The sequence below is a fragment of the Delphinapterus leucas genome, chromosome 12, assembly GCF_059928025.1.
Source record: "Delphinapterus leucas isolate spDelLeu-1000000601 "Yukka" chromosome 12, BTC_Dleu_Yukka2, whole genome shotgun sequence".
Classification (NCBI taxonomy): domain Eukaryota; kingdom Metazoa; phylum Chordata; class Mammalia; order Artiodactyla; family Monodontidae; genus Delphinapterus; species Delphinapterus leucas.
The window spans coordinates 18,127,656-18,188,603 of record NC_143140.1 but is presented as its reverse complement, the minus strand read 5'-3'; the positions used below and the strand labels follow the sequence as shown (position 1 = coordinate 18,188,603).

The following is a 60,948-nucleotide window of genomic DNA, read 5'->3' as shown; positions in this document are numbered from 1 at the left end:
GTATGTTGCTAATTAAAATAAGTCAGACAGAGAAAGACAATACTGCGTAATATTGCTTATATGTTGAACTTAAACGATTAAACAAACTAGTGAATACAACAAAAAGAAACAGACTCACAGATAGCATAGAAAACAAACTGGTTTGTTACCAGTGGGGAGAGGGAAAGGGGGAGGGGCAAGGTAGGGATATGGGATTAAAAGGTACAAACTACTATGTATAAATAAGCTACAAGGTTACACTGTACAGCACAGGGAATATAGCCAATATTTTATAATAACTATAAATGGAGCATAACCTTTAAAATTGTGATTCACTATGCTGTACACCCGAAACTTATATATCGCAAATAAAGAAAAAAAGACTTCTTAAATCAATGTGCAAAAGATAAACGTGGACTCAGAAAAGACGGTACAAAGTAACTTGGAGACTATTAATGGCGGAAAAACAAGCGAGAACAGCTCAATCTCAGCCAAGATAACAGGGTTAACCAAGTCAGATGATTTATTCTTGAGGACAAAAGGGTCACCCATGATGCATCTCACTTAATATTTACACTTGCACCTTGTGTGGAGATTTATTTTTTGAATTAGAAAAAGTCGTGGTTTTACAACTCAAGCAAATACTGCCGATCCCACGAGCCTCTAGCTCTCATGCTGTGGCATTCTCAATGCTCCGATCCCCTTCCGAAAGGGCTTCGAGGTGAAACAAAAACCTGTCTGGCACCGGAGCCACCCGCTCCTGGGCTAACGGGTGTGGCCCGGGTCGGCCGGGTCTGACCCGCCACCCGGAACGGCAGTCGCCACGATACCAGAGAAGCCGGCAGGTGCGTACGAACCGAAGCTCCCGCGAGCGGAGCGAAGACGCGCCTGTGGCGCAATGGCCGAGGCCTCTTCGCCCCACCCAGCCGGGGCCTCGCAGGAGCCAACGCAGCTTCACGCTCTGGGGACAGAGGCCCACACTTTGTTGTCACAGGGCCAATGATCAGGGGGCGTCCGCCTTCTCCCTCCCCCTTCTACCCTCCTCCCTTTTCCCCTCCCCTCGTCCCTCAGGCTTCTCCCTCCTTCCTCTCTCCCTCCCTCTGGCGTGCCCAGCCGAGTCCCGCTTCCGGTCGGCGGCTGTCTGCGGAAGGGTGTCCCGCCTCTTCCGCCTTTACAGCCGAGGTGGTGGTGGCGGCGGCGGCGGCGGCGGAGGCGGTGGCGGCGGTGGCGGCTGCAGCGCCTGCGCGTCTTCTCTCAGGGTCAGCAGGCGGGTCAGCTGGGCGGTCCACCTGCGCGTCGCGGAGCCGCGCCCGGGGGGGTCGATGGCGATGAACTATAACGCGAAGGACGAAGTGGATGGTGGGCCCCCGTGTGCTCCCGGGGGCACCGCTAAGAACCGGAGACCGGATAACACGGCCTTCAAACAGCAACGGCTGCCGGCTTGGCAGCCCATTCTTACCGCCGGCACGGTGCTCCCCACCTTCTTCATCATCGGCCTCATCTTCATCCCCATTGGCATCGGCATCTTCGTCACCTCCAACAACATCCGCGAGATCGAGGTGAGCGGACGGGAGGCAGCGGCGGTGGGAGTTGGCGCCGCGGGAGCGAGGTGCCCCCGCCGGCCCCACTCCTTCCTCAGGTCCCGGGGCTTGACAGGCGGGCCCCGCCCTCCCCCACCTTCTCTCTTCCTCAGTTTCCACTTTCTCTTCCTACGGGTTTTCTGAATTTGCAGTTTTGCCCGCGCTTCCTCTCGCTGTCTACCGGGTTAGAGAGGGGATGAATATTTAATGCAGAGTGTGGGTCGGGGGAAGAGCGCCCCTTTCCTGGGCGGTGTGTGTGGTTTTAACCTCCAACGGCGGTGGAAAAAAGAAGCAAAGAAAAAGAGAAGTGGAAAGAAGTTATATGGAGATAAAACGCCAGGAGAGTTGACACGGCCAGAGTGTCATTACCTGTGTGGGGATTATCCCGGGACACGGAGATTAACACCTTGGCCATTGTTGGGGAAAAGACCCAGAGTCTTAGAGGCATTGATGATTTTTATGTCAAGAAGGTGTCATGTTACCAGATCACATATTAGGATGTGTGACCGAGGTGTGTACAGTACCTTTTGAGTTAATAGATGCTTTTAGTTATAGGGCATGAGGTAAAAGGTACTGAAACTTCAATTCCGGTTTTGCCTTTAGGCTACATTGATTAATAACCATGCCCTACATTCGCCCTAGTTTTTTTTCCCCCCAAACATAAAAAAAAAAAGAAGAAAAAGAGTCAACGACCGTAACACAGAGAATAATTTGTGAATTGTCTGCTGAACATTTTACTTTTATAAGACGTGTTAGAGAAACTTGGGGAAGCATCTTGACTTTTGTCAGAGAAACAGTCAGTATCTTCCTCCATCTGCAGTGGTGAACATAGGTTGATACAGGATGTAAATACTTTGTGTAGATGTCCAATATTAAACATCTCATCCACTTTTCTTGAATATCTGAGAAATATTTTTATCTGTTCGAAAGGGGAGGAGCTGGTACAAAGTTCTCTTGATTGCTTCTGTTCTATCAGATTGTGTCATTTTTTCCCCTCTAATTTTATTAAATACTTAAAAATTATGCATACTTTTTAATAGGGCTTTCAAAGCAATTTTATTTCAACTACAGAAATAGGCATACATTCCAGTTTAATTCACAGTGTTACCCGTAAAAGCAAAATCGTTATATTTTTTAATTGTACAGTGCTCCTTTCTGTGTTAATAATAGTAATAAGAATTGTACAATATCTATAGCCTAGTTTTTAAATCTTTTACTAAAAACTCATTTTCAGTTTAATAACTAAAGAAAGTAACACAGTATTTATTTTTCAGCATAAAGTTTTGTTTTATCATTTTTATCTCCTAGTAGTCCTTCAAATGTAGTACTTCTTGTTCTCCCAACTGTACGAGGACCACACATATCAGGATGTGAGCAAAGTGGTGTAATACAAGGACCATGGGCTCTAGGCAGGAGTCAGGCAGAGCTGGGTTTAAATTCCAGCTCAGCCACTAACTAGCTCAGCTTATTGGAAAACATAATCTCTCTGAGCCTCCGTTTCCTCACCTGTAAAATCGGTAAATAATGCCTATCTTGTGAAATGTGAGAATTAGAAACAATATAGATAATATTCCTGGCACTAAGTTTGTACAATAGTTACTATTATTGTGATGACCCCGAATCAGGAGGTGAGAAATGGAGTCAGAGGGGTTGGTATTTGCTAGTAAGCTAGAAGAGTATTGTAAAATTGAGACAGAAACCAAACCCAGATGTCCTGATTTTCAGTCTTAAGCTTTCATGCTACACTAGGACCCTTACTGCAATGTTAGTAATTAAGTAGAAGAAAATTTAACATTAGAAATTTCATCATCTTATTTAAACTTCTTAGGATTTTTTTTTAAAAAGATTTTTCTAATGTGGACCATTTTTAAAGTCTACATTGAGTTTGTTACTATATTGCTTCTGTTTTCCATTTTGGTTTTTTGGCCACGAGGCATCTGGGATCTTAACTCCCCCACCAGGTATTGAACCCGCACCCCCTGCATAAGAAGGTAAAGTCTTAACCACTGGACTGCCAGGGAAGTCCTTGAAACTCCTTAGGATATTAAGATGAAAGTAGCAATAGTTTGGAATTTTATATGATGAGTATTTACTAAATTATCAGAACTCACCTTCTATAGATATTTACTATACTATGAAGATAAATGTTTACTTTCTTTAACACTTTCGGATTCTGAAATAAAATACAGTTCTTCACACCAAGTAGTTGGTGAAATGGAAATTTCTTTTTTAAAAAAACATTTCTTAAATTAATTTTTATTGGAGTATAGTTGCTTTACAGTGTTGTATTAGTTTCTGCTGTACAGCAAAGTGAATCAGCTATACGTATACATATATCCCCTCTTTTTGGATTTCCTTCCCATTTAGGTCACCACAGAGCACTGAGTAGGAAATTTCTTAAATAGTTCTCATGTATATAATTCTGATTTCAAGTTGCCTGAAGAGTCTTCTGCAGCTTGATCTAGTTAGAAGGGCACTAAAGTTAAGAGTCAAGGCATCAGAGTTGAAGTCCCAACTTTTACTCCCTAGTTTGTGATCTTAGGCATATTTTTGAGTCTCGATTTTCATTTTACTTGAAAAGCCAAAAGATTCAGACTAGGTGGTCTCTAAGAGGCTGTTCAACTCTAATATTCTGTGACTTCCAACTTTAATGTGATTTAAAGAAAAATGCTGCATATTCAAATTGTATCACCTTTGGAACCAGAGGAAATGAAAATTAGGAATGATTAGGAATTTTGTACCAATGCTCACATACAGTTATGCAAATAGAATAAATTTTTAAAAATTTGTTGATTATGTGGAGATTTCGTTCAGAGTTGGGTCTGGAGTTATTAGAAAAACCTAGGGAGCTTTCCCAAAACACACATGCGTGTTTCCGACTGCTGTCCACCCTTTGTCAGCCACTAGCTTAGTAATAAAATATGTTGAGGGTTATTAAAAGTAAATGTGTAACGAGAGGTTCTTGGCAACATTCACTTCCATACTATAAGTTGCTCACAGCTCTTTGCCTCATTATTGAAAATTTTAAGAACTTGTATTGTTGTATTATCAATACATCAAATTACTAGGCCAAAGGAGACTTGTCCAATCAGAATGCTTTTTTTAAAAAAAATTTATTTATTTATTTGTTTTTATTTTTGGCTGTGTTGGGTCTTTGTTCTGTTCGCGGGCTTTCTCTAGTTGCAGCAAGTGGTGCGCGGGCTTCTCATTGTCGTGGCTTCTCTTGTTGCAGAGCACAGGCTGTAGAGCACAGGCTCAGTAGTTGTGGCGCACGGGCTTAGTTGCTTCGCGGCATGTGGGAATCTTCCCGGGCCAGGGATCAAACCCATGTCCCCTGCATTGGCAGGCAGAGTCCCACCCACTGCGCCACCAGGGAGGAAGCCCCCAGAATGCTTTTGTAATATAGCTTGAAGTGCTAAGATCAGAAATCCAGACTTTTTAGGTATAGAAATCAGAGGGTCTTCATCCTTTTCCCAGAAATTTTATACTAAAAAATTACTACTCTTGTAAAGCATGTTGGACTCTCCTAAAAAGGGAGTAAAAAAGGTATTTAAAAATTTTAATGCTTATATTTGGAAGGATATCTCCTCCCCCCATTAGGTGTATATATCTTGTTTAGTTGGTTTTTAGAGTTTCCATAATCTAATAAAGTTATTAGAAAACTAAAGTTAATTTTACCATTCATAAGAAAATATTTAATATCTCGTTAAGACTAAGACTTAATATCTTCATTTATTATTAGCAGCAAGGAATGAATATTTTCTGGAATTTGGCAATTGTAGGAGTCAGGCACATCTTTCTACCATATAGGTAGTGTTTTTCTAGTTGAGGGCCCTTGTTGGTGAGGCAGAGATATTAATTGAATGGGGCTAACTTGAAACAGGTAGGAGATATTGTTAATTTTTGCAATTTCACACATTTATCTGTGTGAAGTTATATAGTTGTAAATTTTTTTTTAAACTAACTTATTTTTGGCTGCATTGGGTCTTTGTTGCTGCGTGCGGGCTTTCTCTAGTTGCAGCTAGCGGGGGCTATTCTGTTGCGGCGCACGGGCTTCTCTTGTTGCAGAGCACGGGCTCTAGGCACATGGGCTCTGTAGTTGTGGCACGTGGGCTCAGTAGTTGTGGCTCGCGGGCTCTAGAGCTCAGGCTCAGTAGTTGTGGCGCACGGGCTTAGTTGCTCTGCGGCATGTGGGATCTTCCCGGACCAGGCCTCGAACCTGTGTCCCCTGCACTACCAGGTGGATTCTTAACCACTGCGCCACCTATATAGGAAGTCCTATATAGCTGTAAATTAATGGTTAGGATCAGATGAGGACGTTATTCTGAGTGATATTCAGTATAAACTTAAAACTAAACATTTACTTCAAATTAATATTGCCAAAATGTTCAACATACGTTTTCGTCAAATTTTAGTGGATTAGGCACTAAAAATTAGGCAAGTGTAAAGATTTTAATAGTCAAATGAATTGCAGTTGCTTAGAAGTTGACTTAGAAGTTGACTCTTGGAAATTAAGAGGTTTGTGGTGTTAGTGTTATCATTTGTTTCTCACGTAACTTTAGTACTTAGGGCAAGGCACGACAAAGTAAGTATGGCTAGCCAGACCATTTTTGTGAAGCCCAGGAACTGAGAATGGTTTTACAGATGAACATTTGCTATTGAGTTTGATGATAGGGAACACTAACTTTGAACTCCAATAATGTGAAATGTTACCCCCCCCAAAAGAATTTTATTCTTCCTAGTAGACCTGTGTTACCAGAAAATTGTACACAATTGTTATTATATGTTGAATTTCGTCAATAAAAGTGTGTGCAAATTTGTTTTCTCTCTGTTATATAAGAACCTACAAATATCCTCTTGGTTTGCAAAGCCTAAAATATTTACTTTCTGGCTCCTTACAGAAAAGACATTCCTACCCTTGACTTAGAGTTTTAAAGAGACATACTGGCAAATTTAGCAGTTGTTACAAAAATAGCAGTGTTTAACTTATACATTCTGATCCTCAATAATCTTTTCAAGGTAAGTGTAGAGATTACTGATAATTGCTTGTGTTCTACCTTCTTTGTACAAATAGATGTAGAATACCTTAGCTGAATTTACCATTAACCTTGGCGCAGGTAATATCATTCTTCATTTCTTTGTCACAGTCAGATAAAGTTGAAGGAACTAAAGAAAATTGTTTTTGAAATTTTTAATTACCTCTGTCTTCATTAGAGCCTCTAGAAAGGACAAATAATTCTTTTTAATTTTTATCTTTTATTTTTTAATTTTTATCTTTTAAAGATAAATTCTTTAGTGTGGAATCAGTTCAAAGGGGTACTTAAAATGCCGTTTTAAATTTAATCTAATTAATACTTAAAATGATTTACCTTATTACTCAGCATTTTGTTGAATGACTTGTTTAGATATTATATTGATTTCCTTTAAGACAGATTTACATTCAAAAATGGAAGTTCTCCAGTTCTTATGCAGGGTAAAAATGGCATGTCCCTCAGATTCCTCCTTTCCCACTGCATTAAATTCAGTCAGTTTCTTAAGAATGGGATGTATTTTTAGAATTACTAAGAAGAATTGCCAGTTCCATTTAGGAGAGCAGTTACAATGGTAGCAGAACAAAGTTGAGAAATATGATAACTCTTAAACTAATCCAGTCATCTCCATCTGTTGTTCTGTTTTGCCTCTGGCTCTTTGTTTTGAATTTAAACTATTGGCAGGTCTCCAGTTTATCATTGTATTCTGCACTGTGCCTTGTATGCTTTTGACATTTAACAGGCATTAATTTTTAAAAATAAGGGAACTGTAGTTCCTCTCCCACCTGGTAGACTCTTTCTTTCTAGGATAAGTTATGAACTATTATCTTTAGTATAAGCTTTTTTTCCCTACCTTTATTAAGGTTACAATTGACAAAAATTGTATTTATTTACAGTGTTCATTGTGATGGCTTGATATATGTGTATACTGTGAAATAATCACCATAATAAAGCTAATTAACATGTCCATCACTTCCCATAGTTACTCTCTTATTAAAAAGACAAGAGATAACAAGTGTTGGTGAGGGTGTAGAGAACAGGGAACTCTTGTGCAATGTAAATTCGTACAGCCGTTATGGACCAGAGTATGGAGGTTGCTCAAAAAATTAAAATATAGAACTGTCATAAGATCTAGCACTTCCACTAGGTATATATTTAAAGTAAATCAAATCAGTATCTCGAAGAGATATCTGCACCCCCACATTCACAAACTTTGTTTTTATACCCAAATGGATTTTATGACATTAGGCCAGGCTGCCCTTGAATTTTAGCTCATGGAGGATATAGTGGTCTTTTGATGGTAAAAACTCACAGACTGAGTTAAATTTATCAAGAGTTTTAATCAACATTGAGCATTTTCTGTATGTAAAGTGCTGCTCTGGGCATAGTGGGCGACAGAAAAAAGTTTGTGGACAGGGCCTCTTTTTTTTTTCCTTCCCACTCAAACAGAGAACCCTTCTTAAGGTTCTCTGGAATCTTTTGGGGGGAATCTTTTGGGGGGAGATGAAACATACATATTAAAGGAAAACCAAGCATTGCTAGATGAGTGGCACAGACAGAAGGAATATGCCTTAGTGGTCCAAAAGAAGACAATATTACATCTGTCTCTAGTAACCATGGAAAACTTTGTGGTGGAAGTGGGCTTTGAGCTGGAACTTGAAGGATAAATAGCACTTCTAAAGAGGAGGTTGGATGCATTCCAAGAAAGGAGATTTATATGAACAAGATTGTAGTGGCAGGAAATCAAAAGGTGTCTAGAGAAAGTAGGAGTAAGGGTAAATAAGCTGGTGCCATGTTGTGGATAGACTGGGTATTTGATGAAGATGAAACCGCCTAACTTAGACTGGGACTTGAACCCACGCGCCGGAACTCGAGCCCAGCCAAAACCCAGACTGAGACTTGAACCCATGGTCTTTTAACTGAGATCACACACCCGGTCTCAGGACTTGGGAGCGGGCTTGGGAGAAGCACACTCCACAGACAGAGTGTGGGCCATTTCAGAAGGTGAGAGCGGCACCAGGGTATGGGGTTGTCAGTTTTTATAGGGGTGGGTAATTTATTTCATAGGCTAATGAGTCGGAGGAATATTCCAGCTATTTTGGGGAGGGAGTGGGAATTTCTAGGAATTGGGCCACTGCCCACTTTTTGACCTTTATGGTCGGCCTTGGAACTGTCCTGGCGCCTGTGAGTGTGTCATTTAGCTTGCTGATGTGTAACAGTGAGTGTATACTGAGGCTCAAGGTCTAGTGGAAGTCGACTTGTCCGCCATCTTGGATCTATTTGGTTCTAAATAAGTTTATGTTGTGTCCTTGGGCTATGTCATTCTTTTAAAGGTTGTGCCCTACCCCCTTCCCTCCAGTTTCAATAAGCTGATGGTGTCCACTGTAGAATGGTTGCAGTGAAGAGCAGTTAGACTTAGGATGTATTATGAAAGTAGAGCTAATAGAATTTTCTCATGTAGTGGATGTGTCGGGTGTGAGAGAAATTGTAGAATCAAAGGTAACTCTAAGATATTTTGGCCTGCATTGGAAGGATGGAAGTGTAATTTTGTAACCAAGCAAGGGCTTGTGTGCCTGGTTGCAGAAAGACAAACTCTGACAGCAAGCATTTGCAGCAAAGTGTAGGGGTTTATTTGCAGGGTGCCGTGCAAGGGCATGGGAGACAAGCCTCAGATCCACTCCAACTCGGTCTTTGAGTTAGGGATGTTTCAAAGGGGCAGAATGGTTTTGGGAATCAGGATATCTTTGGTCTACAGTTCTCTGGCTAGGTGATCCATGGCTCGGGGGTCTGTAGGCTCGCCTTGCCCTGGAGAAACAGCCTGAGTTTGTGTGTTAATGATGGTATCTACAACAAAAATTTTAGTACATTAAGGATGTTATCGACAACAGCAATCTTAGTCATCTGACTCTGGATGATTAGTGTTCAGTTAGCGCAGAATTGATGTCAGAGGGGACAAAAAAGGGAACAAAGCTTTGGTGAGAGAGATTAATCATAAACTCAGTAAGGGAACACGGTTTTAGGGAAACTTGGCTTCAATTTATCAAGATGGGGAAGACTGTAGAAAAAGTTTTTAGTGTGATAGTAGGGGGTTAGGGTGTGAGAAGCTGAGTAAAGAGTTCTGTTTTTAACTTAAGATGAGATGCCTTTTAAACATCCAAGTCGGAAATAATGAGTAGACAATTGAATATATGAGGCTAAAGTTTAGGGGGAAGGTTGAGACTGGGTTTAAGCATTGAGGATTCATCAGTGTAGATGATATACAAAGACATAAGATGGAATGAAGTCAAAAGAGTGATTATAGGTCAAAAAAAGTGAGAACATCCAAAGAAAGCCCTGAGTCACTCCAGTGCTTATAGAAGTTGGGGAGATGAGGAGGAACTAGCACGGAGACTGGAAAGGAGCAGCCAGTGAGGACTGAGGGCTGGCCTTTGGGTTTATAACATGAAAGGAGCAGTCTTGCAGTGAATGGTGTCACTGTCCATGAGGGTTTTCAAGCCAGAAACTCTGGAAGTCTACCTAAGCTTATCATCCCATCTCTAGGCGTTAAGTTCTATAGGTTTTACTTTCTCTATATTTTTAAAATCTTTTTTCCCATTACCACTGCCTTTTTCTTAGTTTATATTCTTAACATTTCTCATCTGGATTATTGCAGTAGCATTCTTTTTTTTCTTTTTTCGTTCTAGTCTGGCATTTTCTTTAGTCTTTCTGCATGTCACTGCCAGAGTGATCTTTTAAACAGCCTAATCTGAATATTTCATTCTCTTGCTTAAAATTTCTTGTATGTCTCCCTGTAGCATTCAGGATAATGTTCAAAACCCTTAATGTGAAATGTAACTTTCTTCATGACAGGCTACTTTCTGTTCCTCTGGCCTCGTCTCCTACCACTTCCCTGCCCTTTGCTCTAACCATAGCAAACTGCTGTAGCTTATGGGATGTGGCATGCTGCTAGATCTACCTGAAATGTCCTTCCTTTTCTTGTTCCACCATGGTTTTCAAATTACGTTCCTGTCAACACTATGGAAAGTCTTCCCTGATTTCTCCCCTTTCCATTTTCAAGGAAAATGATATATATAATACTGCAAGATCAAACATGTATAACTATGATATCCATCCATATCTGAAGGCAAACAGATTTGCTTATTGAACAGTAATTCAGAACAGTAAAAATTTAGCAAACAAGGTTTTTGGCAAATTCTGCAAGCAGAAGAGGGATGATGATGGTTTTAAAACTGGCAGATTTTTTTGATGCTTATTTTAGAAGGAGGTACTGTTGTATACTTATTAATTCTGAAAAGCTGGAAACCGTAGACCAACCTCCAATTACATGGATTTCTCGTTTAATTTCTAAATTAATTAAAATGTAAGAATGATTATGTGACATTTAATAACATTGTGCATCACCATGCTGAGTAAGTTGGCTATTGTTCTAAGCTCTCAGGTCTCACGTTATATACAATTATATTTAACTTTGAGAAAGTTTTTAGAAATTATTTGTTTTTCCTTGATTTTTAAAACAATAGAATGTACTTTTTCTTCTCCCTTTTAAAAAACTGGCATGAAGTCTCAAAGCTTGATTTGTACTGGAAGAAGTGAGAGTCAAATTCAAGGATACTAAGCATATTGCTAAGGAAGAATTGACAGAACTTGGGTGCTAATTCCCAGGAGGATGGCAAGATTTTGAGCTTGGATGCTTGGGACAATGGTGGTACCATTTATAGGCATCAAAAGACCACAGTTGGGTGTGAGATTATGGGGTTCAGTGAATCATCACTGTTGATTTTTTTTTTAAGTAAAGTTTTTAGTGAAGCGTAATGCCCCCCCTCGCCCCCTGCCCCAAATTAACAAGTCACATATGTCTGACTTAGTTTTGGAAAGATCACTGTGGATTTGAAATAGAGAGAGATGGTAAGAGTTTCAAGTGGGAGGGAAGAAATTCAACCAAATGAATACATCTAGGGATATAAAAATGGGACTGGGGAGTGAAAATAAGACCAGTGGTGATTTAGAGAGGAGAGTATAATGTATGAAATATGATATGAGGTAGCATGAGGTTATCGTCACAAAGTAGCACTGGAGACAAAGATAAAAGCCACTGATGTTTGAACATCAGTTACATGACTATACAAAAACAATGTTTTATATAGAAAAGACCATGTATTTCCTTAAAATAAAAGCCCTGCTTTACTCATATTAACTGCTTATCTGTTCCTTTGATCTACCCTGTTACATAGATTGGAGCATAATTAGAAAAGCCCTTTTCATCAGTTCTGTCCTAGGCAGTTTTTATAACTTGATACTTTTGTAAGAGTTTTAAGGGGTAAACTAAAACTTCAGGTTGGAATTTACTTTTTCGTTTGTAGAAATGCATTAAATGCCAGATATAAAAACTTTGTGTATGAAACTTTATATTATAAAATTCTATTTCAGATTCTAAAAGTTAAGATGGTGCTAGAATGACATCTACCTATCATAACAAAGTTGTTGTTTTTGATCTGTATTTTAGGTGAAAACTCTGAAGATTTGGTAGTACTGTTTAAAAGGTCAGCATATTCATGAATGGTGCCAATTTTATTTTTAAAATATAATGTCTTTTAAATTGACTTCCATATTTCTAAATTATTGTATGGTGCATGTTATTCAGGATTAATGGGAGGCAGAAGTGCAGTCTAATGGAAAGAACAGCAACTTTGGCGCTAGCCAGATATGATTATATCACTGTCATGGATTGAAATGTGTCCCAGTGAAAGGTGTGCTGAAATCTTAACTCCTAGTACCTGTGAATGTGACTTTATTTGGAAATAGAGTCATTGCAAGTGTAATCAAGATGAGGTTATTCGGGTGGGCTCCTATCCAGTATGACCGGTGTCCCTATAAGAAGAGACAGGCACAGAGGGAAGAAGATGTGAAGACAGGGATATAGGGAGAACTGTGTAACAGCAGAGACAGAGGTGGTGTGATGCAGCTGCAAACGAAGGAATGCCGGCCGCTGCTAGAAGCTAGCAGGAGGCAAGGACGGTTTCTCCCCAGAGTCTCAGAGGGAGAATAGCCCTGCTGACACCTTGAATTCAGACTTCTAGCCTCCAGAACTGTGAGAGAAGAAATTTCTCTTGTTCTAAGACACCCAGTTTGTGGTATTTTGTTTCACCAGCCCTAGGAAACTAATAATAGTCACATACTAGCTGATTGGCTTTGGGCAGTCATTTAACCTCTGAATCTCAATCTCTCTGTAAAAGATTAAAATAGTTCTGGTATGGAATAGACATTTGGGAAATAATAGCTAGTTTTTCTATTGCTATTCCTTCTTCAAAGATAGTTTACATTTGTATATCACCTAATTCATTCATTTATCATTTCCACCTGTGAGCATGAGACTTACTGATTGAATTAGAAGTAAACATCTTTTCTGTGGCTCCCACTCAGATTCTTTAAGCTACGGAAACATGCAGCAGATTTCATGTGACCCATAGAATTTTATTAGGATATAAAGGATTGAGCATGTTCTATAGCTATCAGTTTAGAACTAAGCTTTTGAGTTTTTAAAAGCTAATCTTCAAAAATAAAAGAGTGACTGAATTAAAAAAAAATTGAACTCTTAACTTTTAACAGGCTCTAAATAATTTAAGTATGTTTCAACTGAAGGAAAACCCATAACCTAAAAGCTGGGAGTTAAGTTTTGTTTGGGGATCTTACTGAGGACTACAGTCCAGGACACAGCCTCTCAGCTCTGAGAAACTGCTCCGAAGAGGTAAGGCAAGAGTCAGGATGTGCAGGAGTCTTTGCTGGACTAATCACAAAGAACAGGCATCCAAAGTTCATGATTTTAGTGCTTTTCTGTGTGTGGGAAGATGCAAGAGTCTGGGCTCACTGAAATTATACCTTACATGTGCATCTTAACTATCTCGGGCCAGTATCTAAAACACAGAATGCTTCCTGTTTTTTTTCCATCCTGAATCTTCCCTCAGGGTGCACTGTTGGTGGGCAGCTGCGATGTCTAATGGCTTGACCCTTGTAGAGCTGGGACGGGGGCCACATTCCCTGTCCACATATGTATGTTTATTTCTTTCCTCCACCCCCTTTATCTGATGAGCTTTTTTTAAAATTAATTAATTAATTTATTTTTGGCTGTGTTGGGTCTTCGTTTCTGCGCGAGGGCTTTCTCCAGTTGCGGCAAGCGGGGGCCACTCTTCATCGCGGTGCGCGGGCCTCTCACTATCGCGGCCTCTCTTGTTGCGGAGAACGGGCTCCAGACACGCAGGCTCAGTAGCTGTGGCTCACGGGCCCAGTTGCTCCGCGGCATGTGGGATTTTCCCAGACCAGGGCTCGAACCCATGTCCCCGGCATCGGCAGGCGGACTCTCAACCACTGCACCACCAGGGGAGCCCTGATGAGCATTTCTGAAGGGAATTTTTCTTATTGATGTATTACCAATTTAATAAAAAAGAAGCATTTTAAATACTTTTTTAAATGTTCGGTACTCCACAACATCCTGCTGTCTTTTTGTGCCTCTTTTACTGTCCCTCTCACTCTCTCAATCAATGCCCACCTTCTTTCCTACTCAGGCCTAGGTCATACAAATTACCTTGTCTACAGTCTTAGTAATCTCTGTGGAAAATTCAGTGCTGTCCCTCATGTTTGAGCTTTGAGTAGGAAGCAGTGTAACTTGCATTACTTCCTCTGAGGCAAGAACGTGGACCATGGCTCAGACTTTACAGCCTTTTCTTTTTGCCGAAGATCTCTGAGTAGCAAAGCAGGGAAGTTGGCTGCTGTTGTGTCACACCAGTGGCATCAGCGTGACTTATAAAACTAAAGAATCTGCTCTAGGCCCTCGTAGGCCCCTCGGGCAAGGTTACCGTCTTGACCTTCCTATCCCCTCGCTCCTCTGCCTTGCCTGATGGTAACTGAACGAGCTTCCTGGTGGCTGCTGAGGTTACTGCACCTCATGTGTGCAGCAGTGTCGGTGGAGGGTGCTATCTCCTGAAGCTTCTGATACCGTTGTTTCTAAGAATTCTACAACAGTACCGGGATGGCCTTTTCCACAGCTCTATCCCCATTTTGTCACCTGGACTGCAAAGCCACACTGCTCTAGCTTATAGTGGCTCGTCACAAAAGCTACCCCTTTAGCTTCCGCTCTGCAATCCAATTCCACTTTCCTGGTTTCTGAGACCTAGATTTTCCTTATTACTGGTGGCCAACTGTTTTATAAATGGACACTGTAGAAAAATTAGATACCTTAGCTGGAGAACCCCTGATTGATTATCAGATCCTTAACTCAGAACTTTGTCCTAAATTCTTGTTTCTTGGGTTTGTTCCTGTGCTAAGCCCTCAGTTAGAGATTGTCCCTCTTGGTACTGTCTCCCTGTAGATAACATCCACTTCTCAGCCCTCATGGAGAAATTTGCTAGATACTGGATTAGGTATGTGTTTCCATAGTACCTGTACTTCTTTTACCAAAACACCCATTCCATCTTAGTGACCGTGTTCTGTATTAGACAGTGAGCTCCATGTGATTAGGTATTGGGATGAGTCCCTCTTGCCTGGAACACACAGACATTCAAGTAAATATTAAGTTAATAAGTGATTCTTTCCTGACAGGGTGTTCAGGAAGAAATCAAAGTCTCGTTATCTTAGACTTTTTAAAAAATCTGTTGTCATATCAATACAAGTGTTTGATTATGTTAGCTTCTCTGTCTCCACTTCCTTATTTCCTTTTTTTAATTTTAATCTTTTTGGCTGCGTTGGGTCTTCGTTGCTGCACGCGAGCTTTCTCTAGTTGCAGCGAGTGGGGTCTACTCTTTGTTGTGGTGCGCGGGCTTCTCATTGCGGTGGCTTCTCTTGTTGCGGAGCACGGGCTCTAGGCGCACGGGCTTCAGTAGTTGTGGCTCGTGGGTTCAGTTGCTCCACAGCATGTGGAATCTTCCTGGATCAGGGATCGAACCCGTGTCCCCTGTATTGGCAGGTGGATTTTAACCACCACGCCACCAGGGTAGTCCCATTTCCTTATTTCCTGAAGGACATTTTTAACACTCGGGATTATTTAACTTTCAGAGGCTTTGTTGTCAGCAATATTAACCAACTCTGGGTAGCTTACAGGGGAAAGGGATTTATTGGAGGAGATTGGGTAGCTCTCACACAAAATAGATAGGAGGTCTAGAGGATCAGGTTTGGAGACAGGGGGGAAGGAAGGGAAGTTTGGAAGCAGAAACAGTGGCTCAGATGCCACAGCTGCTGTTGAGTTCCCTGTTCGACTTCTGCTGCGCTGCTGAGCTCATCACACTCACTCCTCTCCGATTTATATGGAGATTCAGTTCTCTAGTCTCAATCAGGATTGACCGTATGTATGCTTTTGTCCTGGCTCCTGGGGTTAGGGAGAGGAAGGACTCATTTATTCCCTTGGTTTCCGAAGTGGAAGTTGGAGCCCGGCCTGCCTCCAAAACTCTCCACCAGGAGAATTCCCCAGGGCTTGGAAGTGTGTTTGGGTGCTGGGCACCCAAATTAACAACAATAAGTCACAGTTATCCCCCAGATTTATCTTCATTCTTATAATCTATAGGCTCTGAGTTTGTATATCAGAAAGGATGGTATGTTCATTGTGCAAGAGGACATAGAATGGTGGAGAGAACAGAGATTTTGTAGAAAGGCAGAGCTGGTTTCAAATTCTTGATGGGTGATCTTGGGAAAATTACTAAACCTCCCTAAATGTCAGTTTCCTAGGTTAAAATGAGGAAAATAAAAATTAACTTTTCAGGACTACGTTTTAATGAGATGGTGTGTGTTAAGTGCTTATAATGTCTGACACTTAGTATATCCATTCAATAAACAGTGGCCAGTAAAACAAAGCATGTAGTTACGGATCCAGTTTACCTTTTAGCGTTGTCTCGTTTCCTTCCAACATGAAAACTCTCTCCACAAATCCAAAGTGTCATCCTGAAATGTACCTGTGCTCTCTACCTTCGTGCTTCTCCATATGTCACCTTTTTCCATCCTTTTTTTCCTTTTAATGGCTCAGTTCAAATCCTCTTTTCTTCTTAGTGAGAAAGTGCTAGTCAATCTAGTACTTACTGCCCTCTTTGCCGTTCAGTTTAGCACTTAACGTTTATAGTCATTTTCTTTGTGTTTATGCACTGTCTTTGATAGTCTTCTGGAGGGCCAAGGGGACTGACTATGGTGGTGAGGAAGCAGTTTGGTAGAAGGAACATTGGACTTGGAGTAAAAAATCCTTGCTTCTAGCGTAGCACCAGCTAGTGCTGTTCGTGTATCCTTGGGTAAGTTTCTGAATGTTATCTTTATGTAAAATGAGGATAATACTATAGAATTTTGGTGAGGATCAGATGAAATATGTGTGGAATAGAAAGGACTGTGTAAACTGTATCGACTAAGTATAAGATATGATGACTTTTGTATCTTCATGTCATGCCTTGCACATAGTAAGGCTTAAAATGTTAATGACAGTTTTTTTACTTTCAGAATTTCCTGGAATCAAAAGCCATGCAATTTTTTGTACATTTAAAAAAGTATAATTAAAAGATTGTGATGAAAATGTTATAGCTATTCTTTGAAGTATAATTTAACATTCAGCAATAATTCTTGGTTTCAAAAAATGTTCAGGTTTAATATACTGTAGTATAATTTATTAGATTTCACATTCCATCATATTATTTTTGTTCAGTTAAATAAAAAATATATATCTTTGCTTAATCACAGCTGATGATCTGTCTTTCCTCCTTTGCCCTAGAAAATAATTTGAAAGAGAGTGGTTTAAGAGGTTTCTGTTCAAAGGCAAACAATATGGTAATAGGCCCAGCTGACAACTTTTTTTTTTAATCCTTAGATTTGACTTAGAAGAGAGAGAAGATGTGCAGAGATTATTAAATTAAAAAAATCGAAAAAATTAATATATTTTAACATAGATTTTTAAATATAGTTGATTTTTCTAAATGTTCTCATGTTTTCTTTCATCTTGTCAAAATCATAAAAGTTGGCTTTTAAGTGCGATATTGTGCATGAATAAGCCCTGGGTGGAAAGCTGTGGCCCCGCAGGTTTAGTGAAAAATTATATATGTTTTATCTCTCTTCATTTAGGAGACCTGTTTTTTTAGCTTGTTTTAATTACATGCCTAGCTTCTCTTAGATATTTGCAGTGAATGAAAATTTTCTCTAAACAAAGTTTCATTAGTAAGTAAGCTTTGATGGAGGACATTTCAATAGGTTATATCGGAATTTGACAAAACCAAGTTTTGTTAAGCAGTTTTGTGGTTTTTGAAAAGCAATTAGATGTAATTTTTAAAATTATTAAAAAAAATTTTATTGGAGTATGGTTGATTAACAGTGTTTTGTTAGTTTCAGGTGTACAGCAAAGTGATTCAGTTATGCATATACATATATTCATTCTTTTTCAGATTCTTTACCCATATAGGTTATTACAGAATATTGAGTAGAGTTCCCTGTGCTACCCAGTAGCTCCTTGTTGGTTATCTATTTTATATATGGTAGTATGTGTATGTTAATCCCAAGCTCCTAATTTATACCCCCTGCCCCATTTCCCCTTTGGTAACCATAAGTTTGTTTTTGAAATCTGTGAGTCTGTTTCTGTTTTGTAAATAAGTTCATTTTTTAAATTAGATTCCACGTATGAGTGATATCATATGATATTTGTCTTTCTCTGTCTGACTTAGTTTGATAATCTCTAGTTCCATCCATGTTGCTGCAAATGGCATTCTTTTGTTCTTTATTTATGGCTGAGTAATGCTCCATTGTATATATGTACATCTTTTTTTTTTAAAGATTTATTTATTATTTATTTATTTTTGGCTGTGTTGGGTCTTAGTTGCGGCACGTGGGATCTGCACTGAGGCATGCAGGATCTTTTGTTGAGGTGCGTGGCCTTCTCTCTAGTTGTGGCGTGTGGGTTTTCTCCTCTCTAGTTGTGGCGTGCAGTCTCCAGGGTGTGTGGGCTCTGTAGTGGTGCGTGGGTTCCAGAGCGCTTGGGCTCTGTAGTTTTGCGGCACGTGGGCTGTAGTTGAGGCACGTGAGCTCAGTAGTTGTGGCACCCAGGCTTAGTTGCCCCACTGCGTGTGGGATCTTAGTTCCCTGACCAGGGATCAAACCCGCATCCCCTGCATCTTAAGGTGGATTCTTTACCACTGGACCACCAGGGAAGTCCCTGTGTACCACATCTTCTTTATCCATTCCTCTGTCGATAGCCATTTAGGTTGCTTCCATGTCTTGGCTGTTGTAAATAGTGCTGCAGTGAACATTGGGGTGCATGTATTTTTTCGAATTGTGGTTTTCTCTGGATATATGCCCAGGAGTGGGATGGCTGGATAATGTGGTAGTTCTGTTTTTAGTTTTTTAAGGAACCTCCATACTGTTCTCCATAGCAAGAATAGGTACAATTGTAAATTGTACCAATTTACATTGCCACCAACAATATAGGAGGGTTCTGTAGATGTTGTAATTTGATGCTCTATTTTCTATATACATATTTTAACCTTTTTTTTAATTATGAAAAGAAATTGAATATCCATATATAAAGTTTAAATGTTCAGCTTCAGAAATAAAGATTAGTTGGCTTTTTTTTTTTACTTTATTAAAGACAATTAATTAGGGTTGCTAATGATAAAATTCTTATTTATCAAGAGAGTGATAAGTCATAGTCTGGGAGAAAAAATTGTTAAAAGGCATATCTGATAAAGGACTGTTACCAAAATGTACAAAGAACTCTTAATAGTCAATAAAAGAAAATGGAAAACCCTATTAAAAATGGGCAAAAGACCTGAACAGATACCTCACCTGACAATATCTTAGTCAGCTTAGGTTGCTATAACAAAATGTAGACTAGGTGGCTTAAACAACGGGTACTCATTTCTCACAGTCCTTGAGGCAGGGATGTCCAAGATCATGGTGCTGATAGGTTCAGTTCTTGGTGAGGACCCTCTTTCTGGCTTGCAGATGGCCACCTTTTTGCTGTGTCCTTACCACGGCATAGAGAGAAGGAGCTCTGATTTCTTTTCCTCTTCTTATTAAGGATACTAATCCCATCATGGGGGCTCCACCGTCCTGACCTCATCTAAACCTAATTACTTTCCAAAGGCCTACTACCAAATGCTATCATACTGGGGATTAGGGCTTCAGCATAGAATTTGGAGGGAGAGGAGACACAAACATTTAGTTCATACATTCTGCCCCTGTGCTCCTCAAATTCATGTCCTCACATGCAAAATACTTTCATTCCATCATCAGCCCCAAAAGTCTCAACTGGTTCCAGTATCGACTCTAAAGTCTAAACTGTCTTCTCAATATCATTTTAATCAGATATGGGTGAGACTCAAGGTATGATTCATCCTGAGGCAAAATTTCTCTCCAGCTGTGAACCTGTGGAACCAGATGTGCTTCCAAAATTCCATGGAGGGACAGGCATAGTATAGACACTCAAATTTGCAAGGGGAAGAAATGAAAAGAAAGGGGTGATGAGTTCCAAGCAAGTCTCCAAAACCTAGCAAGACAAATGTCATCAGATCTTAAGGCTGGAGAATAATACTCTCTGGTCTGACACTCTGCCTTCAGGACCCGCTGGGGTAGAAGTCCTGCCCTGAGGCTCCGGATTGCTGCCCTCTGGTCTGTTGAGCTCCTCCCCCAGTATGAACCGAGGAGGTAGCCATGATGGTCTCGAAATCATCTTTGGGATCATTCTTCTCATCTTGGAGAATCAATAGCACATTCTGTAGCCGAATGGCTGTATGGGCCAGTCCTGTAGGATCTAAGCAAGTCCCTCAGCTTTCCTTCATTTTGTCCCTTCTCTTTCCCCTTCCGTTCACACTGGCAGTGTTTCTGCTGGAATGGCTGATTAGGTCCATGGTTCAAATCCACACTAATCTCTTTATCGAATGATTGTTCAGCTACACTGTAGTATTCTCTTCAGAACAAGCTTTCTCATTTTTTGTAGTATGGATAGGTTTGAGAATTTTCCAAATCATAAGTTTTGGTCCCTTTTTGCTTAACATTATTCCTTAGTCCACTTGTTTCTCTCTTCTTCCATTTTACTATAAGCAGTCAGGTGGAACCAAGACACTCTTTGAACACTGTGCTTGGAAATCTACCTAAATATCCAGTTTCATCCCTCACAAGTTCTACATTCCACAAAACACTAGAGCACACTTTAGCCAAATTCTCTGCCACTTTATGACAAGGATCACCTTTTTTTCCATTGTCCAATAATGTTCCTCATTTCTGAGTAGGACCTCACCAGGATGGCCTTTTACCATCTATGTTTCTACCAATATTCTAATCACATTTATTTATTATTTCTCTAAGGAGATGGAAGCTTTCTTTCTAACTCTCCTCATTTCTCTCTGAGATGTCACCAGAATCACCTTTGATGTTTATATTTCTAGCATGCATCTCAAATCTCCAGCCTCTAACCGTTTCCCAGTTCCAAAGCCACTTCTTTTTGAGTATTTGTTAAAACAGCACCCCACTTTTCAGTACCGAAATCTGTCAATTTGGGCTGCTATAAAAATATATATATATAACTGATTCATTTTGTTGTAAAGCAGAAATTAACACACCATTGTAAAGCAATTATACTCTAATAAAGATGTTAAAAAACAAAAAAAATAATATAGTCTAGATGGCTTAAAAAACAGACATTTATTTCTCACAGTCTTAGAGGCTGGGAAGTCTAGATCAGGGTGCTGGCAGATTCAGTTCCTTCAGATTCTTCACCCTGAAAAGGGTGGAGACCCTTTTCCTGACTTGTATTGATAGATGGCTGCCTTCTCACTTTGTCCTCACGTAGCTGAGAGAGAGAGAGAGAGAGAGAGAGAGAGAGGGAGAGGGAGAGGGAGAGGGAGAGGGAGAGGGAGAGAGAGAGCATGAGCGCGAGCACGCTCTGGTCTTTCTTCTTCATCTTAGGAGGATACTAGTCGTATCACAGAGGCCCTACCTTCATGACCTCATCTAAACCTAATCCAGGGACTTCCCTGGTGGCGCAGTGGTTAAGAATCTACCTGCCAATACAGGGGACACAGGTTCGATCCCTGGTCCAGGAAGATCCCACATGCCGTGGAGCAACTGAGCCTGTGCGCCACAACTACTGAGCCTGCACTCTGGAGCCCTCGAGCCACAGCTACTGGGCCCGCATGCTACAACTACTGAAGCCCTCATGCTCTAGAGCCTGCACACCGCAGCTCCTGAGCCCATGCATCGCAATTGCTGAAACCCGTGTGCTCTAGAACCCACATGCTGCAACTACGGAAGCCTGCATGCCTAGAGCCCGTGCTCTGCAACAAGAGAAGCCACCGTAATGAGTAGCCCGCGCACCTCAACAAAGAGTAGCCCCTGCTCGCCACAACTAGAGAAAGCCCGCGCGCCGCGACAAAGACCTAACGCAGCCAAAAATATAAATAAAATTTAAAAGATAAATAACCCTAATCAATGTCCCCACCTCCAAATTAATCACATTGGGAATTAGGGCTTCAACATATGAATTTTGGGGGGACATAAACCTTTAGTCCATAGTACACAGATGGCAAGTAAACAAGTGATCATTAGGGAATTGCAAATTAAAACAACAGTGAGATACCACTACACACCTGTTAGTGAAAACCCAAAACGTCAACAGCTCCACATGCTGGTGAGGTTGTGGAGCAACAGGAACTCATTCATTGCTGGTGGGAATGCAAAGTGGTGCAGTCACTTTGGAAGACAGTTTGGCAGTCTCTTACAAAACTAAACATACTCTTACCATGAAATCCAGCATTTCTACTCCTTGTTATTTACATAAATGGGCTGAAAGCTTAGGTCCACACAAAAACCTGCATGTGGATGTTTATAGCAGTTTTACTTGTACTTGACAAAACTTGGAAACAACCAAGATATCCTTCAGCAGGTGAATGGGTAAATAATCTGTGGTGGACCAAGAAAATGGAATAATCTTCAATGCTAAAAAGAAATGTGCTGTCAAGCCATGAAAAGACAGTGAGGAACCTTAAACGCATATTCCTAAGTGAAAGAGGTAAATCCGAAAAGGCTACATACTTTATGATTCCAATTATGTGACATTCTGGAAAAGGCAGAACTATGGAGACAGTAAAAAGATCCATGGTTGTCAGGGCTTAGGGATAAGGGAGGAATGAATAGACAGAGTACAGAGGATCTTTTAGGCAGTGCAGCTATTCTGTGTGATACTGTGATGGCGTATATATGTCATTATACCCTTGTCAAAACCCATGGAATGTACAACACCTAGAGTGAATCTTAAGGTAAACCACTGCCTTTGGGTGATAATGATGTGTCATTGTAGGGTCATCATTGGTAGCAAATGTATTACTCTGGTGAGGGATATTGATAATCAAGGAGATTGTGTATGTGTAGGTCCAGGGAGTATATGGGAACTCTGTAGTTTGCACTCAATTTCGCTGTGAACCTCAAACCACTCTAAAAAAGAAAATCTATTAAAAAAATTCGTATAATGGAAAAAGTTTTCTCATTTTAGCTATCAGGTCAGGTCTTCTGACAACAGCTGGTGTACTGCAATTCAATTCTGACACTGACCACCTGAGTTAGTGTCAGACTCCACAGGTGTAAGGGCAATGGTCCCCAACAATATACTTCAGTACCACTCAGACACCAGCTGCAAGTCAGGCTACCCATACTTCTGGCCAACTAGCTACAAATCCGGGAGTTCCCAAGCCCCCCTCTCCCCGACTGCCCTCACTTCAGATGCCAGTTGCAAGTTCAGAGGTCTCCAGGCCACTTGCATTTCTGACCAACTGCCTATAAATATGGGAGGTTACTGTAACTTCTCTCAGGTTCCATAATTTGCTGGAATGACTCAGAACTCAGGGAAGTGCTAGACTTACAATTATAGTTTTATCATAAATAATATAAACTAGGACCAGCTAAATGAAGAGACACATTTGGCAAGGTCTGGGAGAGTCTTGAATATAGAGCTTCGTGCCCTCTCCCTGTAGAATCAGGGCACATTGATGGGTTAACCAACCCGGGAGCTCACCTGTGGTGGCCAGAGTTTTTATTGGAATTCCATGATGAAGGCATGATTGATTAAACATTGGCCACATGATTGAACTAAATTTCCAGGCTTCTCCCTCTTTCCAGAGTTTGGGCTGGTCCAGAGTCCCTAATCACATCTAGTCTTTCTGGTGACCAGCCCTCACCTGAGCCATCTCCTTAGCATAAACTCTAGGGTGACTCAAGGGGCTTATCAAAAACAAATGCACTCTTATCACCAGGGGAATTTAAGGGATTTAGAGGCCCCCTGCCAGGAACCCAGGAGAAAGATAAGACAGATTCTTAATTATCCAACACCAGGTTTTAAAGAAATGGTAGCCCTTGAGAAACCTGGTAGTTTTTTGTTTGTGTTTGTTTTTTTAATTTGAAAATGTGCCATGGAAAGCTGAGATGATGGAAAAGTTGTTTAGACTTTGTAGTTATTTAAACCTTTATACATAATGCAGTTTGAATTTTATATTTATGATTTTATGCGTAAATGTATTTCTTTTGGTAAAAAGGAGAGATGAGCCAGTAGGATGACATAGGACCCTTTCCAGTCAAAATAAACAGATGACCTTATAAAAAGGTTTTTTCTGGGCTGTTATTGCTCCATCAGGCTCATTTTTCCCTCTGATAGCAAATTATTTCAGAGTGTATCCACTTTCTCCAAGGAAGTGTGCTTAGTTATATTTTTCTCTTGCAGATTGATTATACCGGAACAGACCCTTCCAGTCCCTGCAATAAATGTTTGTCTCCGAATGTGACACCTTGTATTTGTACCATTAACTTCACACTGGAACAGTCATTTGAGGTCTGTATTCCCAAGTAGTGTTTTAGAAAAGCCATGCTTTAAAAAATATTGATATTATATTAAATTTTTTTTTTACTAGTTATTTTCTTCTTGTTGATATGTTGCTTTAATTTATTGGGAATCTATACACTTTTGAGGAAGATTGTTTTGTTTTGCTATTGGATTATGCTGTCTGATAATTAAATACATTAATTTAATAGTTTATTGTAGTTAGTAGTTTAAATTTAAAACCTATTCTTTTTCTGGAAAATTTTATAACTGTACAAAAATTTTTTTTGTATCAAGTTTCTATCTACATCTACTTGTATTTAAAAAATTATTGCTCAAACTGTTTTGCCTACTTTTAATACTATAAGTTTTACTTTGGAAAATAAATACTAATTCACCCATTATTGCATTATTTTCTCATCAGATATGATACTTTAACATAAATGCAAACACTTAGTAAAACCTTATTGACAAGCAGTTAGAATACCATCCATGTGTGTGTGTGTGTGTGTGTGTGTGTGTGTGGTCTGTGTGTCTTTTGCATTCACACTTACCTGTCATTCTTCTTGGAAACTGAGCAGATGCTAAAGGACACAAAGATTCAGAAATAGGCATGATAAGACCCGTTTATGTTCTCCTTTACCTGAAAATTGAGCTTTAAAAAATTATTGTTTTATTCTTCAGGGAGCAAAACTGCTTTAATACATGCCAACTTTTTAGATTTTTGTAGCTATGCTTTAGATTTTCTTAAAGGTCGTGATGACTTTTGAGGTCCCTAATAGATGGTTGCCATCTAGTGGTTATGGATGCTGTTGCCCTGAGATAGTGGACTGTAACGCTCCCTTTTTAAAAAATATGAAAATAAATTAGAGAGAAGACAGGAATTTAATTATTTTGTTTTGGCAGAAATAACATATAACTTTAAAACATCATAAAAATCTGATTTTTTATGTGATGGACAAACTCTAAGTTGCATTAAGTTCTGCTTTTGTCAGAACAGGCAGAATTAAAGACATGGAAGAGACTTGTAATGATTTAGAAGCTCCACTAGTTTCTTCCCCCATACAAAAACATTAAGCATTTCAGAACTCTTCTTCTGCAAAGGTGATCATCCTCAGATTCATTCTTTTGTGGGCTCTGTGTTCCTTTACAAGCCCAAGCTGAATTAGACTAAAGCCTTTTCATAGAACAAAAAACCAACCAACCAAATAAATAAATGAAAGATTTCTATGTAAGTGTTTTCTTTATAAGGAATGGGAAAGTTTGCATATTTTGACATTTGAAAATCAAGCTTTAAGTAAATGATTGTGTATATGAAAACAGCAAATCAAATAAAGCAAAATGTTATTGAATTCCTTTTTTTTTTCTGAATTCCTTTTAATTGAGTATAAGGTTATAGACAATGGAGGTAACAACCAGAAAGGAGAAAATAGCTGATGTTTTTGCCACCTCTAAAAATCTTAGTCATTCAAGATGACTTCATAACATCTTCTAAATAGTTACAATGTATGTAGGTTACCCTTATTTCCCAGGTTATTTCCAAGTTGACTCCACTGAATACATTAAAGTACTTTTCTTGATTATTATAAAGTGACTCATTATCTTAGATACTTTACTAATTATTAATTTGTTCATTACTAATATTATATAGTATCCTACTGAGAAATTTACTATGACCCAATTCAAGTTCAGAATTTATTTTGGGCAGTAATTGAAAGCTTGAAAGCATTATTCCTTTGAAAAGTTCATGCTAATTGGATGAAGACCAATCTGAATTAGAGAAGATTTAAAATTGAAAGTAGGGACTTCCCTGGCGGTCCAGTGGTTAAGGCTTTGCCTTTCAGTGCAGGGGGTGCAGGTTCGATCCCTGGTCGGGGAACTAAGATCCCACATGCCTCATGGCCAAAAAACCAAAACATAAAACAGAAGCAATATTGTAACAAATTCAGTAAAGACTTTAAAAATGGTCCACATCAAAAAAAAAACTTTAAAAAAAAAATAAATAAAACTGAAAGTTGATCAGACTAGGCTAATAGATTCCTTGAGAGCTTTTTTGTTTGTTTGTTTGTTTTAATGTAAATAGACGTCCTTGAGGTCTTTCAGAGTATTTTCAAAGTTGACTCTTGGAGTTTTGACCTTATTTGATTTGATTCTTTAACAGTATTTGATTTGGTTTGATTGTTTAACCTTATTTACAATTTGTACCATTTTAGATTGCTAAGTACTGGTAGAATTCACCCCAGTAACTGTTTTAAGTTATCACAAATTCTAAACTAGTGCAAATTACATAGCTTTTATGTATGCATGAAACAACTTCATACTTAATAGTTTTATATGAACATTTTTTCCCTTTCTGTTTCTCTAGGGCAATGTGTTTATGTATTATGGACTGTCTAATTTCTATCAAAACCATCGTCGTTATGTGAAATCTCGAGATGATAGTCAACTAAATGGAGATCCTAGTGCTTTACTTGTAAGTAAAATGATGGAACATGAAACTACGGTGTCTAAGAACTAAGAACATGTGGTAATTGTTCAATTAGAAATGTTAAATTTAATAATGTTAGATGAAATTAAAGTGTTGTTTGACATTTTTAGTTTGTTTAGTGAATGTTTTTAGTTAAAATTTTTTCCCCTGGAATTTGCACAGATTAATGATTTCTTGCAGCCAGAGGACACGTTACAACCTGCTTGTTTCCGGTAGTATCATTGGGATTTTTGCTTTGTTAATCTGTTTGTAATGGAATTTTGATGAGTCTAGCATTCTGGGAATATAATTTGTTCTGTTTGAGTTTACTCATTATTATTACACTGGGTAGGAATATGTAAATAAGCTACTTTTAATTTCTGAGATTGTGTTTTAGAATTGAACATGTATGCGCTTTGCTTTTTACCTTGTGGGGAGCCCGAGTACTAAAGTCCAAAGGGTGTGGGTTACTGAAAAACTGTCTGAGGAGCTTTTTGAAAATACAGATTCCAGGATTCTCCTAAGTCTCATATGTCTGTGTCTACAGGGGTGGAGCTCTAAAATATCTATTCTTAACAAGCTCCCCTTCTGATGCTCAGCCTGGTTTGCGAATCTGTGGACTAGAGGATCTTAGTTTCCTGACTGTTGTTCAGCTTCTCATAGTAGTGGTTGGTGCCCAAGTATTTTATATTATTGCTACCAATGCAGCAAACCTTTAGCAATTCAAGTATCTCTTAGAAACAGTGACACTCTTAGAATGCAATTTAGGACCATACTGGGACCAGAATGGTCCTGGTAAACGTAAAGTTACTCTAGGTTATCCTTCCTGGTTTTATTGCTATTTCCTGATGTTTGGGATCTTAAGAAATAATAAGTCTATTTAAAGATTCTGGTTAGGTCTGCAATATCTTGTAGTCCATGTGGGATTTATGTTGTGGGATCCAACTTTTAGGACTCAAGTCCAGAGAAGGTGAAGTTCTGTGAGACACACCAAGTTGATGAGACACACCGAGAATTTGTTGATTGGGATCATAGATTGGGTGTGTTGAAAGACCTAGAAGTGGTGGTTGATTTACAGTTCTTTTATATAGATACACACTCTCTTCACTGAGGGCAAAAGAAGCTGAGATTCTTTTCTTCCAAACCTCAAGCAGAGCTTTTAGACTAAACCTAAGGATTGATGAATTTTTTCTGTAAAGGGCCAAATAGTAAACATTTTCAGCTTTGCAGTTTGTATAGTCTATTGCAGCTACTCACCTCTGCCATTTTAGAATGAATGCAGCCATGGAGAATACTTAAGTGAATGGGTAGCTGTGTTCCAATAAAACTTTATTTACAAAAACAGGTGCTGGGGTTGGATTTGGCCTGCAGGCTGTCATTTATCGATCCCTGGACTAGACCAAAATATATGACTTTAAGACCAGGTGGTTTTCAAAAATTTTAAAGATGTTAAGAACAGACAGATTGAAGTTCAAGTAACTTAACATTGTATATAAGGCCCTTCACAATCTGATGTCAACCTACCACTTCAGCTTCATTGATTTTATATTCTATCCTTAATGTACCTTTGGCCTGGCTGCCCTGAGCCATATATGCTGTTCCCTAACCATGCCTGGTGATGCAGGTAATCTGCCCATTTGGGCATTTCCATTTCATTTGTCTAGAATGTGGTTTTTACTCTTTCCCTGGAGATCCTCTCACCTCAGGCCTGCTGTTTACTTTAGTGTCTTTGGATGCAAAATAACTTCTTTACGTATTTACTTCATTCATACCCTGTTCCAAGTCACTTCTCACTTTACTTAACACACTGTCTCCCCATATCATCTACTCTTGCGCTTCCTTGCCAGGTCATTTTCTACAGAGCTGCTAGAGTGATCTTTTAAAAAAAGTAAATACCACTTCCCTGCTTAAAATCTTTCAGTGGTTTGTTTACTCAGGATGATCTGAGCTATGCATGACTCTCCAGTCTCATCATATGTCATTTTCTTTATTGCCATACTCTAACTACATTCCCTGTTTGCCTTCTCAGAGGTATCAAGTTCTTTCTAAATGGTGTGTACTGTTCTCTCTGCTTAAAGCTCTCTTCTGCCTGCTCTTCACGTGGCTGTCTCCTACTTTCTTTAGGTCTTAACTTTCATGATACTACCTCCAGAGACAGTCTTCCCCTTATCTTCTGTCCTCCCAACTACACTGTAAGCTCATGAGAGCAGGGAGCATGACTTTCTTTAATCACCATATACCAAGTGCCTCTGCAGTACCTAGCACATGAAAGGCATTTAATAAATATATATGGAATGAATATAGACACCTTTATCATGGCTCTTATTTCATATTATAGTTGGTTGTATTTGAGTCTGTTTCCTATATTACATTGTGAGCGGCTGAAAAGCAGGGACTTTTTTTTCATTTTTCCATTTCTAGCACCTTACATGGTATGTGGTACATGTTAGGTACTCTTTATTAAATGGCTTTCCTAAGCCAGTTACTGCAAAGTACCTAGCATTGCTTAGTTCAGTATCTGATGCATAGGTAGTAAATATTTTTCTTTTTTTAAAAAAACTTCAATAATTTAGTAGTTAGAAGATGGTTCTTCGGGACACTAGTCCACCATCTTTTCTGGTTTTCCAAATAAAGTTGCTATTCCTTGCCCCCCTCCCCTCCAAAATGGTTTAGTGGTTAAAATATATTTGCCCCATTGAGAGTGTATTTACCTAATTTTTTTGAAATCAGTTTTCATCAAAACATTCAAATAGTAATAAGCCAGTCATACATTGTCTATCTTCATGGTCTTAGAATACTAACTTTCTGAACGTAGATGTCTTAGGGACCAAAAAGCTGAGAAGTCAAGTATTAAAGAGACTTTATGAGATTCTCTGCCAGAATGTAGATACAAGTCAAGGTTGGTTATAATGGAATAGCCCTAAGAGGCCTAACTAGGTTCTAGTTAATTTCAAATCGAGACTATCTTGGTTTGTTTATGTGTTGTGAGACATGGCTTAATGTGGCCTTGGAGTCGCAGAACAACTCAGATGTATACCTAATATCAGACTTGGTAGAATCTCTGGATTAATCCTACAGCTTCCACGTTTCCTTGAGATCTTCAACAGGGACTAAGCCAAAACCAAATCTGGAGGACAGGTGAAGTGCTGTTTGCCTTGCCAACATCTGTGCTTTCTTTATACCTGGGTGCACAACTTAGAGAAGATTGGTATATTCTAGGAATCTGCATTAGACTTTTCCTTCCTCCCTCCCTCCCTTCCAGATTACAAAATTTGAAATTATCTACTTGAACATGTTAATTTTATAAGTGAAGTGCAGATAAATCAAGGGACTTGCGCAGAGTCACATAGTACATAGCTGGAACTAGAAGCTCAGGTCTTTTTTTTTTTTCTTTTTAATATTTATTTATTTGGCTGTGCTGGGTTTTAGTTGCAGCATGTGGGAGCCACGTGTGGGATCTTCGTTGCAGCATGCGAGATCTTTGGTTTTTTTAGTTGCGACATGCAGGATCATTTTTAGTTGCGGCGTGCGGGATCTTTAGTTGTGGCATGCGGGCTGTTAGTTGCGGCATGCAGGAGGGATCTAGTTCCCTGACCAGGGATCAAACCCGGACCCCCTGCATTGGGAGCCCAGAGTCTTAACCACTGGACCACCAGGGAAGTCCCGAAGCTCCAGTCTTCTTACTTCCAGTTTAAGATTCCTTTCATTCTGTCACAGCTGGATTGACAATAGACGGCTTCTTAGTTTTTCTTGTGCAGAAAACATTTTGTAGTTATGATTTCTGTGTTGATATGGAAATTGTTTAAAATGTCAGTTTGGGGGCTTCCCTGGTGGCGCAGTTGTTGGGAGTCCACTTGCCAACGCAGGGGACACGGGTTCATACCCTAGTCTGGGAAGATCCCACATGCCATGGAGCAACTAAGCCCATGCGCCACAACTACTGAGCCCGTGCGCCTAGAGCCCGTGTTCCACAACAAGAGAAGCCGCCGCAATAAGAAACCCATGCACCGCAATGAAGAGTAGCCCCCGCTTGCTGCAACTAGAGGAAGCTCGTGCACAGCAACAAAGACCCAGTGCAGCCAAAAATAAAATAAATAAAATAAATAAATTTATAAAAAGAGAAAAAAGTCAATTTGACATATACCTATATGACAGTATATGCAAAAAAAGGCTATAATGTAGTAATGTTAAGGAATATATTTTGAGTTATTAAATGTGGTATTATTTATAGTCTGTTTATAATATAGACATTTTATATGCATTGCAAGTGAGAAATATGTAGGGATTGAATTTTTAATCAGTAATTAGGACTAACTCATAGTTCTACCAGAGGCCTGGGTAATAACTTCTCTCTTCTTTCCTTCTAAATATCAGAATCCCAGTAAGGAATGTGAGCCTTATCGAAGAAATGAAGACAAACCAATTGCTCCTTGTGGAGCTATTGCCAACAGCATGTTTAATGGTATGAGACAGAGATAAACAAAGATGATATATATATATATATATGTATATATATTATACTGTAGTTAGGAATATTTGTATAATCTTTCAGAAACATAAATGAGATTGAGAAATTCAACAGCTTTAAGATAAATATGTGAATTAGTGGGGTATTATAATGCTTTATGACTTTCTTTTGTGAATTCTTATATTTTAAGAATGAATTTCTGTCTCTGGGAAGAAAGAAGCAGGGACATTCTGCTAACTTGCTATTTCATACATGATAAAATAAATGCCAGGCTACCTTTACCAACAACTTTGAATATTTATACCATTAGATAGGGGCTACAGTTGATCATTTAGAGCAGCACTGTCTGATATGAATGTAATGTGAACCATAAATGTGAGACGTGTACAATTTTAAGCTTTCTGGTAGTCACATTAAAAAAACAATAAAAAAGAAACAAGTGAGATTAATTTTAATTATACTTTATTAAACTCAGTATGCCCCACATATTATCATTTCAGCAGGTAAGTGATATTCAGTATATAAAAGTTATTAGTGAGATATTTTATATACTGATTTTTATACTAAATCTTTGATGTCTGATGTACATTATATCCTTACAAAACATAGTCATTTGGACCAGCCGTAATTTCAGGGGCTCTGTAGCCATATAGCTAGTGATTACCAGATTGGATAGTGCAGAGAGAGAAATTGATAAGCCAGAAGCTATTTAGCAGTGCTTTTTTTTTTTAAAGAATAGAGACAGGTTTACCTTGCAAATTGTTTTAGTTGGGTTAATATTAAAACATTTGACCATATCACATATCAGTTAGCCATGTAGGAAAATGACCTGGAACTATTGAGGGAAGGCAAGTTCATCTAGGATTATAAAGTTACCATAGTTAATTCACACGTAAATAATCAAGAGCAAATGCTCATCATGTGCTTGCTTCGTTACAACCACTTTGGGGAGCAAGTACCAGATCCTCCTTTCTCATGGAAGAAAGCCGGTACTATGGATTTTCAGTAGATGTTTAGCAGTATTTTCCTTTTCTTGTGTTTAGATACACTAGATTTGTTTCTGGTTGGCAATGAATCTGATCCTACACCTATTCATTTGATAAAGAAAGGTATTGCTTGGTGGACAGATAAAAATGTGAAATTCAGAAATCCCCCTGGAGCAGACATTCCCCTAGAAGAACGATTCAAAGGTAAAATATTACTAATATCCCTTAAAACATAAGCTAGGCGTTTTAATGAAGTACCTAAAATTTTCTGTTTTTAGAATCTTAAAAAAGTTTATGCTTTTTAAAAAGCAACTTTTCTTAACTTGTTGTCAAGTTAGGTAAAATATGTAGTATCTTCTAATGTACTGAAATTCTAAAGGAAAAGTAGTATACTTTTAATCTTGAATTTCTCTGGTATTTCCTTGTAAGCGTTTCAGCCATAATCTTTTAAAATTGTGACAAGGTTTATTTTAAACAAGTATTTATTTGTTTATTTATTTTAATTATTAATAGTTATAAGTCCAAATTTCTTTTTGTTTCTATGCCTCCTTGATTTCACAATGTAATGTTTCTTACCATTATATCTTTGAATTAAGTCATTTGCTTTTTGGAATATACTCAGTAGCCTACTTTTAGTATTCTCTTAATTGAGATATCAATCAAATCTTTGTAATTATTTGTTAAGTTTTTATGTGAAGAATTGGTTTCTCTTTCGATTTTAAGACTTCCTCAGAATATGAATATATTTCTACTTTTGAACATAAGGAAAATATTCATCTTGTGTATCTTTGTTTTATTAGAGTGTGAATTTTCAGTGAAACTCTCAATAGAATTGAATGTCTTGTCTCCCCACCCCACACCGATCTCTCCTTTTTAAGGCACAACAAAGCCAGTAAACTGGGTTAAACCAGTATATATGCTGGATCCTAACGAAGATAACAGTGGGTTCATAAATGAGGATTTTATTGTTTGGATGCGTACTGCAGCATTACCTACTTTTCGTAAGTTGTATCGTCTTATAGAGAGGAAAAGTGATTTACATCCGACATTACCAGCTGGACGATACTATTTGAATATCACATACAGTATCCTTTTTTGGCCATGTGCACAGATTCAAAGAATTTGAAAGGAGTGTAGTCCAATCTTGTCTCAGTTATGTGGCATGCTACTTTGTGTTTTAGTTTTGCTCTCTGCATTTTTATGAGTATGTGTGTATGTATGAGAAAGTCTCTTTTAACTTGTTTCTTCCAGAAATGCCTCTAAGTTTTAAATACTTTGTACTAGAGTTCAAGCATCTTATTTGGTAAAATTATTTAAAATGTAGGTGCTAGATTTATTAATAAGTTAGATATTTTTTACAAGAGAGATTGTAATTCAGCTTAATGCAAAGGCTAGTACTCACTTAGTAAATCTAAGTGTTGGTGGTACTGGGCTGTTTTAATCTATATTATTTTAGATAATAAAAATCAGCAAATTTGTTATTTCATATCAACATAATTATTTATAATTATTGCTCTGTTTACAATATCAAAACATTTTTATCATTAGCTGTATTGTTCCACCTTAATAATTTAGGCATACTTTTCAGTGCTGATAAATATCATTAATTTCATCCTGACTATATGTCAACGTTATACTAAGTACTTTCCATGTATTCTTTTATTTATTTCAAGCATTGTGAGGCAGGTGTCATCTCCATGTTATAGACAAGAATATAGGAACATAGAGCACTTAAGTAACTTAACTGAGATTACACAGGCGATAGAAGAATCAGGGATCATAATCAAGCTGTGTTGACTTTCCCATCAACCATGACTGTAGGCTGCATCCCTAGCTGGTTCACTCAAGTAGTCAGACCAGTCCGTATTGGCCTGGATGCAAAGTCTTTCCTAAGCCAGAAATACTGGGCACTAACTTTTATTCTCAACAAAATCCTTACATCTTTTAATTTCTAGCCCATTGCTTGTATATATCGTGAATGAAAAATTTTCAAATATTAGCATGTGTGCTGATGATCTTACATTTTTGATTTTTCATAACCCAAATTAGCTATAAGTATATAGTTTTAGCTTTATAATGGATTAATAAACGGTTAAGTTAATAGACCTAATTTCAAAATAAAGACCTATTTGTAGCCTTAGTTTTTTGATTTTGCACCTCAGTAGACGACTGAACATGACCTGAGAGTGACAGACTGAAAGTGACCAAGTGTTTGAAACTAGGCCTACATAGCAGAAATTTTAGACAGACAGACCCAGTTTAGGTGCTGGTAGGAAGAACATTATCTTGAGGCTATGGCCAAAGTAGAGGGCGACCTGTAGCCTACGGCACAATAAAGGGAAATCTTTGGAGCACTCAGGAGTTCTTAGTTGACAGATAATTTGCACTAGGAGAACTTTTAGGAGGAATGCAGACTATTTTGAAAATCGATACAACAGGAATTTGACCTGCAGAACATTAAGGGTTAATTATCAAAATCGGGTATAAGGTGGGAACTAGGTATTAGAATCAAGGCAAAAGCCCACTTTATAGGGTTGCGATATAGAGAGACTAGCATGGATGATTTGATACCACATCCCATAAAGTGTTGGGTTAGTTAGAGCTCTTACAATCATTCCTGGCTCAGGTTGGGATTGATTTAAGAACTAGTAGAGCTGAGCCTGCCATTGGAGTCACAGCCGGGCTGGGGAGTCATCTGCCGGGCTGGGGAGCTACGGAAGCTGGAGAAAGAGATGGGAACTAACACGATTCAAAAGATCCTTTTGAAAAAGTTGTAAACCTTTTGCATAGGGACTTAGTTCTGTCTTCTTCTCTTCCCTAACTCTTGCCAAATCCTAGAACTGGTCCGTGTAGGTAGCTCATCCAACATGTTGGTGTCCCATTTCTCAAATTTGTTTAAGGATCCACCCTTCAATTCCACTCTGTTTTAGTCGTCAATCCAGTGTCACACCGTGAGTTTCACCATTGCTCCAAATCACTAATGTAAAACTTCATTGTCATGCTTTTCGACCTTGTGCTGAGTCGTCCCATACTCTCATAACTACACTCTTGCTACATGTGCTCTTTGAGCTCATAGAGACCCCTAATCTCTTCATTCTTCCTTTTTCTCCTGGTCTGTCAAGCTCTTTTTCCTCTATGGGTTTCATTGCTATTTATCTGAAATATATTTTCACATTACAGACCTTTTACCCCTCCTGTGTAATGAGAACAGAAATATCTAAGAAATGAGAAATTATATAACACTTTAGTTGTTTTTGCTTGTAAACTGCACTGGCTTTTATTTTGTTATTTTTCCTATTTATTTATTTACTTTCTTATTAGTCATCCATTTTATACACATCAGTGTATACATGTCAATCCCAATCTCCCAATACATCACACCACCCCCACCCCCAGCCGCTTTCCCCCCTTGGTGTCCATACATTTGTTCTCTGCATCTGTGTCTCTATTTCTGCACTGCAAACCGGTTCATCTGTACCATTATCTAGGTTCCACATATATACGTTAATATACGATATTTGTTTTTCCCTTTCTGACTTACTTCACTCTGTATGATAGTCTCTAGATCTATCTACATCCCTACAAATGACCCAACTTCGTTCCTTTTCATGGCTGAGTAATATTCCATTGTATATATGTACCACATCTTCTTTATCCATTCATCTGTCGATGGGCATTTAGGTTGCTTCCCTGACCTGGCTATTGTAAATAGTGCTGCAGTGAACATTGAGGTGCATGTGTCTTTTTGAATTATGGTTTTCTCAGGGTATATGCCCAGTAGTGGGATTGCTGGGTCATATGGTAATTCTATTTTTAGCTCTTTAAAGAACCTCCATACTGTTCTCCATAGTGGCTGTGTCAATGTACATTTCCACCAGCAGTGCAAGAGGGTTCCCTTTTCTCCACACCCTCTCCAGCATTTGTTGTTTATAGATGTTCTGATGATGCCCATTCTAACCTGTGTGAGGTGATAGCTCACTGTAGTTTTGATTTGCATTTCTCTAATAATTAGTGATGCTGAGCAGGTTTTCATGTGCTTCTTGGCCATCTGTATGTCTTCTTTGGAGAAATGTCTATTTAGGTCTTCTGCCCATTTTTGGATTGGGTTGTTCGTTTTATAATATTGAGCTGCCTGAGCTGTTTATATAGTTTGGAGATTAATCCTTTGTCTGATGATTCATTTGCAAATATTTTCTCCCATTCTGAGGGTTGTCTTTTCGTCTTGTTTATGGTTTCCTTTGCTGTGCAAAAAGCTTTTGAATTTCATTAGGTCCCATTTGTTTGTTTTCATTTCCATTACTCTAGGAGGTAGATCAAAAAAGATCTTGCTGTGATTTATGTTATAGAGTGTTCTTCCTATGTTTTCCTCTAAGAGTTTTATAGCGTCCGGTCTTACATTCAGGTCTCTAATCCATTTTGAGTTTATTTTTGTGTATGGTGTTAGGGAGTGTTCTAATTTCATTCTTTTACTTGTAGCTGTCCAGTTTTCCCAGCACCACTTAGTGAAGAGACTGTCTTTTCTCCATTGTATATCCTTGCCTCCTTTGTCGTAGATTAGTTGACCATAGGTGCGTGGGTTTACCTCTGGGCTTTCTATCCTGTTCCATTGATCTATATTTCTGTTTCTGTGCCAGTACCATACTGTCTTCATGACTGTACCTTTGTATAGTCTGAAGTCAGGGAGTCTGATTCCTCCAGCTCCGTTTTTTCCCCCTCAAGACTGCTTTGGCTATTCGGGGTCTTTTGTGTCTCCATTACAAATTTTAAGATTTTTTGTTCTAGTTCTGTAAATGCCATTGGTAATTTGATAGGGATTGCATTGAATCTGTAGATTGCTTTGGGTAGTCATTTTCACAATATTGATTCTTCCAATCCAAGAACATGGTATGTCACTCCATCTGTTGGTATCATCTTTAATTTCTTTCATCAGTGTCTTATAGTTTTCTGCATACAGGTCTTTTGTCTCCCTGGGTAGGTTTATTCCTAGGTATTTTATTCCTTTTGTTGCAGTGGTAAATGGGAGTGTTTCCTTAATTTCTCTTTCAGATTTTTTATCATTAATGTATAGGAATGCAAGAGATTTCTGTGCATTAATTTTGTATCCTGCAACTTTACCAAATTCATTGATTAGCTCTAGTAGTTTTCTGGTGGCATCTTTAGGATTCTCTATGTATACTGTCATATCATCTGCAAACAGGGACAGTTTTACTTCTTCTTTTCCAATTTCTATTCCTTTTATTTCTTTTTCTTCCCGGATGCCGTGGCTAGGATTTCCAAAACTATGTTGAATAATAGTGGTGAGAGTGGGCAACCTTGTCTTGTTCCTGATCTTAGAGGAAATGCTTTCAGTTTTTCACCATTGAGAATGATGTTTGCTGTGGGTGTCATATATGGCCTTTATTATGTTGAAGTAGGTTCCCTCTATGCACATTTTCTGGAGAGTTTTTATCATAAATGGGTGTTGAATTTTGTCAGAAGCTTTTTCTGCAACTATTGAGATGATCATATAGTTTTTATTCTTCAATTTGTTAATATGGTGTATCACATTGATTGATTTGCGTATATTGAAGAATCCTTGCATCCCTGGGATAAATCCCACTTGATCATGGTGTATGATCCTTTTAATGTGCTGTTGGATACTATTTGCTAGTATTTTTTTGAGGATTTTTGCATCTATATTCATCAGTGATATTGGTCTGTAATTTTCTTTTTTTGTAGTATTTTTGTCTGGCTTTGGTATCAGGGTGATGGTGGCCTCATAGAATGAGTTTGGGAGTTTTCCTTCCTCTGCAATTTTTTGGAAGAGATTGAGAAGGATGGGTGTTAGCTCTTCTCTAAATGTTTGATAGAATTCACCTGTGAAGCCATCTGGTCCTGGGCTTTTGTTTCTTGGAAGATTTTTAATCACAGTTTCAATTTCATTACTTGTGATTGGTCTGTTCATATTTTCTGTTTCTTCCTGGTTCAGTCTTGGAAGGTTATACCTTTCTAAGAATTTGTCCATTTCTTCCAGGTTGTCCATTTTATTGGCATAGAGTTGCTTACAGTAGTCTCTTAGGATGCTTTGTATTTCTGTGGTGTCTGTTGTAACTTCTCCTTTTTCATGTCTAATTTTATTGATTTGAGTCTTCTCCCTCTTTTTCTTGATGAGTCTGGCTAATGGTTTATCACTTTTGTTTATCCTCTCAAAGAGCCAGCTTTTAGTTTTATTGATCTTTGCTACTGTTTTCTTTGTTTCTATTTCATTTATTTCTGCTCTGATCTTTATGATTTCTTTCCATCTGCTAACTTTGGGTTTTGTTTGTTCTTCTTTCTCTAGGTCCTCTAGGTGTAAGGTTAGATTGTTTATTTGAGATTTTTCTTGTTTCTTTTGGTAGGCTTGTATAGCAATAAACATCCCTCTCAGAACTGCTTTTGCTGCATCCCATAGGTTTTGGATCGTCGTGTTTTCATTGTCATTTGTCTCTAGGTATTTTTTGATTTCCTCTTTGATTTCTTCAGTGATCTCTTGGTTATTTAGTAACGTATTGTTTAGCCTCCATGTTTGTGTATCTTACGTTTTTTTCCCCGTAATTGATTTCTAATCTCATAGCGTTGTGGTCAGAAAAGATGCTTGATATGATTTCAGTTTTCTTAAATTTACTGAGGCTTGATTTGTGACCCAAGATGTGATCTATCCTGGAGAATGTTCCGTGTGCACTTGAGAAGAAAGTGTAATCTGCTGTTTTGGGGTGGAATGTCATATAAATGTCAATTAAATCTATCTGGTGTATTGTGTCATTCTAAGCTTGTGTTTCCGTATTAATTTTCTGTTTGGATGATCTGTCCATTGGTGTAAATGAGGAGTTAAAGTCCCCCACTATTATTGTGTTACTGTCGATTTCCTCTTTCAGAGCTGTTAGCAGTTGCCTTATGTATTGAGGTGCTCCTATGTTGGGTGCATATATATTTATAATTGTTATATCTTCTACTTGGGTTGATCCCTTGATCATTACGTAGTGTCCTTCCTTGTCTCTTGTAACGTTCTTTATTTTAAAGTCTATTTTATCTGATATGAGTATTGCTACTCCAGCTTTCTTTTGATTTCCATTTGCATGGAATCTCTTTTTCCATCCCCTCACCTTCAGTCTGTATGTGTCCCTAGGTCTTAATTGGGCCTCTTGTAGACAGCATATATATGGGTCTTGTTTTTGTATCCATTCAGCAAGCCTGTGTCTTTTGGTTGGAGCATTTCCTCGATTCACGTTTAATGTAGTTATTGATATGTATGTTCCTATTGCCATTTTCTTAATTGATTTTGTAGTTCCTTTTCTTCTCTTGTGTTTCCCACTTAGAGAAGTTCCTTTAGCATTTGTTGTAGAGCTGGTTTGGTGGTGCTGAATTCTCTTAGCTTTTGCTTGTCTGTAAAGCTTTTGATTTCTCCTTCGAATCTGAATGAGATCCTTGCTGGGTAGAGTAATCTTGGTTGTAGATTCTTCCCTTTCACCACTTTAAGTATATCATGCCACTCCCTTCTGGCTTGCAGAGTTTCTGCTGAGAAATCAGCTGTTAACCTTATGGGAGTTCCCTTGTATGTTATTTGTCGTCTTTCCCTTGCTGCTTTCAATAATTTTTCTTTGTCTTTAATTTTTGCCAATTTGATTACTGTGTATCTCGGCATGTTTCTCCTTGGGTTTATCCTGTCTGGGACTCTCTGCGCTTCCTGGACTTGGGTGGCTATTTCCTTTCCCATGTTAGGGAAGTTTGCGACTATAATCCTTCAAATATTTTTTTCGGGTCCTTTCTCTCTTCTTCTGGGACATTTGTAATGCAAATGTTGTTGCATTTAATGTTGTCCCAGAGGTCTCTTAGGCTGTCTTCATTTCTTTTCATTCGTTTTCTTCATTCTGTTCCGCTGCAATGAATTCCACCATTGTGTCTTCCAGGTCACTTATCTGTTCTTCTGCCTCAGTTATTCTGCTATTGATTCCTTCTCGTGTATTTTTCATTTCAGTTATTGTATTGTTCATCTCTGTTTGTTCTTTAATTCTTCTAGGTCTTTGTTAAACATTTCTTGCATCTTCTCGATCTTTGCCTCCATTCTTTTTCCGAGGTCCTGGATCATCTTCACTATCATTATTCTGAATTCTTTTTCTGGAAGGTTACCTATCTCCACTTCATTTAGTTGTTTTTCTGGAGTTTTGTCTTGTTCCTTCATCTGGTACATAGCCCTCTGCCTTTTCATCTTGTCTCTATATTGGCTTTTACTACTAACATTTAATTTGTGAAATCAATCCTTTTGGATAATAATTATATAATTATTTTGTGATTCAGAACATATGAGTAAGGTGCCTGTGTATTGTAGAATTTTACCAATGAATTACAAGCCATTAAATGCCAACTTTTTAAGTTGTATTTTAAAAATCAAGTAACTAGACATGGAAAAGTCTTCCTATACACTCTTCAGATTACCCTGTACATTCATTTGATGGACGAAAACGGATGATCTTGAGCACTATTTCATGGATGGGAGGAAAAAATCCATTTTTGGGGATTGCTTACATCGCTATTGGATCCATCTCCTTCCTTCTGGGAGTTGTACTGCTAGTAATTAATCATAAATATAGAAACAGTAGTAATACTGCCGACATTACCATTTAATTTTATATTTTGAAAACAAATTTACTGCATGTGCATCAAGGCCAGTCCTATTCAACCTAGCTTTCAAATGCTGATGTCTGGTTAGTATGTCATTTTTGAAGTTGGCACATAACTTTTTTTTTTAAAGCTGTCTTTGTCCTTTGCTTCTTCCTTATGGATGACTTATGAAAATATATGACGGGTATAAAACAAATTCGCTATACTGATCATATCAACACTGTAACCGCTGAAATGGCATTCTTATGTCTCCTTTCTGATGGGACAGTCCGTATGATGCATGGAGCCTCTTTCATGTGAAATGCGTCTGCTGCTTAAATGTTTATGCTGTGTTGATAATATTATATTGACATATGATACTGTATATGTGTGCCTATTGTGTGAAGAAAGTGATTACAAGATGTGTGAGTATAATGACTTGCTAACCCTTTAGGATTCATAGTTACAAAAAGATGAAGAAAGACCAAATCTAAATAAAACACTTCATCCTTTTCACAGGTCGTGTGTAAAGGCTTAAAGTACCATCTTTGTTGAGGTGGTTCATGTATTCAGTTTATCCAGTACAGTTCTTTGTCAAGCTTAGATTTGATTTCAAAGGACCTATTTACCTGTCTAGAATAGGAATTAATGCTCATGGTAGGTCTCCGGTAGGAAGATTTAAAATTCCTCTTTCCATTTGGTTAAGATGTTGCAGTCAGGAAACCCATCTCATTTGATGTTTTTACATGTGACCATTTCCCTTGAAGCTTACACTTCATAAGGGATGAAAGAATATAGGTGAGCTTGGAAAGCTTCTTGGCCGACCTTTATCTTCTGCCTCAACTGTCAACCAGATGTAAATGTTCAAAGGAGACTGTTTTCATTGTGGTATTTAACATTAAGAAATTTGCTTCAGCATTGGAAATACCTCAAGCTGTTTTTATCTTGCAGGTAAGTGTTTTGACTTAAGTACTAATATTATCTTGCAGCAATTTTGGAAAACAGTAACCTTCATTTCCCCTATATTTCATTCAATTTTTACATATAGGTCAAGGATGAACATGTATGCACATTCTCTTTAGTTAAGCCACCGATTGTTTTGGTTGGTTTTTCTAAGATGTACTTTAAAAAGAAGTTCTTTAAATTTCCTAATTAAATTCTGGAGATTTTGGAGTATGTACATGATAAATTATATGTGCTTGAAGTTATTTTATTTTCTATTAACTGGAATTATTTTTAATATTCCTTATTGAGTAAATGCTGTAATTTGTTTGCTTTGGAACTTATTCTTGAATGTAAACTTATTGTTTCACATGCATGAAATGTATGTCTTAATCAGAGGTGGCTTAATTGCGTTGAAATGGCTATTTTTTTTTTTAACTAAAATAACTCATATGTTTGTATAGAAGAATGCCTGTTGGAATTCGGAGTTTGTAATGGTTTCCTTCGTTTATATTTTAAATCAAAAGGTCTGGGTAATGTATCAGTTTTGATTAATATATGTTTTTTTAAAAAAAACACAAATAATGTAATGGTTAATAGTAGAAATGTGCCACACTTCTTAAGTTTTATATAATATGAAATTCAGTTAAAAGAACTTGTAGTTCATAATGACTTTCAACAGATAGAATATTACTTGCATTAAGTACTTAATGTATAATTGTCCTGAAATTTCTGAGTGCATAGGGTATTCTTTGTGTAAAACTATTCTTTGTTTTATCAGTCCTTCAGAATATGGTTATTTATTCTGATAACTGACCCTCTTGCACATGGCAGTTTATTTTCTGGGGTATATCATTGGCGGAGAGGGCTTCTCCCAGTCTTTGCAGATTGAGTTTCTGCTGCTTAAGAAGGACTGCCGTCCTGCATCTCTTTTTCTAACTGGGGGACCAGAGGTGCTGCTACAGAAAAGTTGAAGAGCTCTTCCAACACTTCCTCATCTGTGGCCAAGACGGAATCTTAAAATATATTTGGAGTTTTATCTATTTTACAAGTACATTGATGGCCTAAGTTCTCCCTTGTCTCCTGCCATTTGAGCTGTAAGCGATTCCTGTTGCTGAATATGAAGAATGTGGAACATTCATATGGCCTCTGTGACTGGCGGAAGGAAAACATTTCTTTCTTATGGGCTTTATGCTGATCTTTTGGAAACACTGATGTCATACTCAACTTTCAAAGAATCATATTGCATTTTAAGACAACTAGGTTAAGTAGAAGGCGTTGAAGAATGTACTAACTTGCAGGAAATATTTTGATATATGAAATTCCCAACTGAAGGAATTATTTAATAAGTAAAAGCTAAGAAATTTCTTTGAAATCAGAAAGCAGTTTAAAAGTAAATTGGTAAAAATATCTGTACTACCTAATAGAAAATTATTCAACGAAGAGGAGAGTCAAGTCAAGTGAATATTATTTGTTTCTTGGTTACAGTATTTGTAACTTTGATTATATTGAAAGATAACTTTCTGTTAGTATGTTCTGTATTAATAAAAATGAACAAAATTAATTTTGCTATGTTCAGGTGTCTTGCTAAAATAACAGTGCCCCAGTGTTGTTGCAGGTGTTTAGCACTAAGTTGTAGCCCAGGCTCAATGAGTCCAAATTTTCACATTTCCATGCCTAGATTTGATTGCCATATGTGAATATGTTGATCACTCTGATAGCATTAACTGCAGGATTTATGCATGTTACTGAGAAACATCTGTTCTTACCAAGAAGTGGTCAGATTATAACCTGTTATAAGCAGACAGGCTAAATTTGGTATTAGATCAAGGGAAACTTCTGGTAAATAGAAAATGAATAACTGGTATAGAGACAATGATGACGAAAATAATGAATTGGGCAGGGACACAGGAAATGAAAAGCCAGACTAGCAAAGAGGAGCAGCTGAGTGGTAGGCGTAACGACTGCTGTTCAGCCTGCTTGCCCCCTGTCTTGATGGAAACACTGCCTTAGAATTATTGTACCATCCTTTGTTGGTTAAGCTTCAAAGTTCTGTTCTTTGCCAACATGGTTAGTTTGAGGGGAGGGTGGAGGGACTAAGGAAGTGCTGCTTCAAGAAGAATTTGGTGCATAAATGTTTGTTGTAGTATTTGGATAATCTAGTAAAGTGTTTTAGAGCCCCTTTTTAGCCCATGCCCCCTTCAATAAACGTAAAAATCACATTTCCCCTAATGTCATTTGAAATTTCAAAATAAATATCATTTAAAAATAAATAGATATCATGTCTAAAATCACATCAGACCATGGTGACCTTATTTTCTTTTATATATGTAAAATTTGTCAAAGTAACATGTGTACACAGTTAAAAAAAATCTAAAGGCCTTATGATGAAAAACAGCAGTACCTGTCCCAACTTTCTACCTTCTAGAGACAATTACTTTGACTTCAAAAGTTGTTACTTTTGGTATTTATCTTAGTGTATCTAAATTATATGCCTGTTCTACTATTGCTTGATTTAACAGTTTTAGACATTATTGTCTTCTTGATAATATTACCTGATGATGTAGCTAACACACATAATTCCCCTTCTCCCATTATATAGTTATAATATTTAATAAACACATTAGCGGTTGTTTAATTATGACTTTAAAAATACTGTATACTTTAGAGCAAAGCAGAGCACCAAGATTATACTTTGTACACTTTATTTTTCCTGGAATTAATAATCACCCCACTTTTAACATCAACATAACTTTCTGGAAGCCTATCTTAAAGTTTTTCCAACTTTTCTATCAGGTCCACCCTGTTCTTATCACTAGTCTTTTGAAGGTTTTTTGTCCCCAAATACCTGATAACCTGATTCCCTGTTTTTGCTAGAAAGATCTATTCTGCATTTGTCCTTCTCTGCCAATCTGTACAGGTGGTTTTTTCAGACAGCTACTCAGCCATTATCACCTTCCCTCTTTTTGTCACCCTCCTGTGTTGGATCTGCTGTTTCCTAGTTCACTCTCTTGTTTACTGGAGCTATTTTCAGTTTTTCGCGTAGGTGACTTTCCTTGTATTTCTGGCTAGTCTCAGCAATCTATCATGTATAAATGGACCCCCCAAACTCATTGAAAGCCCTTTGTTCGTGGGCAGTGCTTGACAAGTGATGGCCTCAGTAGCGCAGTGCTGCTCAAAAATGCCACTGAGTGCATTATTTGTTCCTGTTCATGATAAAATGCTTAGACAAGTAATAAATAGTTGGCAGGTCAGCAACTGTAGGTAGACTGAATTTTGAGAAGCACCGCATTAGGGAATGACTGTCAGGGAGCCAGTCATTTGGCTGGAGGCCTTTTCTGTGGGACTGTTCAGTTTCTCTGGGGAAGAATTCTCTAGTCTTCTGCAAAAGGAAGGGGTTGAAAGAGGCTCTGTCTCTTACTGCTTTGAACTCTCTGCTTCTGCCTTGTCTTCCACCCCAGCTTCTGTTTTCCACTTCACATATTTCCGCTATACCCATCCCTTTGCATATGCCTTCCACCTAGTTGTCTCCCATTACTTTTTCCAGATAAAAATGTTCTTGCCTTCTACCTGTGGGAGACAGTGACCGAGGTGAGAGACTGTATTTGGCCAAGAGGGGTAGGGCAGAGATTGCAGGGAGCTGACCATTCTGTTGTATATAATTTTCAACTACTCATTTTCAGGCCTGTCCCTTGATTCCACTCTTTGCTATAAATTCTGCTTTCAAGTCTGAGCTTCTCAGGGGTTTTAGAACCAATCAACATGCTTCTCACTGGTATCCATCCCCCTTGCAGTCCCTTTAGATTGTGGCTTCCTTGGTCCTGCTCAGCTATATCCCATCTGCTTTCCGTTTTCCAGAAATCTGTTGAAATTGATTTTCTGTCTCCTCTTTGGTCGCCATCCTTTTGGGCTGTCTTTTAAGAAATGTTTTTTAGACTGTCATACAGTAAACTTTACTTTTTGTACTTGTAGTGTACAGTTCTGCGAATTTTAACACACGCATAGGTTTGTGTAACCATTTTAGAATACAGAGCAGTACCAAAACCTCCCAACCTCCCTTTTACTATACATCTTTATAGTCACCCTTCCCTCCACCCATAAGCCCAGGCAACCACTGATCTCTTCTCCAGCCCCATAGTTTTGTCTTCTGGAATGTCATAAATGGAATCATATCATATGTGACCTTTTGAAACTGGCTTCTTTTACTCAGCATAATGCCTTTGAGATTCATTTAAGGTGATGTTTCTAAAAACACCTCATACGAACAAACCTATGGACACCAAGGGGGGAAGATGGCGGGGTGGTGGTGGTGGTGGGATGAATTGGGAGATTGGGATTGACATATACACTAATACGTATAAAATAGATACTGATAAGAAACTGCTGTATAAAAAAAATAAAATGAAAAAAAACTCATACCCTTTCAATTCCTTTTCTTTCATTTTTACCGGAGTGATAGGACAAACAAACTCTTGGGGCCAAGAGTTGAAGTACCTTTTGGTGATCTTAGTACATTTTGAAAAACTATGTACTTTAAGTGACATTAATGGGAGCTTGTCTGTTTGCCACAAGCTTTTCTATGCAGGGTGATGTGCCAGAAGATTGAACTCACCATACATCACTTTCACTGTCAAGACTTATATGCCACTTTGTTTCAAGGACAAGCAGTGCAGAAAGAAATAGACTTACAATTATATGTCAGATTGCAATTGAATCAGTGGTCTAATCCCCAGGGTATGTTGTCATTCCTTTTTCACGACAAAGCTTGTAAAAGAGCAGTTTCTATTTTATTACTATTTTCAACCTCAGCCAGGCTTTCATCCCACTATTGCACTGTAGTCTCTTCACTATCAATCTGCACCTGAAAGATTCAGAATACGGTTTTTAGAATCAGGCTGACCTGGCTCTTAAATACATAAACTGTATCTTCAGATTATTTAATCCCCTAAATCATTTACTTTACCATTTCCTTGTCTGTAAAATGGGGATTTTAATACCCACTTGACAGATATTGATTTGAGGAATAAGGGAAGTGATAGATGAAACTCATTTAGCACAAAGTATAGAAAAATGGCACTCAGTGAACGACGACCACTCCCTTCTGTCAAATCAAGGGAACTTATCCCATCCTAGCCTGGTGTTTCTCTTATATTCCTCGATGTAGTGAATGGTAGGTATGACCAACCATCTTATGAGTTAAGCCAGAAATCTGCTCTCCTCCCCAACTTCCCAATCCAATAAATCACTACATTCTGTTGATTTTTGAAGGTACTTCCTCATTGTTGGCTCTCTAACCCGTCCCCTTATCTACATCCCTTTAGCTACATCTCTTTTGCTGTTGACTGACTTCAGGTTTTCTTTTTTCCTTGGATTACTATAAGTACCTTCTAATGGACTCTCTGTCCTGGTGACTCATATCCAATCCAGCGTTTCACTACTACCAGAATGATATTGAAATAGAGTTCTGATTCTTGACCATTTGCCATTTAAGCCTTTATATAAATTTATAAATAATTAGGTATTAAAATCGGTGAGGAAAGTAACTTGAACTGGGAACAAGTAACTTGGTGGGTCTAAGTCTAAAGATTAGAAGGAATAATAATTTCAATATTACTAATTTTATCTACACATTTCACCTATGCTGAACCCGTACATCATCAGCTTTCTATTTGAAATGACAGTGGAATAATTATGAGTTTGTAAAAAGGTGGACAGACATTTACTGTGGTATAGGGTGGATACTTTTGTATTTATACCCGCTTGAGGGTGGCCATTTGTAACAGACACTTGTAATGTGGCATTATTTAAGCACAGTTGGTATCTGTACAATAATTGCTGTGCCTGGCAACTCCAACCATGGAAAGTGCCCTGCTAGCCTGAGGCAGCAAGACTCCGGAGTCCAGATTTGCCCTCCCATTTCTGGTCCCCCAATTAAAATTTCCCCCTCTTTTCAGCGTTTTCCCAGACTCAGAGAAACGAGTGAACAGCTTCCACACTTTCGCGACACTGTGGGAGAGCTTCTTGCATGGGGAGTTCTGCAGCACCCAAAGGTGCAGCAAGATAAAAAGTAGTATCCCGACGCAGCTCTACACAGTACACTCTCAGCACACGGAACAGTAACGTCCTCACAACAGTGGAGAAAACTGATTGTATCCGTGTAAGAGAAGTTATACTTTTTGTTTTGTATTTCATCCAGCTTCACAGTTTAGAGTTCGGGCAAACCAGCGTTCTAAACTGTGGCTCAAAGGTTGCTCAGAGTTTTACGTCTTCTCGTTCAAAATACACACACTAATTTTCTTCGATAGCCTGGTCTCACATTAATTTTATCTGAGCTAGTTAAACGAGTACGTAATGCCTCCCTCCCTGCCTCTCAAGTCTCAAAAGTCGTTCCTTTACCCCCAGCCTCCGCTCCCGGGGTAACCGGCGGCTCAAGAGCGAGGTCGAGGCGCAGAGACAGCCCGCCGGCTAGAGCGGCCACAGCCGTCCGGCCGCTCTCTCTTTTCTTCCGCTCTCTATGGTTAGGAGCAAGTCCCTCCTTCGCCCGGAAGTATTTAGGCTCCAGGCGCTGCGCAAGGCCAGAAAGTAGTTCCGATTCCGGCGTGTGGATCTTCGTTCCTGGTGTTCAGTTGTCGCGGTTGGTGGGCCGTAACGGAGCCAAGATGCTGCGGAGTCTGCTGGTGAGTAGCTTGTCGGCTGGCATTCGGGATGTGGGGCGAGAGGGTTGGGAGCGGAGGCTAGAGGTTCGCGACAGGAAAGCCTCTCGTGGGAGGGAAGGAGAGAGGGAGAGGGCGGCTTCGGAGGTCACCTTCCTTGGTCCGTGTCCTTTTCGCTTGACCTTCCTTCCCTTCCATGGATCACTCTTGCCCCAAGCTGTGCTGGGTAGTTGTAAGGAGTGGAGAAGCTGGGGAGGTGACCAGAGGATTGTGCGTTAGACAAGCCTTGGGTTCTTAGTCGCCACCCCTAATCTTGTGGGTGCGGGTGGGAAGTTTCTGATACCCGGAAGCGTCAGCAGAAGGACGTTCCTCGGATACCGAGGGGTTTGAGTTTCAGTGACTCTGAGGTTTGTGAGCAGCAGAAGGCAGTTTAAAAAGCAAACCTTTCTGTTTTGGCTGGCACTTTAGGAGCATTCATGGCCGAAGGGTCGTGTTGCTTCCATCAGGCGGTTCTGCAGTGTCCTTCACCGCTCCACCGACTTTGAGCATGAGAAATATTTTCCCCAAATTTTGAAAAAGAGAAGGAAAATGTAACAGTGATCGTTTTCTTCGGTAATTATCCAATAAAGCTTTACTTATCTTCTCAATATATTATTTATTTTAGAAAGTGGAGTGCATATTTGTAATTTATTTCAACTGGATATGTAATGCAAGTCTCTTGTAAAAGATTTATGCCCTATTAATTCTTTGGGGAAAATGTAATGAGGGAAGCATTTTAATTAAGTAGGAATCATGCCAGTTTATTTTGATATCAAGTAATAGATTTTTAATAATATGGTAGAGTATTTAAATAAAAAACTTCGAACCTCGTGTATTTTGTAACCATTCTTTATTTCTGTAATATCTATATAGCAGTATGTTTTCCTCATATAATGCTACTGGTTCAATTCAGGTAAAGATCATGATTTTTTTCCCCTCAAAATCTACATGATGAATTGCTTCTTAAATGTGGTGTTTGGAGACTTCAGAATGTAATATAAAGAGCAGTGGCGGGGCGACAAATAGGAAAACCTCAGTGCTTGTCTGTGACTTTGTTATTGACAAATCGGATATGTTTTAACTCTCAGTTTCACTTTTCTGTAATACTGAAGATTGGAAATGGTTGGTTTTGAAGGTTTCTTTAAGCCCTAAGTCTGTTTAGTATATGTGGATTTTTTTTAATTTCAGGCTCTTCGTCAGATTGCCCAGAGGACCATAAGTACTGCTTCACGCAGGCAGTTTGAAAATAAAGTTCCAGAGAAACAAAAGCTCTTTCAGGTACTGAAGTATTTTATAGGAGATTGTTACTTGTTATGATTAGATTACCAAAAGTTGGCGATAGGAGGTAAATCTGGAGACGTCTGATTGTTAACACTCCTGTTGTATTAGCAGAAGAGTAATAGGAAACTGTCTGTCGATAGCTAACTGGGCATTTGCTATAACCAAGAGGCCCTTGGGAAAGCAGAAGAAATGAAGGGGTAAAGATCAAAGACACTTTCTTTTGGAGGAGTCACATTGGGTTGGCACTCTGGGGTAGCTGCACAGTAATAGACAAATAGACCATAGAAAGAGCCCAGAAACAGAACAAATACATTAATATATGTAGAAACTTGATATATGTTAAAGGTGCTATTTCATATCAGTGGGGAATGGAAAAATTGGGTGGCTGTTTTTTTGTGTTTTTTTTTTTTTTGCGGTACGTGGGCCTCTCACTGTTGTGGCCTCTCCCGTTGCGGAGCACAGGCTCCGGACACGCAGGCTCAGCGGCCATGGCTCACGGGCCCAGCCGCTCCGCGGCACGTGGGATCTTCCCGGACCAGGGCACGAACCCGTGTCCCCTGCATCGGCAGGCGGACTTTCAACCACTGCGCCACCAGGGAAGCCCTGGGTGGCTGTTTTGAAGAAAGTAAAGTTATATCCGTTCTGTATTGTGTGTTAAAAGATTAACTGCAGATATAAATACTTCTCCCTCAAAAAATATTAAAAGAAAATATAGGAGAATTTTTTTCCAGCTTACTGAGGTATGATTGACAAGTAAAAATCGCAAGCATTGGAAATTCCCTGGTGGTCCAGTGGTTGAGAATCCACCTTCCTATGCAAGGGACGCGGGTTTGATCCCTGGGGATGGGGGAACTAAGATCCTTCCTGCCCCGGGGGAACTAAGACCACACACTGCAACTACTGAGCCCACGCACCACAACTATAGAGAGGCCCACGCACCACAACGAAGATCCCACGTGCCGCAACTAAGACCTGACACAAAGAAAGAAAGAAAGAAAGAATATAAATAAATAGTTTGTATTTAGGTTGTACCTGATTTTTTTTTTAAGGTGTACAAACAATGTGATATTTAATGTATCTATGAATGATTACCACAATCAGGTTTAATCTTAGGGGTCATCCTAAGAAAGTCTTTACAAATCCTAGAAGCTGTAAAGGAGAAAAATTGCAAGGTTTGGTGACACGAAAATTTTAAATGTACTTATGGTACAAATTGAGGGAAGTGACAAATTGAGGGAAAATTTTTTAAATTAACAAAATTTTTAATATTAACAAAAAGTTAATAACCTTAGCATACAGAGAGCTCCTACAAATCAGTAAGAAATGCAAATTAAAATGACAAGTTGCTACTTTTTTTCCCTGTTCGATTGTCAAAATTTTAGAAGATTTAAAATAGGTTATGTTAGCCAGGTGTGGGAGATAAGTGCGTTCCTATGCAGTACGTTGATACATGCTAGGAAGTAGTATTGGTACAGAAATTTTAGAGTATTTGAAAGTATTAGAAGCAAATTATTGTACATATCCTATTCAGGACTCCCATTTTACGAATCTTTCCTACAGAATAGTAGCATAAATATATAAAAATAGGAAATAGGCTATTAATCATTATGGGAGTTTAATATCAAAAAACCCAACAACCTAAATACCCATTAATAAAGGATTGGCTAATGTAATTTTATTTTTTGCACAGTGGAATGCTGTGTAGCCATTAAAAGGAACAAAGTAGGTTTAAATGGGCTAGATGGTTTTTAAGATAATGTTGAGTGAAAAATCTATGATAGGCCATTATATAGCATAATCTCATTTTGTGTATTAAACAAGTATGTGCATAAATTAGAAGCTATGACAATACAAGCTTTAAAAAATTAAGGATATGTATTAATATGTGTTAATAGTGGTTTTCTCATGAGGAAAGACTTAGTGGGACAGAGCACTTACCTTTATAAGTAGTTAGGTTATCAGTGATTTTTTTGTTTAATTGTGATCTCTGATGTTTCATAAAGAAAATTTTAAGTGGTTAAAAAAAAGTATCACGTATGCTGCATAAAAATAAAATACTTACATTTAACAGATGTGTTAAGTATCCTACTCTATGCCAGGTGCTGGATTGGGAGACTAAGGATATAATTTAGGCTTATAAACCAAAACTCTCTCTCCTTTTTTTTTAAGGGAAAAAAAGATCGTACCTATGACCAAAGTGTGATGATTATTGCTTTTTTAATAATTCAATTGATGAACTCAATGAATATATTTTCACAGCTTTACTGTTTATGTGTTCTTTGGAAAGAACATTTTATTAGATCTCAAATTAACTTTAAAAGAAAGAATGTTGATTTTTAGGAGTTTTTATTTTAAAAGTAGTTGCAGTAGAGAAAGATTCAGGAAAAGGGTAGTCCTTTTTAATTTTGATATTTAAAATATTTCAATTTCAGTGTTTTAAGAAGCCACTTAATTTTATATGAATGGATTAGTCTTTTTCATTTAGTTGGAAACCAATGATATACATTAATTATTATTTTTTGAACCTAGGAGGATAATGGAATTCCAGTGCATCTAAAGGGTGGGATAGCTGATGCCCTCCTGTACAGAGCCACCATGATTCTTACAGTTGGTGGTAAGACATTTGGAATGCTTGCTCTATAGCAAAATCATAGTAGCGATAACTAACATCATTGCTCTCACTGTGCCGGTATTTTAACACAGGCAGTCTGTCCCCAGAATCTGAGGTCTTACTGCTTTACATATAATGACTCACAAAGGTGATTGATACATATTGTATAAGAACGTTTTAATGTCTTTTAAAAATAATAAACCGATAAAGTTTGATAATTATCTTGTGATAGAGGTGGCTTTTGGAATGTGCCGCTGGTGGCCCTGCAGGCCTTTGGAAGAGCCAAAGATAGCTGCTCTATCCCATCTCCTGTAACAGGGGTTCTTAAATATTTTGACTATGATGTATAATAATAATACACTTTACATCTAATCCCTGTACATACATATTTATGACAGAGATAAAACCTTATACAGCACAGTACTTTTACTGCATGTAAAGTGCTTTGATATTTTTTCTGTGCATTGGGCAGTTCCATTGTTCAATATTAGCAGTGGAATATCACAAATTAGCATGCTAGGAATCTGAATGATTGCTCCCTGGCGGGAGAAAGGGAAACAGTATTAGAGTGATTACTGTGTGCTCATTCTATTGATAGGAGTGCCACATATGTGGATTTCTGTAACCCTTGTATTAAGTCTGTAACGTATCCTCGTTTTAAAGATGGAGAAATTATGTCAATTACCCAGATAATATTGCTTTGGAAGAGCTGGTGTTTGAACCCTCATCACCAAGTCCCCTTATGCTTATGCCAGGGTGCCTTTTTTTGGCTTGAATTGAATGCAGTGAAGGGACATTTTATGGACAAGAAGCACATAGTGACGTTTGGGCTTTCTTAAGGTGAAGTCCTAAGTTCTTTTTGGCCAGTGTGACTATTTCGTAGACGTTTTGGTAATTAGTTTTAAAAATAAATTTCCAGTTATTAGAAATTCTTACTTCAAATTTGATTATTTAAAAATTATATGTCCCTCTTGCTTGGTTTTATATTGATAATACACTTCAGGGAAGGCTTTGCCTATTTGACCTTTTGGCTTTTGAATCGTTCTTAGCATTTCTCAGGCAATTTTAGGTTTTATGTTCTTAATCTTATTTTAAATGTTTTTACATGTCATTACGTTAACAAGTACCTTACTGTGCTGCATCCAACACTTTCTATACAAGTTAAGTAATATTAAAACTAGATTAAACATGTTTTGTGTGTATTTATTTTAAATTTTGCCAGCACCTATCAAAATACTTCTGTATATTCCCATAAAAGTAGTTTTAACACCAGCCTTGCCTCTTTATCTTACAACTTTTTAGCTGGAATATTGGGTTTATACATTTAAACCTGAGAATTTCCTGTTAAGTTCTTATTTCCTTTATTTTTCAGGAGCAGCGTATAGCATGTATCAGCTGGCTGTGGCTTCATTCCCCAAGAAGCAGGGTTGACTTCAGTTTATCCTCCCAGCAATCGGTTGGTTCAACTCCATTCAGTTCTCTGTGGACCAGTAGTCTGATAACTAACTTGAGTTCTTCTTTGGGGATCAATATTTATTGACTTGTACTAGCTGCCACCAATAAAGCAGTCTTTACCATGCTTTGTTTTATTTGATCGCTTTAGGATACATTATACCAGCAATAGCAGCCTTATAAACCTTAGGTAAGGAGGAATCTTTTGTCATTAGGTTATATATAGTACCATTGTGGTATTATTTTAGTGAAATTTTATTTTTAGCAGCTTAGAATTCCAACAGGGGATGGTCTTCAGCTTTAATTGAGCTTGACACTCGGAGTGCATATTTCTTTGAGTCTTCCCCTCCCCTCTCTTCCCTGCTGTGCTGTATCCTGGGATATGCTAGCACCTAGGGTTAGTGGAAGCAGGTTAGTTTTGGCTCATGGGGTTCAAGTTTCTTTTTTCCTCCCTTAGCTGTGTGTGTTTATGTTTAAGAATATTGGATGTATTCCACAGTTTAGAGTAGGCTTTAGTAGAATTGCTGTAAAATAATCCAGTATTTGTTCTTTTCACACTCAGAATGGGCTTCTGTTATGTTAGTTTAATCCAAAACATACAGTGTACCTTTCCTTAAAATACTTAGTTCATTTGTAAAAGTTATCTTCTGGGGGAACGGAAGGAGTCAGACTTTGTCATCTCTGCAAGGTGTGCATTTGTAACACTGTGAAGATTAAGAGTCTAGATCCGTCAGATCTAGGGGAAATCTATGAGTAAGGGTTTTATAAAAGCTTCAATTTCTGGATAAAATTGAGAAAACTAATACAGTTAGAAAAATGGAGTCAAGTCTGAAATACCAAACTAACTCTTTTCCTTTTAAAACATTGAGGCTTATGGTACAAATCCATTTCAAGAGGTACCTAATGAAAGGTGTTTCAGCCTTGAGTCTTGAAAGTTAGAAAGGTCTTGGTTAGCCATATATCTAAAACTTTTTTTTAATGCCAAAATGTTCAATTAACATGACAAGATTGGATAAAGTAGGAGTAGGTTAAATGCTTAAGAGACTTTAAAATATTTTTAAATGCTATGATTAAGTTTTTGCCCTTCATCCTAAAATTCTGAACTGTCAGCAGGGGTGGAGATGGGGAGGGGACAAGGGGTGAGGTCTCAGAAGAGGGGTTGCTGGATAGGAGCTCGTGAAATTATCTGCTATTCTTAGCGTTTAGTAAGAGAGAGATTGCTATTATTGATTCAAAGACTAACCAAATGTTCATAGAGCAGAGTCCATGAGAAGTATTGCAAATGTGGCCTTCAGGAAACGAACAGCTATCATTCCAATCTCCTTTGTATCTTTACCACGTATTATCCTTTTGAGAATAGTATCTGCCACTAAATAGAAGAAATTCTCTGACGATATTATCCCACTAATATAAGCGCCATGGGAGATATATTTAAGTGAAACTTTGTCACAGTTAGTACTGTGCTCAGGATTGGATCTGTGGTCTGGCTACTCTAGATGAAGTGACATCGAAAAAACTAAAACTCAGGGCATGCAGTTTACCCAAAGCTACAAATAAATGGCAGCACGATTTCCAAGTCCATTTTTATCTGATTCTTAAAGTTCATGGTCCTTGTAGTATACTTCATCTTACCAGGTGTTTAATTACATGGGCTGGGATAGCTTCAGTGCACTGCTGGTAGCCTCGTATGCAGGTAGGAATGCCCTACAGACTTCCATCCCCTGTCCAGTCAGACTTCTGGGAAGAGTGATCGCTACAGTCTCCAGTTCCTTTATTCAGTTGCACATTGATCCCTCTGTATAACTTGCAACATACCTACGTATTTAACATCTGTCTCTTCCATTTTATAAATGAGATCTGAAGTCGGCACTCGTCACCAGCCACAGTGCTCTTCTGCTTGGTGCGTGCATACTCATTCTTGACTGAGAATCTGGGAAAGCCCCCCAGGTTCTGCTGGAAACGTTGACATTCTTCCCTTTGCTCCCAGCGTTCCCTGTACTCATCTTTACCAAGAGTTTAATGCCTCTGAATCTGAATTCAAATTTGAGTTATAATTGTTGATGAGACTGGGAACCAGTGTAGCATTGTAGTTAATTACAGATCATGGAGTCAGAAGACCCAGCCTCAACCCTTGGATTAGGTGGCCACGGGTAGCCAACCTTGCTAACCCTGTGCTCTCATCTGCATAAGTGGAGTAATGCCTAGGCACGTGGTTATTCTAATGCAAGTAAAGCACGAAAAATGGTTTCCGACACATACCAAGTGTGCAATAAATGCTAGGTACTGCTATTGTTAGCTGTCTGAGAGAAGGAACTATACCTTTCAACTCATATCCCTATCAACTTGGCATAGAGCAGGGACCATAAGCTGGTCAGGGCTGGTAGGCGAGGTTCACGCTTTCATCCGTGTCCTGGGTGCCTTCTTTTGGCTCTGCTCTCCTTAGTGTGTCTTTCATTCTCCTTGTGAGATGGCTGCTGCAGCTCCGGCTAGTGTGTGTGTTTTCCTGCAGGAAGAAGGATTGGTGAAAAGAGCACATGCTAAACAAGCGAGCTCTCTTTAAAGAGCCTCAGAAGCCCCACACAAAGACTTAACCTTATATCCCTTTAGCCAGATGTTCCACCACGTGATCATGCCTGCATTCAAGGAGGCCAAGAAATGTCTCAAATGGGCATATTGCCAAGCAAAATTGGAGTTCTGTTTAATAAGAAGGGGAGATTGGGTATTGAGTTGACAACGAATAGTCTCTCTTCCAGCCAGTTGGTTTTTTAAAAGAATGAAGTCCACACTGGAGGAGACAGGACAGGACCCAGGAGCATTTTGGTTCCTACTTCTAGTTGTTTCTGATGCCCACAGCCATGCCTGCTGGTAGGCTTGGCTGCATTTCATCGTCCAATAACTTTCTCTTTGTGCTGAAGTTAGTTCAGGTAGGTTTCTCAACCAGGAACCAAACAAAGCAATATTTCCTGAGTTTCCCATCTATCATACCATCTAATAGGAGCACACTTTTACCATTTACTCTAAACCATAGTTAGGTGCTTAATAAAGGCAGCCATTACTGGTTTCTCATAGCAGACAGGAATGGCTCAATGCACCATAAATGCCAGTAGATACAGAGGATACAAGAATGATAAAAATAAGAATTACAGCGCTGCTATAGCCAGTTGGGTTCAGGGTTTGCAGAAGCCTTCCTGCCGTCTGAGATAGTTATGCACAAGTTCCCCAGAGCTGCCAATTTCACGGGCCTCCAGCTTGGGACTCCCACTGCCTGGGTCCTGTAAGCAACATGTCATGATCCACTACCCAGGGCTTTGCTTCTACATATATTTCGAGATCAATAATTCAAGTTAACAAATATTGAGTACCTACTGGGTGCCAGACACTCTTGTGTGTGCCTGGGGATCATTGGTGAGCAAAATACGCACATTCCTGCCCTCACAGAGTTTACATTATAGTGAGGGGTAGCAGGGAAGACAATAAACAAAAATAAATTGTACAGTATGTTAGCAGGTAGTCAATTCTATGGGGAAAAAAGACCAAAGGGGACAGCTGGCATGGGGCTGGGCTGATTGGGTGTAGTAGTAAATGAGGTATGAAGATGGGTTTCAATGGGGTGGTTAGATTAGATAAAAACTGTAGAGGTGAGGGAGCTAGTCAAGCAGATATATAGGGAAAGGGCATTAAAGAGGGAGCAGCTTAGAGCGGGTGCCCTCATGTGCCCAGCATGTTCAAGAACACGAAGGCAGGAGCAGTTATGGCTGACCGAGTGGGAGAGGAGAAGGCGGAGAGGTAAGAAGCGGTCGCACCAAGGAGGGCCTTGCAGGCTATTGTCAGGACTTGGGCTTTTACTCTGAGCGGTATGGGGAGCCATTGCAGAGTTTCTCACAGAAGAGAGGCTTATATGTTCTAAAGAGGACTGGCTTGGCTGTCATGTTGAAATAGAGCATAGGGGACCCAGGGTAGAAGCAGGCAGACCCATCAGGAAGCCTCGTGCAGCTACTCGGGTAAGGAGTGATGGAGGCAATGGAAAGTGGTCGGATTATGAACAGAGGAGGAGTTTTACTCATCAGCCACTTAGACCTTGCCCTTCTCCATCCACCCATCCACCCATCCACCCATCCACCCATCCACCCATCCACCCATCCACCCATCCATCCACCCATCCACCCACCCACCCATCCACCCATCCACCCACCCATCCACCCATCCACCCATCCATCCATCCATCCATCCATCCATCCATCCATCCATCCATCCAACAATTACTTACTGAAAGCCTACTTTGTGTAAGGCACTGTTCTCAGCTCTGAGAATACAAGTGTGAACTAGACCGGCAAGCTGTTCTATGGAACTTACATTCTAGTCAGTGGACGTAGACAGTAAATAAATTCAGAAGCATGGTAATGGTCTACAATGGGAACGGCTGTAAAGGAATCAACAGTGTGATCTCAGGAAAAGTGCCGGAGTGGAAGCTAGAAAAGGCCTCAGAGGAGGTGTCATTTGAAACAAGACCAGAAAAGAAGGGGTCTACTGTGCTAAAACTCAGGAGAAAAGCATTGAGGGGAAAGGGAAGTTGCTTTGCGTCTTTAATTGCAGATAGAAGACCAGTGTTGTTGAAACACAGGGAGCTGGAGAAAGACGGCAGCAGTGGCTACCTCTTCCCCCGTGACCAACACAACACCTGGCCCTCTTCCTACACTCAAGGTCCAGATGGCTTTTTTTCTGGTTTCATGTTACACAACACAGTCTGATAACCATAGCATTGATTTATGCAAAAGTCTAAACAGAAACTAGCAGGTGAACATTCTGTTCCAGACAGTTGTTGTTACTGTTATTAGCAAGAACTAGAAGCTGAGGAAATACAGTTAAGGGGAGATCAAACACACAGCAGTTATGTTTGAACCTGATCCCAAATCAAAATCTATCTCATTCAGAATCCCTTTTTTTTTTTTTTTTTTTTTGCGGTACGCGGGCCTCTCACTGTTGTGGCCTCTCCCGTTGCGGAGCATAGGCTCCGGACGCGCAGGCCCAGCGGCCATGGCTCACGGGCCCAGCCACCCCGCGGCATGTGGGATCTTTGCGGACTGGGGCATGAACCCGTGTCCCCTGCGTCGGCAGGCGGACTCTCAACCACTGCGCCACCAGGGAAGCTCCCAGAATCCCATTTTTAAAATCCACTATGTACCATGTTACTTCTTAGATGGGGAAAGAAGAAAAAAATACTTAGGACAACTGTACTAGTTGGTTCCCTCATAGACTTTATTCTGTGTGAACACTGCTGATTCACTGGTTATGTTTGGTAAATCTGCATCTTAATGATTGGCGATTTTTTATTCTCTCTCTCTCTCTCTCTCCTCTGTGATTCCCATGAAGCTGACCATGTATCTGCTCTGACTGCCTGTCTCTATTGAAATTATAGTTTTACAGTTGTTTCTAATATATATATATATATAAGCAACTCCAAGTCAAGGATATTTTGAAGAACTCATTAGTGAGGAAAACCAATCAAAACATAAGACATTTTCTAAATGTTTATCTTAGTATAATACACCAGAGGGCGGTCATGATTAAATGTTTACAATTAAATTGCTTGGAGACTAGAGAGCTGTCTACTGAAATGGGTATTTCAAAGCACACATGAAGTTTGCCAGAGGAAGAGGAGATCACAGTATTAGATTCTGCAGCCTTAGTGCTAGAATATAATAAATGTGTGTGTATGTATATACTTGTATGGCTTTCATTTTTGGTTTTTAATTATGTGATCACTGGTTTCCAATTATAAATGTTCCATTAGTATAATGAAAGATGGGCTGTTTCCTTTAATTCTGAGACTAGGTCAGATCTTCATTGACCTCTTGTAGGAGGCTGTCATCTTCCCTTTGGGGAGTTGCTAAAAGGATTCTCTGGTGTTATTCTGACGATTAAAGGCGAATGTCTTTGTTTGGCCTTGTTAATCTCTTTCCAGGCCATTTTACCCCAATTAATGTGCTAAATGTTTTATTCATGGCCATTACTATTGGATACTTTTCCCATGGTGCTTTTTCTTAAAACCGTATCTTCTTTGGGAAACCAGAATGTGATGAATCATTGTGACTGTTTTGGTCACAAAAATACACCTTTAGAGTCTGGTCATTTCCCACCTTGATTCTATCCTAATGATCATTGTAATGATTATTTATTTATTTGTATTTATTTTAATTTTTAATTGAAGTATAGCTGACTTACAACATTGTATTAGTTTCAGGTGTACAATATAGTAATTTGATACTTTTAGATTTCACTTCATACAAAGTTACTATAAAACATTGACTGTATTCCATGTGCTGTACATTATATCCTTGTAAGTTATTTATTTTATACCTAGTTGCTTGTACCTTTTAATCCCCTTCACCTATTTTTCCCCTCCCCCAACCCCACTCTGCCCTGGTAAACACTATTTTGTTCTCTGTACCTTTGAGTCTGTTTCTGTTCTGTATGTTTGTTTGTTTTATTTTTTAGATTCCACATGTATGTGAAGACATACAGTATTTGTCCTTCTTTGTCTGATTTATTGCACTAAGCATAATACCCTCCAGATCCACCCATATTGTTGCAATGGCAAAATTTTATTCTTTTTTATGGCTGAGGAATATTCCACTGTGTATATATGGCACATCTTAATCCATTCGTCCACTGGTGGGCACTTACTTGTTTTCCATATCTTGGCTATTGTAAATAATACTGCTATGAACACAGACGTTCATGTATCTTTTCCAATTAATGTTTGCATTTTCTTTGGATAAATACCCAGGAGTGGAATTGCTAGATTGTATGACAGTTTTATTTTTAATTTTTGTTTTCCATACTGACTGTACCAATTTACATTTCCAGACACAACCTCGCCAACACTTGCTATTTCTTGCCTTTTTGATGATAGCCATTCTGACAGGTGTGGGTGATATTGTGGTTTTGATTTGCATTTCCCTGATGATTAGCGATGTTGAGCGTCTTTTCATGTGCCTGTTGGCTGCCTGTATGTCTTCTTTGGAAAAATGCCTA

General features: G+C 38.8%; 2 protein-coding genes across 3 annotated transcripts; both read left to right on the top strand.

Moving 5' to 3' along the window:
- The first annotated feature begins 1,240 nt into the window (after positions 1–1,240).
- Positions 1,241–43,441, top strand: CDC50A (cell division cycle 50 P4-ATPase accessory subunit A). 2 transcript variants are annotated; one of them, XM_022590362.3, is made up of 7 exons: positions 1,287–1,538; positions 24,303–24,410; positions 26,764–26,871; positions 31,240–31,327; positions 32,377–32,523; positions 33,198–33,404; positions 40,766–43,441. In XM_022590362.3, the coding sequence occupies exons 1-7, from the start codon at positions 1,302–1,304 to the stop codon at positions 40,957–40,959; spliced, it is 1,089 nt and encodes a 362-aa protein (XP_022446070.1). In that variant the 5' UTR covers positions 1,287–1,301; the 3' UTR covers positions 40,960–43,441. The 2 variants fall into 2 exon arrangements, with proteins under 2 accessions (XP_089777875.1, XP_022446070.1); XM_089921749.1 differs by lacking the exon at positions 24,303–24,410 and having other exon boundaries at positions 1,241–1,538.
- A 4,988-nt stretch (positions 43,442–48,429) lies between these two features.
- On the top strand, positions 48,430–54,040 carry COX7A2 (cytochrome c oxidase subunit 7A2). The gene is made up of 4 exons (XM_022590363.3): positions 48,430–48,554; positions 49,758–49,847; positions 52,380–52,464; positions 53,834–54,040. The coding sequence occupies exons 1-4, from the start codon at positions 48,537–48,539 to the stop codon at positions 53,890–53,892; spliced, it is 252 nt and encodes an 83-aa protein (XP_022446071.1). The 5' UTR covers positions 48,430–48,536; the 3' UTR covers positions 53,893–54,040.
- Positions 54,041–60,948: the final 6,908 nt, after the last annotated feature.

Coding starts and splice junctions, on each gene's coding strand:
- COX7A2 (XM_022590363.3), top strand. Junction 49,848..52,379: donor AGAAACAAAAGCTCTTTCAG/GTACTGAAGTAT, acceptor TTTTGAACCTAG/GAGGATAATGGAATTCCAGT. Junction 52,465..53,833: donor CATGATTCTTACAGTTGGTG/GTAAGACATTTG, acceptor TTTATTTTTCAG/GAGCAGCGTATAGCATGTAT.
- CDC50A (XM_022590362.3), top strand. CDS start 1,302: ATGGCGATGAACTATAACGCGAAGGACGAAGTGGATGGTGGGCCCCCG. Junction 26,872..31,239: donor GAGATCCTAGTGCTTTACTT/GTAAGTAAAATG, acceptor TCTAAATATCAG/AATCCCAGTAAGGAATGTGA. Junction 32,524..33,197: donor CCTAGAAGAACGATTCAAAG/GTAAAATATTAC, acceptor CTCCTTTTTAAG/GCACAACAAAGCCAGTAAAC.